The following is a 70,551-nucleotide window of genomic DNA, read 5'->3' on the forward strand; positions in this document are numbered from 1 at the left end:
TTGAGCTCCCTTGAAGATTTTCAAAGACTTCCATCTGCTCTGGAGATCGCTGCTATGTTGATGGGGTGTTGATTGGATTCTGCTCTGGTGGAGGCCAGGTCATTTACATTTGCATGGGGCTATGACCATCCCATTGTCCTGCTTGCATGCAAGCCTCCTGTGTATTCCCGTGCCCCTTTGTCTGTGTCTTGATGTTATCTTGTTGTCTGGCTCCTTCTTCCTTGTAGCTCCTAGGGGGGGTGTTTGTGAATATTCTCTCTCTATGTCCCTACTCAGCTCAGCGGGCCAAGCCTGCTGGGAAAACTGGTTCTGTTCCCTTGGCTGGAAAGTCAGTTTACAGTCTCTGAGTTTCTCCAAAAGGGCCGAATTGCCCGAAAACCTTACACTTACTCGGTACTATACCTGTCCTGGGAGTGTTTGATGGGGACAGTGGAGAGGGAGCTTTACTCTGTATCTAATCCCGTGCTGTACCTGTCCTGGGAGTGTTTGATGGGGAGAGTGTAGAGGGAGCTTTTCTCTGTATCGAAACCCCGTGCTGTGCCTGTCCTGGGAGTGATTGTTGGGGACAGTGTAGAGGGGGCTTTACTCTGTATCAAACCCCATGCTGTACCTGTCCTGGGAGTGTTTGATGGGGACAGCGTAGAGGGAGCTTTACTCTGTATCTAACCCCGTGCTGTACCTGTCCTGGGAGTGTTTGATGGGGACAGTGTAGAGGGAGCTTTACTCTGTATCTTACTCGGTGCTCTACCTGTCCTGGGAGTGTTTGCTGGGGACAGTAGAGAGGGAGCTTTACTCTGTATCTATCCCCGTGCTGTACCAGTCCTGGGAGTGTTTGATGGGGACAGTGTAGAGGGAGCTTTACTCTGTATCTAACCCCGTGCTGTACCTGTCCTGGGTGTGTTTGATGGGGACAGTGTAGAGGGAGATTTACTCTGTATCGAACCCCGTGCTGTACCTGTCCTGGGAGTGTTTGATGGGGACAGTGCAGAGGGTGCTTTACTCTGTATCTAAACCCGTGCTGTACCTGTCCTGGGAGTATTTGATGGGGACAGTGTAGAGGGAGCTTTACTCTGTATCTAACACCGTGCTGTACCTGTCCTGGAAGTGTTTGATGGGGACAGTGTAGACGGAGCTTTACTCTGTATCTAACCCCGTGCAGTACCTCTCCTGGGAGTGTTTGATGGGGACAGTGTAGAGGGAGCTTTACTCTGTATCTAACCCCGTGCTGTACCTGTCCTGGTGGTGTTTGATGGGGACAGTGTCAAGGGAGCTTTACTATGTATCTAACCCCGTGCTGTACCTGTCCTGGGAGTGTTTAATGGGGACAGTGTAGAGGGTGCTTTACTCTGTATCTAAACCCGTGCTGTACCTGTCCTGGGAGTATTTGATGGGGACAGTGTAGAGGGAGCTTTACTCTGTATCTAACACCGTGCTGTACCTGTCCTGGAAGTGTTTGATGGGGACAGTGTAGACGGAGCTTTACTCTGTATCTAACCCCGTGCTGTACCTGTCCTGGGAGTGTTTGATGGGGACAGTGTAGAGGGATCTTTACTCTGTATCTAACACCGTGCTGTATTTGTCCTGGGAGTGTTTGATGGGGACAGTGTAGAGGGAGCTTTACTCTGTATCTAACCCCGTGCTGTATCTGTCCTGGGAGTGTTTGATGGGGGCAGTGGAGAGGGAGCTTTACTCAGTATCTAACCCCGTGCTGTACCTACCCTGGGAGTGTTTGATGGGGACACTGTAGAGGGAGCTTTTCTCTGTATCTAAACCCCGTGCTGTGCCTGTCCTGGGAGTGTTTGATGGGGACACTGAAGAGGGAGCATTTCTCTGTATCTAAACGCGTGCTGTACTTGTCCTGGGAGTGTTTGATGGGGACAGTGTAGAGGTTTCTTTACTCTGTACCTAAACCCGTGCTGTACCTACCCTGGGAGTGTTTGATGGGGACACTGTAGAGGGAGCTTTTCTCTGTATCTAAACCCCGTGCTGTACCTGTCCAGGGAGTGTTTGATGGGGACAGTGTAGAGGGAGCTTTTCTCTGTATCTAACCCGTGCTGTGCCTGTCCTGGGAGTGTTTGATGGGGACAGTGTAGAGGGAGCTTTACCCTGTATCTAACCCCGTGCTGTAACTCTCCTGGGAGTGTTTGATGGGATCAGTGGAGAGGGAACTTTACTCTGTATCTAACCCCGTGCTGCACCTGTCCTGGGAGTGTTTGGTGGGGACAGTGTAGAGGGAGCTTTACTCTGTATCTAACCCCGTGCAGTGCATGTCCTGGGAGTGTTTGATTGGGACAGTGTAGAGGTATCTTTACTCTGTATCTAACACCGTGCTGTACCTGTCCTGGGACTGTTTGATGGGGACAGTATAGAGAGATCTTTATTCTGTGTCTAACACCGTGCTGTTCCTCTCCTGGGAATGTTTGATGGGGACAGTGTAGAGGGAGCTTTACTCTGTATCTTTCTCGGTGAGCTACCAGTCCTGGGAGTGTTTGATGGGGACAGTGGAGAGGGAGCGTTACTCTGTATCTAACAACGTGCTGTGTCTGTCCTGGGAGTGTTTAATGGGGACAGTGTAGAGGGAGCTTTTCTCTGTATCTAAACACCGTGCTGTACCTGTCCTGGGAGTGTTTGGTGGGGACAGTATAGAGGGAGTTTTACTCTGTATCTAACCCCGTGCTGTACCTGTCCTTGGAGTGTTTGATGGGGACAGTGTAGAGGTAGCTTTACTCTGTATCTAAACCCGTGCTGTACCTGTCCTGGGAGTGTTTGGTGGGGACAGTGTCGAGGGAGCTTTACTCTGCATCTAACCCCGTGCTGTACCTGTCCTGGGAGTGTTTGATGGGGACAGTGTCGAGGGAGCTTTACTCTGCATCTAACCCCGTGCTGTACCTGTCCTGGGAGTGTTTGATGGGGACAGTGTAGAGGGAGCTTTACTCTGTACCTAACCCCGTGCTGTACCTGTCCTGGGGGTGTTTGATGGGGACAGTGTCATGGGAGATTTACACTCTATCTAACCCCGTACTGTACATGTCCTGGGGGTGTTTGATGGGGACAGTGTCAAGGGAGCTTTACTCTGTATCTAACCCCGTACTGTACCTGTCCTGGGGGTGTTTGATGGGGACAGTGTAGATGGGCTTTTAATCTGTATCCAACCCCGTGCTGCACCTGTCCTGGGGGTGTTTGATGGGGACAGTGTAGAAGGAGCTTTACTCTGTATCTTACTCGGTGCTCTACCTGTCCTGGGAGTGTTTGATGGGGACAGTGGGGAGGGAGCTTTACTCTGTATCTAACCCCGTGCTGTACCTGTCCTGGGAGTGTTTGATGGGGAGAGTGTAGAGGGAGCTTTTCTCTGTATCGAAACCCCGTGCTGTGCCTGTCCTGGGAGTGTTTGGTGGGGACAGTGTAGAGGGGGCTTTACTCTGTATCTAACCCCGTGCTGTACCTGTCCTGGGAGTGTTTGATGGGGACAGTGTAGAGGGAGCTTTTCTCTGTATCTAAACCCCGTGCTGTGCCTGTCCTGGGAGTGTTTGGTGGGGACAGTGAAGAGGGGGCTTTACTCTGTATCTAACCCCGTGCTGTACCTGTCCTGGGAGTGTTTGATGGGGACAGTGTAGAGGGAGCTTTACTCTGTATCTAACCCCGTGCTGTACCTGTCCTGGGTGTGTTTGATGGGGACAGAGTAGAGGGAGATTTACTCTGTAACGAACCCCGTGCTGTACCTGTCCTGGGAGTGTTTGATGGGGACAGTGCAGAGGGTGCTTTACTCTGTATCTAACACCGTTCTGTACCTGTCCTGGAAGTGTTTGATGGGGACAGTGTAGACGGAGCTTTACTCTGTATCTAACCCCGTGCTGTACCTGTCCTGGGTGTGTTTGATGGGGACAGACTAGAGGGAGATTTACTCTGTATCTAACCCCGTGCTGTACCTGTCCTGGGAGTGTTTGATGGGGACAGTGTAGAGGGATCTTTACTCTGTATCTAACACCGTGCTGTATTTGTCCTGGGAGTGTTTGATGGGGACAGTGTAGAGGGAGCTTTACTCTGTATCTAACCCCGTGCTGTATCTGTCCTGGGAGTGTTTGATGGGGGCAGTGGAGAGGGAGCTTTACTCAGTATCTAACCCCGTGCTGTACCTACCCTGGGAGTGTTTGAAGGGGACACTGTAGAGGGAGCTTTTCTCTGTATCTAAACCCCGTGCTGTGCCTGTCCTGGGAGTGTTTGATGGGGACAGTGAAGAGGGAGCATTTCTCTGTATCTAACCGCGTGCTGTACTTGTCCTGGGAGTGTTTGATGGGGACAGTGTAGAGGTTTCTTTACTCTGTACCTAAACCCGTGCTGTACCAGTCCTGGTGATAGGGACAGTGTAGAGGGAGCTTTTCTCTGTATCTAACCCGTGCTGTACCTGTCCTGGGAGTGTTTGATGGGGACAGTGTAGAGGGAGCTTTACCCTGTATCTAACCCCGTGCTGTAACTCTCCTGGGAGTGTTTGATGGGATCAGTGGAGAGGGAACTTTACTCTGTATCTAACCCCGTGCTGCACCTGTCCTGGGAGTGTTTGGTGGGGACAGTGTAGAGGGAGCTTTACTCTGTATCTAACCCCGTGCAGTGCATGTCCTGGGAGTGTTTGATTGGGACAGTGTAGAGGTATCTTTACTCTGTATCTAATCCCGTGCTGTACCTGTCCTGGGAGTGTTTGATGGGGACAGTGTAGAGGGAGCTTTACTCTGTATCTTTCTCGGTGCTCTACCAGTCCTGGGAGTGTTTGATGGGGACAGTGGAGAGGGAGCGTTACTCTGTATCTAACAACGTGCTGTGTCTGTCCTGGGAGTGTTTAATGGGGACAGTGTAGAGGGAGCTTTTCTCTGTATCTAAACACCGTGCTGTGCCTGTCCTGGGAGTGTTTGGTGGGGACAGTATAGAGGGAGTTTTACTCTGTATCTAACTCCGTGCTGTACCTGTCCTTGGAGTGTTTGATGGGGACAGTGTAGAGGTAGCTTTACTCTGTATCTAAACCCGTGCTGTACCTGTCCTGGGAGTGTTTGATGGGGACAGTGTCGAGGGAGCTTTACTCTGCATCTAACCCCGTGCTGTACCTGTCCTGGGAGTGTTTGATGGGGACAGTGTCGAGGGAGCTTTACTCTGCATCTAACCCCGTGCTGTACCTGTCCTGGGAGTGTTTGATGGGGACAGTGTAGAGGGAGCTTTACTCTGTACCTAACCCCGTGCTTTACCTGTCCTGGGGGTGTTTGATGGGGACAGTGTCATGGGAGATTTACACTCTATCTAACCCCGTACTGTACCTGTCCTGGGGGTGTTTGATGGGGACAGTGTCAAGGGAGCTTTACTCTGTATCTAACCCCGTACTGTACCTGTCCTGGGGGTGTTTGATGGGGACAGTGTAGATGGGCTTTTAATCTGTATCCAACCCCGTGCTGCACCTGTCCTGGGGGTGTTTGATGGGGACAGTGTAGAAGGAGCTTTACTCTGTATCTTACTCGGTGCTCTACCTGTCCTGGGAGTGTTTGATGGGGACAGTGGGGAGGGAGCTTTACTCTGTATCTAACCCCGTGCTGTACCTGTCCTGGGAGTATTTGATGGGGAGAGTGTAGAGGGAGCTTTTCTCTGTATCGAAACCCCGTGCTGTGCCTGTCCTGGGAGTGATTGGTGGGGACAGTGTAGAGGGGGCTTTACTCTGTATCTAACCCCGTGCTGTACCTGTCCTGGGAGTGTTTGATGGGGACAGTGTAGAGGGAGCTTTACTCTGTATCTTACTCGGTGCTCTACCTGTCCTGGGACTGTTTGATGGGGACAGTGGAGAGGTAGCTTTACTCTGTATCTAACCCCGTGCTGTACCTGTCCTGGGAGTGTTTGATGGGGTCAGTGTAGAGGGAGCTTTTCTCTGTATCTAAACCCCGTGCTGTGCCTGTCCTGGGAGTTTTTGGTGGGGACAGTGAAGAGGGGGCTTTACTCTGTATCTAACCCCGTGCTGTACCTGTCCTGGGAGTGTTTGCTGGGGACAGTAGAAAGGGAGCTTTACTCTGTATCAAACCCCGTGCTGTACCTGTCCTGGGAGTGTTTGATGGGGACAGTGTAGAGGGAGCTTTACTCTGTATCTAACCCCGTGCTGTACCTGTCCTGGGTGTGTTTGATGGGGACAGAGTAGAGGGAGATTTACTCTGTATCGAACCCCGTGCTGTACCTGTCCTGGGAGTGTTTGATGGGGACAGTGCAGAGGGTGCTTTACTCTGTAACTAACACCGTGCTGTACCTGTCCTGGAAGTGTTTGATGGGGACAGTGTAGACGGAGCTTTACTCTGTATCTAACCCCGTGCTGTACCTGTCCTTGGAGTGTTTGATGGGGACAGTGTAGAGGATTCTTTACTCTGTATCTAAACCCGTGCTGTACCTGTCCTGGTGATAGGGACAGTGTAGAGGGAGCTTTACTCTGTATCTAACCCCGTGCTGTACCTGTCCTGGGAGTGTTTGATGGGGACAGTGTAGAGGGGGCTTTTCTCTGTATCTAAACCCCGTGCTGTGCCTTTCCTGGGAGTGTTTGATGGTGACAGTGTAGAGGGAGCTTTACTCTGTATCTAACCCCGTGCTGTATCTGTCCTGGGCGTGTTTGATGGGATCAGTGGAGAGGGAGCTTTACTCTGTATCTAACCCCGTGCTGCACCTGTCCTGGGAGTGTTGGATGGGGACAGTGTAGAGGGAGCTTTACTCTGTATCTAACCTCGTGCTGTACTTGTCCTGGGAGTGTTTGATGGGGACAGTGGAGAGGGAGCTTTACTCTGTATCTAACCCCGTGCAGTGCCTGTCCTGGTAGTGTTTGATTGGGACAGTGTAGAGGTATCTTTACTCTGTATCTAACCCCGTGCTGTACCTGTCCTGGGACTGTTTGAAGGGGACAGTATAGAGTGATCTTTATTCTGTGTCTAACACCGTGCTGTTCCTCTCCTGGGAGTGTTTAATGGGGACAGAGTAGAGGGAGCTTTACTCTGTATCTAACCCCGGGCTGTACCTGTCCTGGGAGTGTTTGATGGGGTAAGTGTAGAGGGAGCTTTACTCTGTATCTAACCCCGTGCTGTACCTGTCCTGGGAGTGTTTGATGGAGACAGTGTAGATGGAGCTTTAATCTGTGTCTAACCCCGTGCTGTACCTGTCCTGGGAGTGTTTGATGGGGACAGTGTAAAGGGAGCTTTACTCTGTATCTAACCCCGTGCTGTACCTCTCCTGGGAGTGTTTGATGGGGACAGTGTCAAGGGAGCTTTACTCTGTATCTAACCCCGTGCTGTACCTGTCCTGGGACGGTTTGATGGGGACAGTGTAGAGGGAGCTTTACTCTGTATCTAACCCCGCGCTGTACCTGTCCTGGGAGTGTTTGATGGGGACAGTGTAGAGGGAGCTTAGCTCTGTATCTAACCCTGTACTGTACCTGTCCTGGGAGTGTTTGATGGGGACAGTGTAGAGGGAGATTTACTCTGTATCTAACCCGGTGCTGTATCTGTCCTGGGAGTGTTTGATGGGGACAGTGTAGAGGGAGCTTTACTCTGTATCTAAACCCCATGCTGTGCCTGTCCTGGGAGTGTTTGGTGGGGACTGTGTAGAGGGAGCTTTACTCTGTATCTAAACCCCGTGCAGTGCCTGTCCTGGGAGTGTTTGGTGGGGACAGTTCAGAGAGAGCTTTACTCTGTATCTAACCCCGTGCTGTATCTGTCTTGGGAGTGTTTGATGGGAACAGTGGAGAGGGAGCTTTACTCTGTAACTAAACCCGTGCTGTACCTGTCCTGGGAGTGTTTGATGGGAACAGTGTAGAGGGAGCTTTACTCTGCATCTAACCCCGTGCTGTACCTGCCCTGGGAGTGTTTGATGCGGACAGTGTAGAGGGAGCATTACTCTGCATCTAACCCCGTTCTGTACCTGTCCTGGGAGTGTTTGATGGGGACAGTGTAGAGGGAGCTTTACTCTGCATCTAACCCCGTGCTGTACCTGTCCTGGGAGTGTTTGATGGGGACAGTGGAGGGGGAGCTTTACTCTGTAACTAAACCCGTGCTGTACCATTCCTGGGAGTGTTTGAAGGGGACAGTGTAGAGAGATCTTTCTTCTGTGTCTAACGCCGTGCTGTACCTCTCCTGGGAGTGTTTGATGGGGACAGTGTAGAGGGAGCTTTACTCTGTATCTAACACCGTGCTGTACCTGTCCTGGAAGTGTTTGATGGGGACAGTGTAGACGGAGCTTTACTCTGTATCTAACCCCGTGCTGTACCTGTCCTGGGAGTGTTTGATGGGGACAGTGTAGAGGGATCTTTACTCTGTATCTAACACCGTGCTGTATTTGTCCTGGGAGTGTTTGATGGGGACAGTGTAGAGGGAGCTTTACTCTGTATCTAACCCCGTGCTGTATCTGTCCTGGGAGTGTTTGATGGTGGCAGTGGAGAGGGAGCTTTACTCAGTATCTAACCCCGTGCAGTACCTACCCTGGGAGTGTTTGATGGGGACACTGTAGAGGGAGCTTTTCTCTGTATCTAAACCCCGTGCTGTGCCTGTCCTGGGAGTGTTTGATGGGGACAGTGAAGAGGGAGCATTTCTCTGTATCTAAACGCGTGCTGTACTTGTCCTGGGAGTGTTTGATGGGGACAGTGTAGAGGTTTCTTTACTCTGTATCTAAACCCGTGCTGTACCTGTCCTGGTGATAGGGACAGTGTAGAGGGAGCTTTTCTCTGTATCTAACCCGTGCTGTACCTGTCCTGGGAGTGTTTGATGGGGACCGTGTAGAGGGAGCTTTACCCTGTATCTAACCCCGTGCTGTAACTCTCCTGGGAGTGTTTGATGGGATCAGTGGAGAGGGAACTTTACTCTGTATCTAACCCCGTGCTGCACCTGTCCTGGGAGTGTTTGGTGGGGACAGTGTAGAGGGAGCTTTACTCTGTATCTAACCCCGTGCAGTGCATGTCCTGGGAGTGTTTGATTGGGACAGTGTAGAGGTATCTTTACTCTGTATCTAACCCCGTGCTGTACCTGTCCTGGGACTGTTTGATGGGGACAGTATAGAGAGATCTTTATTCTGTGTCTAACACCGTGCTGTTTCTCTCCTGGGAATGTTTGATGGGGACAGTGTCGAGGGAGCTTTACTCTGCATCTAACCCCGTGCTGTACCTGTCCTGGGAGTGTTTGATGGGAACAGTGTCGAGGGAGCTTTACTCTGCATCTAACCCCGTGCTGTACCTGTCCTGGGAGTGTTTGATGGGGACAGTGTAGAGGGAGCTTTACTCTGTACCTAACCCCGTGCTGTACCTGTCCTGGGGGTGTTTGATGGGGACAGTGTCATGGGAGATTTACACTCTATCTAACCCCGTACTGTACCTGTCCTGGGGGTGTTTGATGGGGACAGTGTCAAGGGAGCTTTACTCTGTATCTAACCCCGTACTGTACCTGTCCTGGGGGTGTTTGATGGGGACAGTGTAGATGGGCTTTTAATCTGTATCCAACCCCGTGCTGCACCTGTCCTGGGAGTGTTTGATGGGGACAGTGTAGAAGGAGCTTTACTCTGTATCTTACTCGGTGCTCTACCTGTCCTGGGAGTGTTTGATGGGGACAGTGTAGAGGGAGCTTTACTCTGTATCTAACCCCGTGCTGTACCTGTCCTGGGAGTGTTTGATGGGGACAGTGTAGAGGGAGCTTTACTCTGTATCTAACCCCGTGCTGTACCTGTCCTGGGAGTGTTTGATGGGGAGAGTGTAGAGGGAGCTTTTCTCTGTATCGAAACCCCGTGCTGTGCCTGTCCTGGGAGTGATTGGTGGGGAGAGTGTAGAGGGGGCTTTACTCTGTATCTAACCCCGTGCTGTACCTGTCCTGGGAGTGTTTGATGGGGACAGTGTAGAGGGAGCTTTACTCTGTATCTTACTCGGTGCTCTACCTGTCCTGGGAGTGTTTGATGGGGACAGTGGAGAGGTAGCTTTACTCTGTATCTAACCCCGTGCTGTACCTGTCCTGGGAGTGTTTGATGGGGACAGTGTAGAGGGAGCTTTTCTCTGTATCTAAACCCCGTGCTGTGCCTGTCCTGGGAGTGTTTGATGGGGACAGTGAAGAGGGAGCATTTCTCTGTATCTAACCGCGTGCTGTACTTGTCCTGGGAGTGTTTGAAGGGGACAGTGTAGAGGATTCTTTACTCTGTATCTAAACCCGTGCTGTACCTGTCCTGGTGATAGGGACAGTGTAGAGGGAGCTTTTCTCTGTATCTAACCCAGTGCTGTACCTGTCCTGGGAGTGTTTGATGGGGACAGTGTAGAGGGAGCTTTACTCTGTATCTAACCCCGTGCAGTTCCTGTCCTGGGAGTGTTTGATTGGGACAGTGTCGAGCTATCTTTACTCTATATCTAACCCCGTGCTGTACCTGTCCTGGAACTGTTTGATGGGGACAGTATAGAGAGATCTTTATTCTGTGTCTAACCCCGTGCTGTTCCTCTCCTGGGAGTGTTTGATGCGGACAGTGTAGAGGTAGCTTTACTCTGTATCTAACCCCGTGCTGTACCTGTCCTGGGACTGTTTGATGGGGACAGTATAGAGAGATCTTTATTCTGTGTCTAACACCGTGCTGTTCCTCTCCCGGGAATGTTTGATGGGGACAGTGTAGAGGGAGCTTTACTCTGTATCTAACCCCGTGCTGTACCTGTCCTTGGAGTGTTTGATGGGGACAGTGTCGAGGGAGCTTTACTCTGCATCTAACCCCGTGCTGTACCTGTCCTGGGAGTGTTTGATGGGGACAGTATCGAGGGAGCTTTACTCTGCATCTAACCCCGTGCTGTACCTGTCCTGGGAGTGTTTGATGGGGACAGTGTCATGGGAGATTTACACTCTATCTAACCCCGTACTGTACCTGTCCTGGGGGTGTTTGATGGGGACAGTGTCAAGGGAGCTTTACTCTGTATCTAACCCCGTACTGTACCTGTCCTGGGGGTGTTTGATGGGGACAGTGTAGATGGGCTTTTAATCTGTATCCAACCCCGTGCTTCACCTGTCCTGGGGGTGTTTGATGGGGACAGTGTAGAAGGAGCTTTACTCTGTATCTTACTCGGTACTCTACCTGTCCTGGGAGTGTTTGATGGGGACAGTGGAGGGGGAGCTTTACTCTGTATCTAACCCCGTGCTGTACCTGTCCTGGGAGTGTTTGATGGGGACAGTGAAGAGGGAGCATTTCTCTGTATCTAACCGCGTGCTGTACTTGTCCTGGGAGTGTTTGAAGGGGACAGTGTAGAGGATTCTTTACTCTGTATCTAAACCCGTGCTGTACCTGTCCTGGTGATAGGGACAGTGTAGAGGGAGCTTTTCTCTGTATCTAACCCAGTGCTGTACCTGTCCTGGGAGTGTTTGATGGGGACAGTGTAGAGGGAGCTTTACTCTGTATCTAACCCCGTGCAGTTCCTGTCCTGGGAGTGTTTGATTGGGACAGTGTCGAGCTATCTTTACTCTATATCTAACCCCGTGCTGTACCTGTCCTGGAACTGTTTGATGGGGACAGTATAGAGAGATCTTTATTCTGTGTCTAACCCCGTGCTGTTCCTCTCCTGGGAGTGTTTGATGCGGACAGTGTAGAGGTAGCTTTACTCTGTATCTAACCCCGTGCTGTACCTGTCCTGGGACTGTTTGATGGGGACAGTATAGAGAGATCTTTATTCTGTGTCTAACACCGTGCTGTTCCTCTCCCGGGAATGTTTGATGGGGACAGTGTAGAGGGAGCTTTACTCTGTATCTAACCCCGTGCTGTACCTGTCCTTGGAGTGTTTGATGGGGACAGTGTCGAGGGAGCTTTGCTCTGCATCTAACCCCGTGCTGTACCTGTCCTGGGAGTGTTTGATGGGGACAGTATCGAGGGAGCTTTACTCTGCATCTAACCCCGTGCTGTACCTGTCCTGGGAGTGTTTGATGGGGACAGTGTCATGGGAGATTTACACTCTATCTAACCCCGTACTGTACCTGTCCTGGGGGTGTTTGATGGGGACAGTGTCAAGGGAGCTTTACTCTGTATCTAACCCCGTACTGTACCTGTCCTGGGGGTGTTTGATGGGGACAGTGTAGATGGGCTTTTAATCTGTATCCAACCCCGTGCTTCACCTGTCCTGGGGGTGTTTGATGGGGACAGTGTAGAAGGAGCTTTACTCTGTATCTTACTCGGTACTCTACCTGTCCTGGGAGTGTTTGATGGGGACAGTGGAGGGGGAGCTTTACTCTGTATCTAACCCCGTGCTGTACCTGTCCTGGGAGTGTTTGATGGGGAGAGTGTAGAGGGAGCTTTTCTCTGTATCGAAACCCCGTGCTGTGCCTGTCCTGGGAGTGATTGCTGGGGACAGTGTAGAGGGAGCTTTACTCTGTATCTTACTCGGTGCTCTACCTGTCCTGGGAGTGTTTGATGGGGACAGTGGAGAGGTAGCTTTACTCTGTATCTAACCCCGTGCTGTACCTGTCCTGGGAGTGTTTGATGGGGACAGTGTAGAGGTAGCTTTTCTCTGTATCTAAACCCCGTGCTGTGCCTGTCCTGGGAGTGTTTGGTGGGGACAGTGAAGAGGGGGCTTTACTCTGTATCTAACCCCGTGCTGTACCTGTCCTGGGAGTGTTTGCTGGGGACAGTAGAGAGGGAGCTTTACTCTGTATCTAACCCCGTGCTGTACCAGTCCTGGGAGTGTTTGATGGGGACAGTGTAGAGGGAGCTTTACTCTGTATCTAACCCCGTGCTGTACCTGCCCTGGGTGTGTTTGATTGGGACAGTGTAGAGGGAGATTTACTCTGTATCGAACCCCGTGCTGTACCTGTCCTGGGAGTGTTTGATGGGGATTGTGCAGAGGGAGCTTTACTCTGTATCTAAACCCGTGCTGTTCCTGTCCTGGGAGTATTTAATGGGGACAGTGTAGAGGGAGCTTTACTCTGTATCTAACACCGTGCTGTACCTGTCCTGGAAGTGTTTGATGGGGACAGTGTAGACGGAGCTTTACTCTGTATCTAACGCCGTGCTGTACCTCTCCTGGAGTGTTTGATGGGGACAGTGTAGAGGGAGCTTTACTCTGTATCTAACCCCGTGCTGTACCTGTCCTGGGAGTGTTTGATGGGGACAGTGTAGAGGGTGCTTTACTCTGCATCAAAACCCGTGCTGTACCTGTCCTGGGAGTATTTGATGGGGACAGTGTAGAGGGAGCTTTACTCTGTATCTAACACCGTGCTGTACCTGTCCTGGAAGTGTTTGATGGGGACAGTGTAGACGGAGCTTTACTCTGTATCTAACCCCGTGCTGTACCTGTCCTGGGAGTGTTTGATGGGGACAGTGCAGAGGGATCTTTACTCTGTATCTAACACCGTGCTGTATTTGTCCTGGGAGTGTTTGATGGGGACAGTGTAGAGGGAGCTTTACTCTGTATCTAACCCCGTGCTGTATCTGTCCTGGGAGTGTTTGATGGTGGCAGTGGAGAGGGAGCTTTACTCAGTATCTAACCCCGTGCTGTACCTACCCTGGGAGTGTTTGATGGGGACACTGTAGAGGGAGCTTTTCTCTGTATCTAAACCCCGTGCTGTGCCTGTCCTGGGAGTGTTTGATGGGGACAGTGAAGAGGGAGCATTTCTCTGTATCTAAACGCGTGCTGTACTTGTCCTGGGAGTGTTTGATGGGGACAGTGTAGAGGTTTCTTTACTCTGTACCTAAACCCGTGCTGTACCTGTCCTGGTGATAGGGACAGTGTAGAGGGAGCTTTTCTCTGTATCTAACCCGTGCTGTACCTGTCCTGGGAGTGTTTGATGGGGACAGTGTAGAGGGAGCTTTACCCTGTATCTAACCCCGTGCTGTAACTCTCCTGGGAGTGTTTGATGGGATCAGTGGAGAGGGAACTTTACTCTGTATCTAACCCCGTGCTGCACCTGTCCTGGGAGTGTTTGGTGGGGACAGTGTAGAGGGTGCTTTACTCTGTATCTAACCCCGTGCAGTGCATGTCCTGGGAGTGTTTGATTGGGACAGTGTAGAGGTATCTTTACTCTGTATCTAACCCCGTGCTGTACCTGTCCTGGGACTGTTTGATGGGGACAGTATAGAGAGATCTTTATTCTGTGTCTAACACCGTGCTGTTTCTCTCCTGGGAATGTTTGATGGGGACAGTGTCGAGGGAGCTTTACTCTGCATCTAACCCCGTGCTGTACCTGTCCTGGGAGTGTTTGATGGGGACAGTGTCGAGGGAGCTTTACTCTGCATCTAACCCCGTGCTGTACCTGTCCTGGGAGTGTTTGATGGGGACAGTGTAGAGGGAGGTTTACTCTGTACCTAACCCCGTGCTGTACCTGTCCTGGGGGTGTTTGATGGGGACAGTGTCATGGGAGATTTACACTCTATCTAACCCCGTACTGTACCTGTCCTGGGGGTGTTTGATGGGGACAGTGTCAAGGGAGCTTTACTCTGTATCGAACCCCGTACTGTACCTGTCCTGGGGGTGTTTGATGGGGACAGTGTAGATGGGCTTTTAATCTGTATCCAACCCCGTGCTGCACCTGTCCTGGGAGTGTTTGATGGGGACAGTGTAGAAGGAGCTTTACTCTGTATCTTACTCGGTGCTCTACCTGTCCTGGGAGTGTTTGATGGGGACAGTGGGGAGTGAGCTTTACTCTGTATCTAACCCCGTGCTGTACCTGTCCTGGGAGTGTTTGATGGGGAGAGTGTAGAGGGAGCTTTTCTCTGTATCGAAACCCCGTGCTGTGCCTGTCCTGGGAGTGATTGGTGGGGAGAGTGTAGAGGGGGCTTTACTCTGTATCTAACCCCGTGCTGTACCTGTCCTGGGAGTGTTTGATGGGGACAGTGTAGAGGGAGCTTTACTCTGTATCTTACTCGGTGCTCTACCTGTCCTGGGAGTGTTTGATGGGGACAGTGGAGAGGTAGCTTTACTCTGTATCTAACCCCGTGCTGTACCTGTCCTGGGAGTGTTTGATGGGGACAGTGTAGAGGGAGCTTTTCTCTGTATCTAAACCCCGTGCTGTGCCTGTCCTGGGAGTGTTTGGTGGGGACAGTGAAGAGGGGGCTTTACTCTGTATCTAACCCCGTGCTGTACCTGTCCTGGGAGTGTTTGATGGGGACAGTGTAGAGGGAGCTTTACTCTGTATCTAACCCCGTGCTGTACCTGTCCTGGGTGTGTTTGATGGGGACAGAGTAGAGGGAGATTTACTCTGTATCGAACCCCGTGCTGTACCTGTCCTGGGAGTGTTTGATGGGGACAGTGCAGAGGGTGCTTTACTCTGTATCTAACACCGTGCTGTACCTGTCCTGGAAGTGTTTGATGGGGACAGTGTAGACGGAGCTTTACTCTGTATCTAACCCCGTGCTGTACCTGTCCTGGGTGTGTTTGATGGGGACAGACTAGAGGGAGATTTACTCTGTATCGAACCCCGTGCTGTACCTGTCCTGGGAGTGTTTGATGGGGACAGTGTAGAGGGATCTTTACTCTGTATCTAACACCGTGCTGTATTTGTCCTGGGAGTGTTTGATGGGGACAGTGTAGAGGGAGCTTTACTCTGTATCTAACCCCGTGCAGTTCCTGTCCTGGGAGTGTTTGATGCGGACAGTGTAGAGGTAGCTTTACTCTGTATCTAACCCCGTGCTGTACCTGTCCTGGGACTGTTTGAAGGGGACAGTATAGAGAGATCTTTATTCTGTGTCTAACACCGTGCTGTTCCTCTCCCGGGAATGTTTGATGGGGACAGTGTAGAGGGAGCTTTACTCTGTATCTTTCTCGGTGCTCTACCAGTCCTGGGAGTGTTTGATGGGGACAGTGGAGAGGGAGCGTTACTCTGTATCTAACAACGTGCTGTGTCTGTCCTGGGAGTGTTTAATGGGGACAGTGTAGAGGGAGCTTTTCTCTGTATCTAAACCCCGTGCTGTGCCTGTCCTGGGGTGTTTGGTGGGGACAGTAGAGAGGGAGTTTTACTCTGTATCTAACCCCGTGCTGTACCTGTCCTTGGAGTGTTTGATGGGGACAGTGTCGAGGGAGCTTTACTCTGCATCTAACCCCGTGCTGTACCTGTCCTGGGAGTGTTTGATGGGGACAGTATCGAGGGAGCTTTACTCTGCATCTAACCCCGTGCTGTACCTGTCCTGGGAGTGTTTGATGGGGACAGTGTCATGGGAGATTTACACTCTATCTAACCCCGTACTGTACCTGTCCTGGGGGTGTTTGATGGGGACAGTGTCAAGGGAGCTTTACTCTGTATCTAACCCCGTACTGTACCTGTCCTGGGGGTGTTTGATGGGGACAGTGTAGATGGGCTTTTAATCTGTATCCAACCCCGTGCTTCACCTGTCCTGGGGGTGTTTGATGGGGACAGTGTAGAAGGAGCCTTACTCTGTATCTTACTCGGTACTCTACCTGTCCTGGGAGTGTTTGATGGGGACAGTGGAGGGGGAGCTTTACTCTGTATCTAACCCCGTGCTGTACCTGTCCTGGGAGTGTTTGATGGGGAGAGTGTAGAGGGAGCTTTTCTCTGTATCGAAACCCCGTGCTGTGCCTGTCCTGGGAGTGATTGTTGGGGACAGTGTAGAGGGGGCTTTACTCTGTATCTAACCCCATGCTGTACCTGTCCTGGGAGTGTTTGATGGGGACAGCGTAGAGGGAGCTTTACTCTGTATCTAACCCCGTGCTGTACCTGTCCTGGGAGTGTTTGATGGGGACAGTGTAGAGGCAGCTTTACTCTGTATCTTACTCGGTGCTCTACCTGTCCTGGGAGTGTTTGATGGGGACAGTGGAGAGGTAGCTTTACTCTGTATCTAACCCCGTGCTGTACCTGTCCTGGGAGTGTTTGATGGGGACAGTGAAGAGGGGGCTTTACTCTGTATCTAACCCCGTGCTGTACCTGTCCTGGGAGTGTTTGCTGGGGACAGTAGAGAGGGAGCTTTACTCTGTATCTAACCCCGTGCTGTACCAGTCCTGGGAGTGTTTGATGGGGACAGTGTAGAGGGAGCTTTACTCTGTATCTAACCCCGTGCTGTACCTGCCCTGGGTGTGTTTGATTGGGACAGTGTAGAGGGAGATTTACTCTGTATCGAACCCCGTGCTGTACCTGTCCTGGGAGTGTTTGATGGGGACTGTGCAGAGGGAGCTTTACTCTGTATCTAAACCCGTGCTGTACCTGTCCTGGGAGTATTTAATGGGGACAGTGTAGAGGGAGCTTTACTCTGTATCTAACACCGTGCTGTACCTGTCCTGGAAGTGTTTGATGGGGACAGTGTAGACGGAGCTTTACTCTGTATCTAACCCCGTGCTGTACCTCTCCTGGAGTGTTTGATGGGGACAGTGTAGAGGGAGCTTTACTCTGTATCTAACCCCGTGCTGTACCTGTCCTGGGAGTGTTTGATGGGGACAGTGTAGAGGGTGCTTTACTCTGTATCTAAACCCGTGCTGTACCTGTCCTGGGAGTATTTGATGGGGACAGTGTAGAGGGAGCTTTACTCTGTATCTAACACCGTGCTGTACCTGTCCTGGTGGTGTTTGATGGGGACAGTGTCAAGGGAGCTTTACTCTGTATCTAACCCCGTGCTGTACCTGTCCTGGGAGTGTTTGATGGGGACAGTGTAGAGGGTGCTTTACTCTGTATCTAAACCCGTGCTGTACCTGTCCTGGGAGTATTTGATGGGGACAGTGTAGAGGGAGCTTTACTCTGTATCTAACACCGTGCTGTACCTGTCCTGGAAGTGTTTGATGGGGACAGTGTAGACGGAGCTTTACTCTGTATCTAACCCCGTGCTGTACCTGTCCTGGGAGTGTTTGATGGGGACAGTGGAGAGGGATCTTTACTCTGTATCTAACACCGTGCTGTATTTGTCCTGGGAGTGTTTGATGGGGACAGTGTAGAGGGAGCTTTACTCTGTATCTAACCCCGTGCTGTATCTGTCCTGGGAGTGTTTGATGGTGGCAGTGGAGAGGGAGCTTTACTCAGTATCTAACCCCGTGCTGTACCTACCCTGGGAGTGTTTGATGGGGACACTGTAGAGGGAGCTTTTCTCTGTATCTAAACCCCGTGCTGTGCCTGTCCTGGGAGTGTTTGATGGGGACAGTGAAGAGGGAGCATTTCTCTGTATCTAAACGCGTGCTGTACTTGTCCTGGGAGTGTTTGATGGGGACAGTGTAGAGGTTTCTTTACTCTGTACCTAAACCCGTGCTGTACCTGTCCTGGTGATAGGGACAGTGTAGAGGGAGCTTTTCTCTGTATCTAACCCGTGCTGTACCTGTCCTGGGAGTGTTTGATGGGGACAGTGTAGAGGGAGCTTTACCCTGTATCTAACCCCGTGCTGTAACTCTCCTGGGAGTGTTTGATGGGATCAGTGGAGAGGGAACTTTACTCTGTATCTAACCCCGTGCTGCACCTGTCCTGGGAGTGTTTGGTGGGGACAGTGTAGAGGGAGCTTTACTCTGTATCTAACCCCGTGCAGTGCATGTCCTGGGAGTGTTTGATTGGGACAGTGTAGAGGTATCTTTACTCTGTATCTAACCCCGTGCTGTACCTGTCCTGGGAGTGTTTGATGGGGACAGTGTCGAGGGAGCTTTACTCTGCATCTAACCCCGTGCTGTACCTGTCCTGGGAGTGTTTGATGGGGACAGTGTAGAGGGAGCTTTACTCTGTACCTAACCCCGTGCTGTACCTGTCCTGGGGGTGTTTGATGGGGACAGTGTCATGGGAGATTTACACTCTATCTAACCCCGTACTGTACCTGTCCTGGGGGTGTTTGATGGTGACAGTGTCAAGGGAGCTTTACTCTGTATCTAACCCCGTACTATACCTGTCCTGGGGGTGTTTGATGGGGACAGTGTAGATGGGCTTTTAATCTGTATCCAACCCCGTGCTGCACCTGTCCTGGGAGTGTTTGATGGGGACAGTGTAGAAGGAGCTTTACTCTGTATCTTACTCGGTGCTCTACCTGTCCTGGGAGTGTTTGATGGGGACAGTGGGGAGGGAGCTTTACTCTGTATCTAACCCCGTGCTGTACCTGTCCTGGGAGTGTTTGATGGGGAGAGTGTAGAGGGAGCTTTTCTCTGTATCGAAACCCCGTGCTGTGCCAGTCCTGGGAGTGATTGGTGGGGAGAGTGTAGAGGGGGCTTTACTCTGTATCTAACCCCGTGCTGTACCTGTCCTGGGAGTGTTTGATGGGGACAGTGTAGAGGGAGCTTTACTCTGTATCTTACTCGGTGCTCTACCTGTCCTGGGAGTGTTTGATGGGGACAGTGGAGAGGTAGCTTTACTCTGTATCTAACCCCGTGCTGTACCTGTCCTGGGAGTGTTTGATGGGGACAGTGTAGAGGGAGCTTTTCTCTGTATCTAAACCCCGTGCTGTGCCTGTCCTGGGAGTGTTTGGTGGGGACAGTGAAGAGGGGGCTTTACTCTGTATCTAACCCCGTGCTGTACCTGTCCTGGGAGTGTTTGATGGGGACAGTGTAGAGGGAGCTTTACTCTGTATCTAACCCCGTGCTGTACCTGTCCTGGGTGTGTTTGATGGGGACAGAGTAGAGGGAGATTTACTCTGTATCGAACCCCGTGCTGTACCTGTCCTGGGAGTGTTTGATGGGGACAGTGCAGAGGGTGCTTTACTCTGTATCTAACACCGTGCTGTACCTGTCCTGGAAGTGTTTGATGGGGACAGTGTAGACGGAGCTTTACTCTGTATCTAACCCCGTGCTGTACCTGTCCTGGGTGTGTTTGATGGGGACAGACTAGAGGGAGATTTACTCTGTATCGAACCCCGTGCTGTACCTGTCCTGGGAGTGTTTGATGGGGACAGTGTAGAGGGATCTTTACTCTGTATCTAACACCGTGCTGTATTTGTCCTGGGAGTGTTTGATGGGGACAGTGTAGAGGGAGCTTTACTCTGTATCTAACCCCATGCTGTATCTGTCCTGGGAGTGTTTGATGGGGGCAGTGGAGAGGGAGCTTTACTCAGTATCTAACCCCGTGCTGTACCTGTCCTGGGAGTGTTTGATGGGGACAGTGGGGAGGGAGCTTTACTCTGTATCTAACCCCGTGCTGTACCTGTCCTGGGAGTGTTTGATGGGGAGAGTGTAGAGGGAGCTTTTCTCTGTATCGAAACCCCGTGCTGTGCCTGTCCTGGGAGTGATTGGTGGGGACAGTGTAGAGGGGGCTTTACTCTGTATCTAACCCCGTGCTGTACCTGTCCTGGGAGTGTTTGATGGGGACAGTGTAGAGGGAGTTTTACTCTGTATCTTACTCGGTGCTCTACCTGTCCTGGGAGTGTTTGATGGGGACAGTGGAGAGGTAGCTTTACTCTGTATCTAACCCCGTGCTGTACCTGTCCTGGGAGTGTTTGATGGGGACAGTGTAGAGGGAGCTTTTCTCTGTATCTAAACCCCGTGCTGTACCTGTCCTGGTAGTGTTTGATGGGGACAGTGTAGAGGGAGCTTTACTCTGCATCTAACCCCGTGCTGTACCTGTCCTGGGTGTGTTTGATGGGGACAGAGTAGAGGGAGATTTACTCTGTATCGAACCCCGTGCTGTACCTGTCCTGGGAGTGTTTGATGGGGACAGTGCAGAGGGTGCTTTACTCTGTATCTAACACCGTGCTGTACCTGTCCTGGAAGTGTTTGATGGGGACAGTGTAGACGGAGCTTTACTCTGTATCTAACCCCGTGCTGTACCTGTCCTGGGTGTGTTTGATGGGGACAGACTAGAGGGAGATTTACTCTGTATCGAACCCCGTGCTGTACCTGTCCTGGGAGTGTTTGATGGGGACAGTGTAGAGGGATCTTTACTCTGTATCTAACACCGTGCTGTATTTGTCCTGGGAGTGTTTGATGGGGACAGTGTAGAGGGAGCTTTACTCTGTATCTAACCCCGTGCTGTATCTGTCCTGGGAGTGTTTGATGGGGGCAGTGGAGAGGGAGCTTTACTCAGTATCTAACCCCGTGCTGTACCTACCCTGGGAGTGTTTGATGGGGACACTGTAGAGGGAGCTTTTCTCTGTATCTAAACCCCGTGCTGTGCCTTTCCTGGGAGTGTTTGATGGGGACAGTGAAGAGGGAGCATTTCTCTGTATCTAACCGCGTGCTGTACTTGTCCTGGGAGTGTTTGATGGGGACAGTGTAGAGGTTTCTTTACTCTGTACCTAAACCCGTGCTGTACCTGTCCTGGTGATAGTGTCGTGGTGCCCCAAGACGACAATTCGTGAGTATCGATTAGAACAGAGAGTCTGAACAGCGATCTTCCAAGCAGTGGATTTTATTCAACTAGTACAAGAGAACAAAATCGGGATGTCCGGAACAATCCGAAGAGCCCTCAGGCTTACAGGCTTTTTATATACATTTTAGTTCCATATCTCAAGGTCCTCATCTTTCTTATCTTACTCTACAACCGGACCTCGCTTTTGGCCACTATTATTTTTAGATGCCTTTTATCTGTTTTAGTCACGATTGGTCGCTTCCTTTTTCCTCTCTCTGTCTCTTAAACCATGGTGGTTATAACTCCTGCCCTTATCTCTACTTTTCTGCTTGTGCAACAATCGTGGTTTAGCTGACTTAGGCCGAATGTATAGGAAACATCTGCTTTCTTTATTCTTTCTTGTTTATTATGGTTTATTACTAAAGTAAGTCACGAAGCAATATTCACTGTATTCCCAAATGATTAGTAGTTGCTTTTATTAATTAGTAATTGCTAAGCTACTTTTCTGGGTCTTCTGCTTTGATTATGTCAACTATACTTGATTACATTAGGTTGTCTATTCTGTGTTTGATTATGTTACTTCACACAGGGTTATGCTAAATTACATCAGGTTACATAGATCACCCATTCATTTCATTACTCACCTAACTCTATTTTATTATTTCACTAAAACCTATGATTCTGCATGCCATATCTAGGTTATATAATATCTAGGACAAGTTACCTATACTTATACAATACTCAGTACAAACTCCCAACATGTCCCCCCTTTGAGGCTATCTCCTAGCCTCACCACAATTACCAAACTCAAATAACCCCTCGTTTTTTAGAAAATGCATTTTAAATCTAATCGCTCTCTGCAGGCAATGTGGAGGAGCCGAATATTTTGGCCAGGGGCCAATGCCCCTGTTATACTTTTAACATAATGCGGCTAGCCAGATTCAGATTCTCGGGCTGCTCCCCCAGGTTGCCTGCTCCTAACAGTCATCAGCCAAAAACCTCCCCACTCTTGGCAAGGAAAGGGAAAAAAGACTGATTCCTGTGTACAGACTAAGTTCTTTCGGGCAGTCGCGACTTTCAGCAAGGTGCGTATCGTTTTCACCAGACGATCGTCCATAACTGCAGTTAGCTCATAGAGTGACGAGATTCAACTTCAACCAAGGTCATGGTAAATTCACTTTGAGGGGGCGACTTAAGGTTTCCCCATTCTTCTGTTGTTCGTCCTGAACGCGAACTGCTGAGCACCCGAGTCACCATCTGCCGTGCCGCTATCCTGGAAAGGAAGGATCTCAGGACGGGTAGGAGACAACAAAATATTAATCCCAAAATGACTATTGTTGTGACTGCTATAGCTCCGGCCTTGGCAAACCATGCCCCCCATTTTCCGAACATTCTATCCAACCAACTCCATACCCCCTGTCCAAATCCAGCATTATCTTTCATCTCTGTCGCAAGATTCTTTAACTTATTCATGGCTTGTGTAAAAGACCCCTCTGGACTAGTGTTATTAGGGATAAATGTGCAACACTGATCCCCAAACATAACACACACACCTCCTTTTTCAGCTAGAAGCCAATCTAATGCCTGTCGATTTTGCCATGCCATTTTGCTGGTTGCATCCAACTGCTCCCCCAAAGCAGCCAGGGCATCATTCGAATAATTAATAAACCTCTGCTGATTATAATAAATGTAATTGATCCACTCAGTATTCTTGTTGGGTGATATCCAGAAAAAGATGGATTCAAACCCAGCGGCTATTTCATTCCTAGCTTTAAACTCATTCGGGATACCTCGGGGTTGGCCAATTGCATCCAGTTTTACGTTAGGGTCAAGGGTATATGCTCTCTTAGCTCTACGTGATGTAATGCTGCTTTCCACCGGTAGTATCACAGTGCTCTGGGCCAGCATTACTCGAGCACACAGGCCATGCCAATCCGGTGGTAACGTAGCCAGCAGCCCTTTTTCCGGGCCACAAAGCCACCAGAGATCGGCCAGTTGATTTGTTTGATGTTCTAATACATAGGGAGGGGGTGACATTCCCCCTGTTATGTTGGCAGTAGCAGGGTTGAGCAGACCACGGATGTCAGAAACGTCCCAAATCCTTTCACACTGTCCTGTGTAATTTCCCAAATTACTTCCCGCGTCTTGTTCCCTCCAATAGCAATCTTGGACTTGTAAGTTGGGTTTTACCTGCCATTCCTCCGGGACCGCATCCACAGCCGATTTTGGCCATATTGGACACTGGCGGGCCACATGGGAGGAGATATGCTTTGCCCCAGCACGTAGGATACATTCGACTTGACATCTCGGCATTGTCCCCTTACAAAGGTTATCACATGCATTAGCTGAACAGTCTATTGCGTCATACTTGTAAGTTCGATTCTTGTGTACATAGATGCGTGGGATAGTGCTATATGGGCGACACATTTCTTTTTTCCATTTTAATATCATGGTCCAACAGTCTCCTGATCCCCACGGTATATCAGCTACCTGGGTGTGTGGTCTGTCCGCCGCACATATCACACAATCTTTCCCATCATTATTTTTCTTACCAGTATATGCAGCCCATTTCCACCAAGCGTTTGTCTGTGCTTTCTCCCATACAGTATTTGTGCTTGCTGACCGTTTTCGTCTGGCTTGTTTTAATATTCCACCTCCCTGAACCTGCACCCTTATGGTCTCTGAACTCCACTTTCCATTGTTATGGGTCAAGGAAGTCCTCAAAGGAAATAGTTTCCAAGTCCCAGGTAGGGAATGAGGGCCCCTCCCTGTTCTCACCTTCTTCGGCATCTTGACTAACAGGCTCAGGCTGGGCATTTGTATCATCAGCCAGCCCATGCACAGGACTACTTTCATCATCATCTACTCCTTCCGGTCTACTTTGACTCTGTTCCACCTCCCCACGAGTCTCCTCGTCTTGCTCTATGTCTTCCTCACTGCTACTTTGATCCGCACCGGCACCGTCCTCAACCTCCCCTCTCTCTTCTACCCCAGTTACCGTTCTGGTACAATGATTCAAGTGATACCACAGTGTGCTGCCTTCAACTTGCAACGCCGTGGGAGACACCTTAGTGACTTCAAATGGTCCTTCCCTTCTCGGTTCGTTCCAACGTCTCCGGAACTTCCTGATGTATACTCGATCTCCAGGTCTGATAAGGTGTTCTGCTGCAGGGCTCTCTTCCTCTTTGGCTTTTTCCTGTTCAAATATAGTTCTATGTATAATAGTTAATTGTCGTACATACTCTCTTGCGTCCTGATCTAAACATTCCAGCGCGGGGCCACCTGCTCCTCTGATCTTTGGTACCGGCATTACTCTTCCTGTCATCATCTCATGTGGGCTCAAATGTGTGATTCTGTTCTCCTGACACCTATATTGCATTAAAGCTAATGGCAGAGCATCCATCCAATTTTTTCCTGTGTCACTGCAAATTTTGCTGATTTTAGCCTTAAGGGTTCCGTTTGCTCTCTCCACCATCCCTTGGGATTGAGGATGATACACACATCCAAACCTCTGCTTTATTCGGAGTGCTGAGAGAGTTTCCCTTAGTGCCCTTCCTATAAAAGCAGACCCATTATCTGAACTTAATTGCATGGGTATGCCAAATCTCGGGATAAGTTCTTTTGACAGGAAGTTAATGACAGTTCCAGATCCTTGATCTTTGGATGGTGTTGCTTCTATCCATCTGCTGAATCGATCAATAATCACTAGCATGTATCTTTTCCCCCTCACCACCTTTCCCATATCTACATAGTCCATGCAGAGATGTTGAAATGGTCCCTCGGGAATGGGTATATGCCCTATTGGGGCAGTAATGCCCTTCCTGATATTATTCTGAGCACACACCTCACACTGACTTAGCATGTAATCAATTGAGTTCTGCAGGTATGGTGACCAGAATCCTTCTTTCTTGATCTTCCTAGCCACCTCTCCTCTGGCGCAGTGGTCCACTCCATGTGCTTCGCTGATTAGTACGGTCAGTAATGTTGTGGGTGCTATGACCAATCCCTCCCCATTTCTCCACACTTGATCATGTTGTCCTTGTATCGCTCCTCTATCTTTCCACATTGTCTTTTCAGCTACAGGGGCTTCCTCCTGTAGCTGTGCCACATCTTCTAAAGTGATCTGAGGTTCGATATTCCCCACACCTGGCCCTGGGTGTGGTCTTGCTATCTCTACTGGGGCTATTGTGGCCTCAATGTATCCTGATGCTTCTTTAGCTGCCTGGTCTGCTTTGGTGTTTCCCTGTGTGATGCTATCCGTCCCCTTTTTGTGCGCCTGACACTTAATTATGGCTAATTCTCTTGGGCCCATCATGGCCTTTATTAAAGCCCTAATTTGACCCTCGTGGTGTATTGGTCCTCCTCCACTTTTCATAAATCCCCTTTGCTTCCATATTGCCCCAAACAGGTGGCAGACCCCGTGGGCATAGGCCGAATCAGTATAAATTTCCACTGCTTCTCCATTTGCTAACTCACATGCTCTGGTCAGTGCTTCAAGCTCCGCTAACTGGGCTGAACATGGCTGTTCACATTCTTTTGCCTCTATTACCTCAAACGATTTCCCTTTCTGTTCGACTATTGCATAGCCAGCATGATTTCCCTTATGATCCCTACAACATGAACCATCCACGTACAATGTCCTCTTCCCTTCTGTGCTTAAGCTTTCTGCCTTCAAGTCCTGCCTCAATTTCATAAATGCCCTGGTTTCTCTTACGCACTCATGCTCCTCTCCCTCATGTGGCAGTGGCATATAGTCAGCTGGGTTAGCCCTATTACACTTTACTATCGTAATGTCCGGAAATGTGGTCAGCATTTGAAAATGATGAATTCTAGCCGGTGTCAGAACAAATTTCCCTTTCTCAATCAACTCAGCTACCTTATGGTACACATGTATGTTTATCGGATATCCCATTGTGACTGTAGATGCCTTTTCATACGCCCACCAAGCTGCTGCCAGGCCTTGGTAGCACGGAGGATATCCCATTGCTACGTCGTCTAGCCTGGTGCTGTAATATGCTACAGCCTGCCTTCGTCTACCCTTGCAATTTTCCTGTGTTAGCACTGCTGTAGCAAATCCGGCTTCCCTGTTACTCACAAATAAGTCAAAGGGTTTGTCATATGTCGGTAAAGCCAATGCCGGAGCTTGTGCCATTTCTGTCTTTATATTTTCAAATGCGTCTGAAGCATCTTTATCCCATTTCAATTTGGCTTTCAATTCTTCGCACCCTGCCTCCTTCATTACCTTTCGTAGTGCCTGCGTTTTTTCCGCATAGTTTTCCACCCATTCTGAACTGAATCCTGTCATTCCCAAAAATGTCATCATTTGGCCCACCGTCTGTGGTTTCGGAATCTTTAATACAGCTTTGATCTGCTGAGAAGCTATCCCTTTCTGTCCCGCTGATATGTCTCTTCCTAAGTACTCTACTTTCTCCTGGCACATCTGCAGCTTTTTCCTGGATACCTTATGGCCCCCTTCTGCTAGTCTTTCTAACAGTTTTAAACTATCCTTCCTGCATTGTTCTTGTGTTTCTGTGCATAATAACAAATCATCCACATATTGTATCAGTGTTCCTTCCAACTGCACTCCTGTTAAATCTTCTTTCAACACCTGATTGAATACATGTGGAGAATGTTTAAATCCTTGGGGCATCCTGTTGTATGTGTATTGTTTCCCTTCGAACGTAAATGCAAAGAGATACTGACTTTCTTGAGCTAACGGCACACTAAAAAATGCCGAACATAGGTCTATCACAGTAAACCATTTACTTTCAGGTGGTATATTTGTCAACAAGGTATAAGGGTTCGGAACTTCTACTGGCATATCTTCCACTACCTCATTAATTGCTCTGAGGTCATGCACCAATCTCCATTTTTCTCCGTCCGCTTTCTTCACCGGTAGCAGCGGTGTATTACACCTGCTTCGGGTCTCTTTTAATACCCCTGCTTCTATCAATCCCTTAATTGTTCCTCTAATTCCCTCAATTGCTTCTGTCTTGATTGGATATTGGGGCCTATAAGGCCCCTGGCGTCCTGTCTTTAATCTGACTTCAACTGGATTAGCGGTTTTGACCCTCCCCACATCCGTGTCCTGTCTGGACCACAATTCCTGCGGGAGGGAGTTCAAATCCTGCTCTAAACTCTCTCTCCATTCTAGTTCATGTTTCTCAATTTGCACTCCTATTGTTACTTGCTTTGGTTTCCCAAGCAACTTAACATCCAAAATTATCTTCGTCATTTGTCCGTCACTGGACGTCCAAATATCTATATTGTCTGTCTGAACAAATTCTAAGTCTTGTGCTTTCAACACCATTGGTCCTAGGTCTTTTGATCTATATTCCGGATTCACTTTCAATGTGACATGTGGCCCTGCTCCAGGTACAGAGAACCATTTATCAACCCATTTATTCCTAACGATTGTGAGGGCTGCTCCCTCTAGTCCAATTAAAATACTTCCTGTCTCTATTTCCTGTTCTTGTCCCGCCTCTCTTTCCCATTTCTCCTGGATCTCAGGTTCCTGCTTCTCATCAAATATCATTGTACTGTGTAATTCTGTTCTTGGCCATTTGGCTTGAGGTATCCTGGCATCTATAAGTTTTCCCCAAATTTCCCATATTTCTCTTTTAACTTGTTCTTCTACATCTCCCAACCAATATACATTAACCCTTTCTTCTCCTGGTATCTCAAGTGGATATATTCCCATCAAATCAATTCCCTGTTCTGTACATTCTAATTTTAGTCCCAAACCTAGGATTGCATCCCTTCCTAATAGATTTAAAGGAGTTTTATCACATATTAAGACAGGTACATGGGTAGTCTTGTTTCCAATGGTAACAGGCACCGGCGTCGTCATTCGAGCTAATGTTACTTTCCCCGAGAACCCCACAGTTTTTATAAACTGGTTTGACAATGGTAAGTGATCCGCATATTTCGTTTGTATGCACGTACATGTGGCGCCGGTGTCTATCATCATGGGGACCTCGATCCCTCCTACTCTAACGTTAACTATAGGCTCCTGTTCTGCGGTTTCTGTTATTTGTACGTACTGTCCTACCATTTTGGGGTTCTCTGGGCCTCCCTATGGGGAAATTTGATGATTTACCGGCCCTTGAAACATCGGGATGCTGTTTGGTGACACTTGGATCATTTGCTGGCTTGTCTGCTGCTGGTTCTCTCCCTGCCTGTGGGAATTTCGCGGGCAATTCCTTTTTATGTGCCCTGCCTCCTCGCACCCCCAACACACCCCTGGAGGGCCAGGCAATGGTCCCTGTCTCGGAGCCTGATTATTAACCTGTCCCTGTCCTCTCTGATTCTGATAGGATGGCCTACCACCTCCTTGTCCTTTCCCATTTCTATTCCTGTCAGTTTGACCTTGCAGAGCGTATGGATTTTGATAATTTAGGCCACAAGCTTCTGGGTTTATGGACAGTGGGAAGGCAGAAATGTTATAGGTTACGATGGGTTGGCCTCCATCTCCGCTCCCCCCTAATATTATTGGTGCTGGTTGTTCCTCTAATTTTTGTTCCACCACCACCGGTGCTATTTTTCTGGGTACGAGATCCTCTTTTGCCTTTATCTTATCCTTGTTTTTGATCTCTTCCAACTGTGCCTGAAGGAGTTTACGTTGTATCTCCTTCAGCTGTTTGTCTGCATTCTTTTCATCTTTGCGATGTCTCTCTACTGCATGGGCAACATAATCAACAAACTCTCGGTAACTTTTTGAGTCCAAGCCCACCACCTCCTCCAGTCTTGTTTTAGCTGGGACTGGCAAGCCCTCCAGTATTGTAGCCCGGAACATGGCATTGGTCAGTGGGTCTGTTAGAATGTCCCTTTCCGTGTCCCTTCTCCATCTTCTTAATTGTTTTTCCACGTATACAGCCGCATTCTCCTCCTCACCCAATGGCTCCCCCCTTAGGGTTTTTACATCCATTCGGTTGGGGTATGTATCCCGCAATGCCTGCCATATGTCTTGGCGATACGGGTCCATGGGTGTCCCATCTACGTCTGGGTCATAAGCTGCCATCGGGATGCCTGCACGTCTCATTATTTCTGCCATTTGGTCCATTCCTAGCACCTTTGTCAAGAGAGCTTTGACGTCACCCAGTGCCATCCTTTTCCCCATCATTCCCGCCTCCAACTGTCCAATCCACCTTCCAGCTCCATCCAAAATATTGGGTAATTCATTAATTAAACTAGGCAGATCCTGTCCTGACCAAGGGATATACTGCAGTCTGCCACCCTTCAGAATCACTGGGAGCATGCTTTTTTCTCTTCTATCCTCATCTGGAAATTTCACAGGTTTGTGTTTCTTTCGCAGTGATTTTCTTCGTCCCCCTAACACTGATTGTCCCCCTTCGTCTTCACTACTTGCTTCTGTCTCTTCTTCCATCTTTCCCTTTTTTCTATTTTTCTCCGGGTACCTCTCTGGGTGTTTCCATGTCCATGGCTTTTCCAATCTTTGTCTATTTGTCCCTTCGGGTACTTCCCAGCCTATCTCTTCTTTTTCTTTTTCCTCTCTGTTCCATCCTACTCTCTTTCCTTCTATTCTTCCCTGTGACGTCTCACTCCCATATTTGGAGAGATCCTCTTCTGTTCTCCACTTACATCCCTCTTTAACATTCTTCCCTCTCCTTTCTCGTTCCTTATCCGCTTTCATTGTCTCCTTTGCCCATTCCAAAAGTTCTACCATATTTACTTCTTCTATCAATTCCTTTCTCTTTTGACTCAGCTCATCCAACTCCTCTTCTACTTTCCTAGCCGCTTCTTCTATATCTTGTTTCTTTTCTCTCTCCCTTTCTTTCCATTCATCCTTCGTCATTGGTTCCATGTTATATTCTCCCTCAAAATTCATTGTACCTGATATAACTGGGTACAGTCCCTTGGAGCTCTGTTCCCCTAAATATGGGGGCGGGGCTTCGTTTGGATCTTCCAATTCTGCTTTTTCCCGAAATTGTACTGGCATCTGCCTCCTGTCCCCCCTCCATGCCCTTCTTTTCTCTTTCCCCTCTTGCTCAAACAATGCTAGTATTTCTAACTCCTTTTCTCGCTTCTCCCTTCTTTTGCTCGATTTATCCTTAATTTTATAGTTCTTTATCATTCCTTTCTGGTCCTCACACCTCTCTACGTCCCATGTGCCTTCCTCCGGCCACTGTGTATTGGTCTTGCTTGTTCTTTTAGCCCACTTTTTAGAAACGTGTTCTATATCTCCCCTAAGGGCTGGGAACTTCTCCCCTAATTTCTCCACTGGTGTTCTAAACTTGTGTTCCATTATTCGTCTTTTTGGGCTACTGTCACAATTCTTATCACTCAATTTGTCAGAGTTAGGTATCACAGTGATGATCACTTGCTGTATTATTTTCCCGTGTTCAGTCCCCTGTTTACCTTTCTCTTGGGTTTCCTTTGTCAATATCTGTAACTCTAACCGGGGTTCCGATATCCACTTCCCAGTAATCCCCTGTCCCGGCACTATCTTCCTCTCCCGGGCTATGGGGTAGTATGTTCTCACTTGTTTGTCTATTTGTACAGAAACCCTGTAGCGGTCAGATTCCTTTATTAATTTCTCTAGAGTTTCTAATTCTATCTCGTCTATCCAATTCCTGTCGGCTATTTCTTCCCAGTTCACATACGGCCACTCATTTTTTATCTCTTCTAAATTAGTTACATGTGTAACCTTTTCCCAATCCAGGGTTGCTTCTGTTTTTTGTTAATTTTTAATCCCCTGACTTTTCTTTTCAACCTGTTGTATCAATCTCACCGCTAGGTGGTCGTGTCAGTGTAATGTGCTTTTAATTACCGTATTAGGTCAGAGAGCGATCTCTCACTGATCTCTCTCCCTCTCGGTTGACGTCCGTTACCCGAGGTCCTGGGTAGGTTTGGACTGGCAGATTCTTCCACACTTACTCTCTTCCGGGCAAGTCGTGACCTGAAAAACCCGCTCCAAACCGCTTGACTTAACCTAATTGCATTAATTTAGCGTTCGGTCTTTTTCCCGTCTCACTTTTTACCCATTCACAGACAATACAGTATTCTCAGCGCGCTTTTGCATGCAATGCTCCACTCTTCAGATCAGGCTCAGTCTCTCAAAGTACTTTACCCAATTTAGCTTCACCTTTGCAGGATATCTTTTGGGTTTGGGGAGATCCAGGACCAGCAAAGAGCCGGGTGCGCCGGGCCTCGAGATCCCTTTTCCGACAACAAGGATTTACATGCAATACAAATTTGCTCACCTTGCTGTCAGAATGCCGGCTTTGGGATGTCCAGCCCCGGTCGGACCTCCGTCTCCGCCACTCCTTCCAGATGCTTTTCTGGGCGATCTCGCTCCAACCCTGCTCGCAGCGCCAATTCTGTCGTGGTTCCCCAAGACGACAATTCGTGAGTATCGATTAGAACAGAGAGTCTGAACAGCGATCTTCCAAGCAGTGGATTTTATTCAACTAGTACAAGAGAATAAAATCGGGATGTCCGGAACAATCCGAAGAGCCCTCAGGCTTACAGGCTTTTTATATACATTTTAGTTCCATATCTCAAGGTCCTCATCTTTCTTATCTTACTCTACAACCGGACCTCGCTTTTGGCCACTATTATTTTTAGATGCCTTTTATCTGTTTTAGTCACGATTGGTCGCTTCCTTTTTCCTCTCTCTGTCTCTTAAACCATGGTGGTTATAACTCCTGCCCTTATCTCTACTTTTCTGCTTGTGCAACAATCGTGGTTTAGCTGACTTAGGCCGAATGTATAGGAAACATCTGCTTTCTTTATTCTTTCTTGTTTATTATGGTTTATTACTAAAGTAAGTCACGAAGCAATATTCACTGTATTCCCAAATGATTAGTAGTTGCTTTTATTAATTAGTAATTGCTAAGCTACTTTTCTGGGTCTTCTGCTTTGATTATGTCAACTATACTTGATTACATTAGGTTGTCTATTCTGTGTTTGATTATGTTACTTCACACAGGGTTATGCTAAATTACATCAGGTTACATAGATCACCCATTCATTTCATTACTCACCTAACTCTATTTTATTATTTCACTAAAACCTATGATTCTGCATGCCATATCTAGGTTATATAATATCTAGGACAAGTTACCTATACTTATACAATACTCAGTACAAACTCCCAACAATAGGGACAGTGTAGAGGGAGCTTTTCTCTGTATCTAACCCCGTGCTGTAACTCTCCTGGGAGTGTTTGATGGGATCAGTGGAGAGGGAACTTTACTCTGTATCTAACCCCGTGCTGCACCTGTCCTGGGAGTGTTTGGTGGGGACAGTGTAGAGGGAGCTTTACTCTGTATCTAACCCCGTGCAGTGCATGTCCTGGGAGTGTTTGATTGGGACAGTGTAGAGGTATCTTTACTCTGTATCTAACCCCGTGCTGTACCTGTCCTGGGACTGTTTGATGGGGACAGTATAGAGAGATCTTTATTCTGTGTCTAACACCGTGCTGTTCCTCTCCTGGGAATGTTTGATGGGGACAGTGTAGAGGGAGCTTTACTCTGTATCTTTCTCGGTGCTCTACCAGTCCTGGGAGTGTTTGATGGGGACAGTGGAGAGGGAGCGTTACTCTGTATCTAACAACGTGCTGTACCTGTCCTGGGAGTGTTTAATGGGGACAGTGTAGAGGGAGCTTTTCTCTGTATCTAAACACCGTGCTGTGCCTGTCCTGGGAGTGTTTGGTGGGGACAGTATAGAGGGAGTTTTACTCTGTATCTAACCCCGTGCTGTACCTGTCCTTGGAGTGTTTGATGGGGACAGTGTAGAGGTAGTTTTACTCTGTATCTAAACCCGTGCTGTACCTGTCCTGGGAGTGTTTGATGGGGACAGTGTCGAGGGAGCTTTACTCTGCATCTAACCCCGTGCTGTACCTGTCCTGGGAGTGTTTGATGGGGACAGTGTCGAGGGAGCTTTACTCTGCATCTAACCCCGTGCTGTACCTGTCCTAGGAGTGTTTGATGGGGACAGTGTAGAGGGAGCTTTACTCTGTACCTAACCCCGTGCTGTACCTGTCCTGGGGGTGTTTGATGGGGACAGTGTCATGGGAGATTTACACTCTATCTAACCCCGTACTGTACCTGTCCTGGGGGTGTTTGATGGGGACCGTGTCAAGGGAGCTTTTCTCTGTATCTAACCCCGTACTGTACCTGTCCTGGGGGTGTTTGATGGGGACAGTGTAGATGGGCTTTTAATCTGTATCCAACCCCGTGCTGCACCTGTCCTGGGGGTGTTTGATGGGGACAGTGTAGAAGGAGCTTTACACTGTATCTTACTCGGTGCTCTACCTGTCCTGGGAGTGTTTGATGGGGACAGTGGGGAGGGAGCTTTACTCTGTATCTAACCCCGTGCTGTACCTGTCCTGGGAGTGTTTGGTGGGGACAGTGTAGAGGGAGCTTTTCTCTGTATCTAAACCCCGTGCTGTGCCTGTCCTGGGAGTGTTTGGTGGGGACAGTGAAGAGGGGGCTTTACTCTGTATCTAACCCCGTGCTGTACCTGTCCTGGGAGTGTTTGCTGGGGACAGTAGAAAGGGAGCTTTACTCTGTATCTAACCCCGAGCTGTGCCTGTCCTGGGAGTGTTTGATGGGGACAGTGTAGAGGGAGCTTTACTCTGTATCTAACCCCGTGCTGTACCTGTCCTGGGTGAGTTTGATGGGGACAGAGTAGAGGGAGATTTACTCTGTATCGAACCCCGTGCTGTACCTGTCCTGGGAGTGTTTGATGGGGACAGTGCAGAGGGTGCTTTACTCTGTATCTAACACCGTGCTGTACCTGTCCTGGAAGTGTTAGATGGGGACAGTGTAGACGGAGCTTTACTCTGTATCTAACCCCGTGCTGTACCTGTCCTGGGAGTGTTTGATGGGGACAGTGTAGAGGATTCTTTACTCTGTATCTAAACCCGTGCTGTACCTGTCCTGGTGATAGGGACAGTGTAGAGGGAGCTTTACTCTGTATCTAACCCCGTGCTGTACCTGTCCTGGGAGTGTTTGATGGGGACAGTGGAGAGGGGGCTTTTCTCTGTATCTAAACCCCGTGCTGTGCCTTTCCTGGGAGTGTTTGATGGTGACAGTGTAGAGGGAGCTTTACTCTGTATCTAACCCCGTGCTGTATCTGTCCTGGGAGTGTTTCATGGGATCAGTGGAGAGGGAGCTTTACTCTTTATCTAACCCCGTGCTGCACCTGTCCTGGGAGTGTTTGATGGGGACAGTGTAGAGGGAGCTTTACTCTGTATCTAACCTCGTGCTGTACTTGTCCTGGGAGTGTTTGATGGGGACAGTGGAGAGGGAGATTTACTCTGTATCTAACCCCGTGCAGTGCCTGTCCTGCTAGTGTTTGATTGGGACAGTGTAGAGGTATCTTTACTCTGTATCTAACCCCGTGCTGTACCTGTCCTGGGACTGTTTGAAAGGGACAGTGTAGATGGAGCTTTAATCTGTGTCTAACCCCGTGCTGTACCTGTCCTGGGAGTGTTTGATGGGGAAAGTGTAAAGGGAGCTTTACTCTGTATCTAACCCCGTGCTGTACCTCTCCTGGGAGTGTTTGATGGGGACAGTGTCAAGGGAGCTTTACTCTGTATCTAACCCCGTGCTGTACCTGGCCTGGGAGTGTTTGATGGTGACAGTGGAGAGGGAGCTTTACTCTGTATCTAACCCCGTGCTGCACCTGTCCTGGGAGTGTTTGATGGGGACAGTGTAGAGGGAGCTTTACTCTGTATCTAACCTCGTGCTGTACTTGTCCTGGGAGTGTTTGATGGGGACAGTGGAGAGGGAGCTTTACTCTGGATCTAACCCCGTGCAGTGCCTGTCCTGGTAGTGTTTGATTGGGACAGTGTAGAGGTATCTTTACTCTGTATCTAACCCCGTGCTGTACCTGTCCTGGGACTGTTTGAAGGGGACAGTATAGAGAGATCTTTATTCTGTGTCTAACACCGTGCTGTTCCTCTCCTGGGAGAGTTTGATGGGGACAGAGTAGAGGGAGCTTTACTCTGTATCTAACCATGTGCTGTACCTGTCCTGGGAGTGTTTGATGGGGACAGTGTAGAGGGAGCTTTACTCTGTATCTAACCCCGTGCTGTACCTGTCCTGGGAGTGTTTGATGGGGACAGTGTAGAGGGAGCTTAGCTCTGTATCTAACCCCGTACTGTACCTGTCCTGGGAGTGTTTGATGGGGACAGTGTAGAGGGAGATTTACTCTGTATCTAACCCGGTGCTGTATCTGTCCTGGGAGTGTTTGATGGGGACAGTGTAGAGGGAGCTTTACTCTGTATCTAAACCCCATGCTGTGCCTGTCCTGGGAGTGTTTGGTGGGGACTGTGTAGAGCGAGCTTTACTCTGTATCTAAACCCCGTGCAGTGCCTGTCCTGGGAGTGTTTGGTGGGGACAGTGCAGAGAGAGCTTTACTCTGTATCTAACCCCGTGCTGTATCTGTCCTGGGAGTGTTTGATGGGAACAGTGGAGAGGGAGCTTTACTCTGTAACTAAACCCGTGCTGTACCTGTCCTGGGAGTGTTTGATGGGAACAGTGTAGAGGGAGCTTTACTCTGCATCTAACCCCGTGCTGTACCTGTCCTGGGAGTGTTTGATGCGGACAGTGTAGAGGGAGCTTTACTCTGCATCTAAGCCCGTTCTGTACCTGTCCTGGGAGTGTTTGATGGGAACAGTGTAGAGGGAGCTTTACTCTGCATCTAACCCCGTGCTGTACCTGTCCTGGGAGTGTTTGATGCGGACAGTGTAGAGGGAGCTTTACTCTGCATCTAACCCCGTTCTGTACCTGTCCTGGGAGTGTTTGATGGGGACAGTGGAGAGGGAGCTTTACTCTGTAACTAAACCCATGCTGTACCTTTCCTGGGAGTGTTTGAAGGGGACAGTGTAGAGAGATCTTTATTCTGTGCCTAACGCCGTGCTGTACCTCTCCTGGGAGTGTTTGATGGGGACAGTGTAGAGGGAGCTTTACTCTATATCTAACCCCGTGCTGTACCTGTCCTGGGGATGTTTGATGGGGACAGTGTAGATGGACCTTTAATCTGTATCTAACCCCGTGCTGTACCTATCCTGGGAGTGTTTGATGGGGACAGTGGAAAGGGAGTTTTACTCTGTATGTAACCCCGTGCTATATCTGTCCTGGGAGTGTTTGATGGGGACAGTGTAGAGGGAGCTTTACTCTGTATCTTACTCGGTGCTCTACCAGTCCTGGGAGTGTTTGATGGGGACAGTGGAGAGGGAGCGTTACTCTGTATCTAACACCGTGCTGTGTCTGTCCTGGGAGTGTTTGATGGGGAGAGTGTAGAGGTAGCTTTACTCTGTATATAAACCCGTGCTGTACCTGTCCTGGTGATGGGGACAGTGTGGAGGGAGATTTACTCTGTATCTAACCCCGTGCTGTACCTGTCCTGGGAGTGTTTGATGGGGACAGTGTCGAGGGAGCTTTACTCTGCATCTAACCCCGTGCTGTACCTGTCCTGGGAGTGTTTGATGGGGACAGTGTAGAGGGAACTTTACTCTGCATCTAACCCCGTGCTGTACCTGTCCTGGAGGTGTTTGATGTGGACAGTTTAGATGGACGTTTAATCTGTATCTAACCACGTGCTGTACCTGTCCTGGGAGTGTTTGATGGGGACAGTGAAGAGGGAGCTCTTCTCTGTATCTAACCCCGTGCTCTACCTGTCCTGGGAGTGTTTGATGGGGACAGTGTAGAGGGAGCTTTTCACTGTATCTAACCCCGTGCTGTACCTGTCCTGGGGCTGTTTGATGGGGACAGTGTCAAGGGAGCTTTACTCTGTATCTAACCCCGTACTGTACCTTTCCTGGGGGTGTTTGATGGGGACAGTGTAGAGGGAGCTTTACTCTGTATCTAACCCCGTGCAGTACCTGTCCTGGGAGTGTTTGATGGGGACAGTGGAGAGGGAGCTTTACTCTGTATCTAACCCCGTGCAGTACCTTTCCTGGGAGTGTGTAATGGGGACAGTGTAGAGGGAGCTTTTCTCTGTATCTAAACCCCGTGCTGTGCCTGTCCTGGGAGTGTTTGGTGGGGACAGTGTAGAGGGGGCTTTACTCTGTATCTAACCCCGTGCTGTACCTGTCCTGGGAGTTTTTGCTGGGGACAGTGGAGAGGGAGCTTTACTCTGTATCTAACCCCGTGCTGTACCTGTCCTGGGAGTGTTTGATGGGGACAGTGTAGAGGGAGCTTTACTCTGTATCTAACCCCGTGCTGTACCTGTCCTGGGAGTGTTTGATGGGGACAGTGTAGAGGGAGCTTTACTCTGTATCTAACCCCGTGCTGTACCTGGCCTGGGAGTGTTTGATGGGGACAGTGTAGAGGTAGCTTTACTTTGTATCTAAACCCCGTGCTGAGCCTGTCCTGGGGGTGTTTGATGGGGACAGTGTAGATGGACTTTTAATCTGTATCTAACCCCGTGCTGTACCTGTCCTGGGAGTGTTTGATGGGGACAGTGTAGAGGGAGCTTTACTCTGTATCTAACCCCGTGCTCTACCTGTCCTGGGAGTGTTTGATGGGGACAGTGTAGAGGGAGCTTTACTCTGTATCTAACACCGTGCTGTGTCTGTCCTGGGAGTGTTTAATGGGTACAGTGTAGAGGGAGCTTTTCTCTGTATCTAAACCCCGTGCTGTGCCTGTCCTGGGAGTGTTTGTTGGGGACAGTATAGAGGGAGCTTTACTCTGTATCTAACCCCGTGCTGTACCTGTCCTGGGAGTGTTTGATGGGGACAGTGTAGAGGTAGCTTTACTTTGTATCTAACCCCGTGCTGTACCTGTCCTGGGAGTGTTTGATGGGAACAGTGTAGAGGTAGCTTTACTTTGTATCTAAACCCCGTGCTGAGCCTGTCCTGGGAGTGTTTGATGGGGACAGTGTAGAGGGAGCTTTACTCTGTATCTAACCCCGTGCTGTACCTGTCCTGGGGGTGTTTGATGGGGACAGTGTCAAGGGACCTTTACTCTGTATCTAACCCCGTACTGTACCTGTCCTGGGGGTGTTTGATGGGGACAGTGTAGAGGGAGCTTTACTCTGTATCTAAACCCCATGCTGTGCCTGTCCTGGGAGTGTTTGATGGTGACAGTGTAGAGGGAGCTTTACTCTGTATCTAACCCCGTGCTGTATCTGTCCTGGGAGTGTTTGATGGGATCAGTGGAGAGGGAGCTTTACTCTGTATCTAACCCCGTGCTGCACCTGTCCTGGGAGTGTTTGATGGGGACAGTGTAGAGGGAGCTTTACTCTGTATCTAACCTCGTGCTGTACTTGTCCTGGGAGTGTTTGATGGGGACAGTGGAGAGGGAGATTTACTCTGTATCTAACCCCGTGAAGTGACTGTCCTGGTAGTGTTTGATTGGGACAGTGTAGAGGTATCTTTACTCTGTATCTAACCCCGTGCTGTACCTGTCCTGGGACTGTTTGAAGGGGACAGTATAGAGAGATCTTTATTCTGTGTCTAACACCGTGCTGTTCCTCTCCTGGGAGTGTTTGATGGGGACAGAGTAGAGGGAGCTTTACTCTGTATCTAACCCCGTGCTGTACCTGTCCTGGGAGTGTTTGATGGGGTAAGTGTAGAGGGAGCTTTACTCTGTATCTAACCCCGTGCTGTACCTGTCCTGGGAGTGTTTGATGGAGACAGTGTAGATGGAGCTTTAATCTGTGTCTAACCCCGTGCTGTACCTGTCCTGGGAGTGTTTGATGGGGAAAGTGTAAAGGGAGCTTTACTCTGTATCTAACCCCGTGCTGTACCTCTCCTGGGAGTGTTTGATGGGGACAGTGTCAAGGGAGCTTTACTCTGTATCTAACCCCGTGCTGTACCTGTCCTGGGAGTGTTTGATGGTGACAGTGGAGAGGGAGCTTTACTCTGTATCTAACCACGTGCTGCACCTGTCCTGGGAGTGTTTGATGGGGACAGTATAGAGGGAGCTTTACTCTGTATCTAACCTCGTGCTGTACTTGTCCTGGGAGTGTTTGATGGGGACAGTGGAGAGGGAGCTTTACTCTGTATCTAACCCCGTGCAGTGCCTGTCCTGGTAGTGTTTGATTGGGACAGTGTAAAGGTATCTTTACTCTGTATCTAACCCCGTGCTGTACCTGTCCTGGGACTGTTTGAAGGGGACAGTATAGAGAGATCTTTATTCTGTGTCTAACACCGTGCTGTTCCTCTCCTGGGAGAGTTTGATGGGGACAGAGTAGAGGGAGCTTTACTCTGTATCTAACCCCGTGCTGTACCTGTCCTGGGAGTGTTTGATGGGGACAGTGTAGAGGTAGCTTTACTTTGTATCTAAACCCCGTGCTGAGCCTGTCCTGGGGGTGTTTGATGGGGACAGTGTAGATGGACTTTTAATCTGTATCTAACCCCGTGCTGTACGTGTCCTGGGAGTGTTTGATGGGGACAGTGTAGAGGGAGCTTTACTCTGTATCTAACCCCGTGCTCTACCTGTCCTGGGAGTGTTTGATGGGGACAGTGTAGAGGGAGCTTTACTCTGTATCTAACACCGTGCTGTGTCTGTCCTGGGAGTGTTTAATGGGTACAGTGTAGAGGGAGCTTTTCTCTGTATCTAAACCCCGTGCTGTGCCTGTCCTGGGAGTGTTTGTTGGGGACAGTATAGAGGGAGCTTTACTCTGTATCTAACCCCGTGCTGTACCTGTCCTGGGAGTGTTTGATGGGGACAGTGTAGAGGTAGCTTTACTTTGTATCTAACCCCGTGCTGTACCTGTCCTGGGAGTGTTTGATGGGAACAGTGTAGAGGTAGCTTTACTTTGTATCTAAACCCCATGCTGAGCCTGTCCTGGGAGTGTTTGATGGGGACAGTGTAGAGGGAGGTTTACTCTGCATCTAACCCCGTGCTGTACCTGTCCAGGGAGTGTTTGATGGTGACAGTGTAGAGGGAGCTTTACTCTGCATCTAACCCCGTGCTGTACCTGTCCTGGGAGTGTTTGATGGGGACAGTGTAGAGGGAGCTTTACTCTGTATCTAACCCAGTGCTGTACCTGGCCTTGAAATGTTTGATGGGCACAGAGTAGAGGGAGCTTTACTCTGTATGTAACCCCGTGCTGTACCTGTCCTGGGGGTGTTTGATGGGGACAGTGTAGATGGACTTTTAATCTGTATCTAACCCCGTGCTGTACCTGTCCTGGGAGTGTTTGATGGGGACAGTGTAGAGGGAGCTTTACTCTGTATCTAACCCCGTGCTCTACCTGTCCTGGGAGTGTTTGATGGGGACAGTGTAGAGGGAGCTTTACTCTGTATCTAACCCCGTGCTGTACCTGTCCTGTGGGTGTTTGATGGGGACAGTGTCAAGGGAGCTTTACTCTGTATCTAACCCCATACTGTACCTGTCCTGGGGGTGTTTGATGGGGAAAGTGTAGAGGGAGCTTTTCTCTGTATCTTACTCGGTGCTCTACCTGTCCTGGGAGTGTTTGATGGGGACAGTGGAGAGGGAGCTTTACTCTGTATCTAACCCAGTGCTGTACCTGTCCTGGAAGTGTTTGATGGGGACAGAGAAGAGGGAGCTTTACTCTGTATCTAACCACGTGCTGTACCTGTCCTGGGAGTGTTTGATGGGGACAGTGTAGAGGGAGCTTTACTCTGTATCTTACTCGGTGCTCTACCTGTCCTGGGAGTGTTTGATGGGGACAGTGCAGAGGGAGCTTTACTCTGTATCTAACCCCGTGCTGTACCTGTCCTGGGGGTGTTTGATGGGGACAGTGTCAAGGGACCTTTACTCTGTATCTAACCCCGTACTGTACCTGTCCTGGGGGTGTTTGATGGGGACAGTGTAGAGGGAGCTTTACTCTGTATCTAAACCCCATGCTGTGCCTCTCCTGGGAGTGTTTGATGGTGACAGTGTAGAGGGAGCTTTACTCTGTATCTAACCCCGTGCTGTATCTGTCCTGGGAGTGTTTGATGGGATCAGTGGAGAGGGAGCTTTACTCTGTATCTAACCCCGTGCTGCACCTGTCCTGGGAGTGTTTGATGGGGACAGTGTAGAGGGAGCTTTACTCTGTATCTAACCTCGTGCTGTACTTGTCCTGGGAGTGTTTGATGGGGACAGTGGAGAGGGAGATTTACTCTGTATCTAACCCCGTGCAGTGACTGTCCTGGTAGTGTTTGATTGGGACAGTGTAGAGGTATCTTTACTCTGTATCTAACCCCGTGCTGTACCTGTCCTGGGACTGTTTGAAGGGGACAGTATAGAGAGATCTTTATTCTGTGTCTAACACCGTGCTGTTCCTCTCCTGGGAGTGTTTGATGGGGACAGAGTAGAGGGAGCTTTACTCTGTATCTAACCCCGTGCTGTACCTGTCCTGGGAGTGTTTGATGGGGTAAGTGTAGAGGGAGCTTTACTCTGTATCTAACCCCGTGCTCTACCTGTCCTGGGAGTGTTTGATGGAGACAGTGTAGATGGAGCTTTAATCTGTGTCTAACCCCGTGCTGTACCTGTCCTGGGAGTGTTTGATGGGGAAAGTGTAAAGGGAGCTTTACTCTGAATCTAACCCCGTGCTGTACCTCTCCTGGGAGTGTTTGATGGGGACAGTGTCAAGGGAGCTTTACTCTGTATCTAACCCCGTGCTGTACCTGTCCTGGGAGTGTTTGATGGTGACAGTGGAGAGGGAGCTTTACTCTGTATCTAACCACGTGCTGCACCTGTCCTGGGAGTGTTTGATGGGGACAGTGTAGAGGGAGCTTTACTCTGTATCTAACCTCGTGCTGTACTTGTCCTGGGAGTGTTTGATGGGGACAGTGGAGAGGGAGCTTTACTCTGTATCTAACCCCGTGCAGTGCCTGTCCTGGTAGTGTTTGATTGGGACAGTGTAGAGGTATCTTTACTCTGTATCTAACCCCGTGCTGTACCTGTCCTGGGACTGTTTGAAGGGGACAGTATAGAGAGATCTTTATTCTGTGTCTAACACCGTGCTGTTCCTCTCCTGGGAGAGTTTGATGGGGACAGAGTAGAGGGAGCTTTACTCTGTATCTAACCCCGTGCTGTACCTGTCCTGGGAGTGTTTGATGGAGACAGTGTAGATGGAGCTTTAATCTGTGTCTAACCCCGTGCTGTACCTGTCCTGGGAGTGTTTGATGGGGAAAGTGTAAAGGGAGCTTTACTCTGTATCTAACCCCGTGCTATACCTCTCCTGGGAGTGTTTGATGGGGACAGTGTCAAGGGAGCTTTACTCTGTATCTAACCCCGTGCTGTACCTGTCCTGGGAGTGTTTGATGGGGACAGTGTAGAGGGAGCTTTACTCTGTATCTAACCCCGTGCTGTACCTGTCCTGGGAGTGTTTGATGGGGACAGTGTAGAGGGAGCTTAGCTCTGTATCTAACCCCGTACTGTACCTGTCCTGGGAGTGTTTGATGGGGACAGTGTAGAGGGAGATTTACTCTGTATCTAACCCGGTGCTGTATCTGTCCTGGGAGTGTTTGATGGGGACAGTGTAGAGGGAGCTTTACTCTGTATCTAAACCCCATGCTGTGCCTGTCCTGGGAGTGTTTGGTGGGGACTGTGTAGAGCGAGCTTTACTCTGTATCTAAACCCCGTGCAGTGCCTGTTCTGGGAGTGTTTGGTGGGGACAGTGCAGAGAGAGCTTTACTCTGTATCTAACCCCGTGCTGTATCTGTCCTGGGAGTGTTTGATGGGAACAGTGGAGAGGGAGCTTTACTCTGTAACTAAACCCGTGCTGTACCTGTCCTGGGAGTGTTTGATGGGAACAGTGTAGAGGGAGCTTTACTCTGCATCTAACCCCGTGCTGTACCTGTCCTGGGAGTGTTTGATGCGGACAGTGTAGAGGGAGCTTTACTCTGCATCTAACCCCGTTCTGTACCTGTCCTGGGAGTGTTTGATGGGAACAGTGTAGAGGGAGCTTTACTCTGCATCTAACCCCGTGCTGTACCTGTCCTGGGAGTGTTTGATGCGGACAGTGTAGAGGGAGCTTTACTCTGCATCTAACCCCGTTCTGTACCTGTCCTGGGAGTGTTTGATGGGGACAGTGGAGAGGGAGCTTTACTCTGTAACTAAACCCGTGCTGTACCTTTCCTGGGAGTGTTTGAAGGGGACAGTGTAGAGAGATCTTTATTCTGTGTCTAACGCCGTGCTGTACCTCTCCTGGGAGTGTTTGATGGGGACAGTGTAGAGGGAGCTTTACTCTATATCTAACCCCGTGCTGTACCTGTCCTGGGGATGTTTGATGGGGACAGTGTAGATGGACCTTTAATCTGTATCTAACCCCGTGCTGTACCTATCCTGGGAGTGTTTGATGGGGACAGTGGAAAGGGAGTTCTACTCTGTATGTAACCCCGTGCTGTACCTGTCCTGGGAGTGTTTGATGGGGACAGTGTAGAGGGAGCTTTACTCTGTATCTTACTCGGTGCTCTACCAGTCCTGGGAGTGTTTGATGGGGACAGTGAAGAGGGAGCTCTTCTCTGTACCTAACCCCGTGCTCTACCTGTCCTGGGAGTGTTTGATGGGGACAGTGTAGAGGGAGCTTTTCACTGTATCTAACCCCGTGCTGTACCTGTCCTGGGGCTGTTTGATGGGGACAGTGTCAAGGGAGCTTTACTCTGTATCTAACCCCGTACTGTACCTTTCCTGGGGGTGTTTGATGGGGACAGTGTAGAGGGAGCTTTACTCTGTATCTAACCCCGTGCAGTACCTGTCCTGGGAGTGTTTGATGGGGACAGTGGAGAGGGAGCTTTACTCTGTATCTAACCCCGTGCAGTACCTTTCCTGGGAGTGTTTGATGGGGACAGTGTAGAGGGAGCTTTTCTCTGTATCTAAACCCCGTGCTGTGCCTGTCCTGGGAGTGTTTGGTGGGGACAGTGTAGAGGGGGCTTTACTCTGTATCTAACCCCGTGCTGTACCTGTCCTGGGAGTTTTTGCTGGGGACAGTGGAGAGGGAGCTATACTCTGTATCTAACCCCGTGCTGTACCTGTCCTGGGAGTGTTTGATGGCGACAGTGTAGAGGGGGCTTTAATCTGTATCTAACCCCGTGCTGTAACTGTCCTGGGAGTTTTTGCTGGGGACAGTGGAGAGGGAGCTTTACTCTGTATCTAACCCCGTGCTTTACCTGTCCTGGGAGTGTTTGATGGGGACAGTGTAGAGGGAGCTTTACTCTGTATCTAACCCCGTGCTGTACCTGTCCTGGGAGTGTTTGATGGGGACAGTGTAGAGGGAGCTTTACTCTGTATCTAACCCCGTGCTGTACCTGTCCTGGGAGTGTTTGATGGGGACAATGCAGAGGGAGCTTTACTCTGTATCTAACACAGTACTGTACCTGTCCTGGGAGTGTTTGATGGGGACAGTGTAGAGGGAGCTTTACTCTGTATCTAACCCCGTGCTGTATCTGTCCTGGGAGTGTTTGATGGGGACAGTGTAGAGGGAGCTTTTCTCTGTATCTAACCCCGTGCTGTAATTGTCCTGGGAGTGTTTGATGGGGGCAGTGTAGAGGTAGCTTTACTCTGTATCGAAACCCGTGCTGTACCTGTCCTGGTGATGGGGACAGTGTAGAGGGAGCTTTACTCTGTATCTAACCCCGTGCTGTACCTATCCTGGGAGTGTTTGGTGGGGACAGTGTAGAGGGGGCTTTAATCTGTATCTAACCCCGTGCTGTAACAGTCCTGGGAGTTTTTGCTGGGGACAGTGGAGAGGGAGCTTTACTCTGTATCTAACCCCGTGCTGTACCTGTCCTGAAAGTGTTTGATGGGGACAGTGTAGAGGGAGCTTTACTCTGTACCTAACCCCGTGCTGTACCTGTCCTGGGAGTGTTTGATGGGGACAGTGTAGAGGGAGCTTTACTCTGTATCTAACCCCGTGCTGTACCTGTCCTGGGAGTGTTTGATGGGGACAGTGCAGAGGGAGCTTTACTCTGTATCTAACTCAGTACTGTACCTGTCCTGGGGGTGTTTGATGGGGACAGTGTAGAGGGAGCTTTACTCTGTATCTAACCCCGTGCTGTACCTGTCCTGGGAGTGTTTGATGGGGACAGTGTAGATGGACTTTTAATCTGTATCTAACCCCGTGCCGTACCTGTCCTGGGAGTGTTTGATGGGGACAGTGAAGAGGGAGCTTTTCTCTGTATCTAACCCCGTGCTCTACCTGTCCTGGGAGTGTTTGATGGGGACAGTGTAGAGGGAGCTTTACTCTGTATCTAACCCCGTGCTGTACCTGTCCTGTGGGTGTTTGATGGGGACAGTGTCAAGGGAGCTTTACTCTGTATCTAACCCCATACTGTACCTGTCCTGGGGGTGTTTGATGGGGAAAGTGTAGAGGGAGCTTTTCTCTGTATCTTACTCGGTGCTCTACCTGTCCTGGGAGTGTTTGATGGGGACAGTGGAGAGGGAGCTTTACTCTGTATCTAACCCAGTGCTGTACCTGTCCTGGAAGTGTTTGATGGGGACAGAGAAGAGGGAGCTTTACTCTGTATCTAACCACGTGCTGTACCTGTCCTGGGAGTGTTTGATGGGGACAGTGTAGAGGGAGCTTTACTCTGTATCTTACTCGGTGCTCTACCTGTCCTGGGAGTGTTTGATGGGGACAGTGCAGAGGGAGCTTTACTCTGTATCTAACCCCGTGCTGTACCTGTCCTGGGGGTGTTTGATGGGGACAGTGTCAAGGGACCTTTACTCTGTATCTAACCCCGTACTGTACCTGTCCTGGGGGTGTTTGATGGGGACAGTGTAGAGGGAGCTTTACTCTGTATCTAAACCCCATGCTGTGCCTCTCCTGGGAGTGTTTGATGGTGACAGTGTAGAGGGAGCTTTACTCTGTATCTAACCCCGTGCTGTATCTGTCCTGGGAGTGTTTGATGGGATCAGTGGAGAGGGAGCTTTACTCTGTATCTAACCCCGTGCTGCACCTGTCCTGGGAGTGTTTGATGGGGACAGTGTAGAGGGAGCTTTACTCTGTATCTAACCTCGTGCTGTACTTGTCCTGGGAGTGTTTGATGGGGACAGTGGAGAGGGAGATTTACTCTGTATCTAACCCCGTGCAGTGACTGTCCTGGTAGTGTTTGATTGGGACAGTGTAGAGGTATCTTTACTCTGTATCTAACCCCGTGCTGTACCTGTCCTGGGACTGTTTGAAGGGGACAGTATAGAGAGATCTTTATTCTGTGTCTAACACCGTGCTGTTCCTCTCCTGGGAGTGTTTGATGGGGACAGAGTAGAGGGAGCTTTACTCTGTATCTAACCCCGTGCTGTACCTGTCCTGGGAGTGTTTGATGGGGTAAGTGTAGAGGGAGCTTTACTCTGTATCTAACCCCGTGCTCTACCTGTCCTGGGAGTGTTTGATGGAGACAGTGTAGATGGAGCTTTAATCTGTGTCTAACCCCGTGCTGTACCTGTCCTGGGAGTGTTTGATGGGGAAAGTGTAAAGGGAGCTTTACTCTGAATCTAACCCCGTGCTGTACCTCTCCTGGGAGTGTTTGATGGGGACAGTGTCAAGGGAGCTTTACTCTGTATCTAACCCCGTGCTGTACCTGTCCTGGGAGTGTTTGATGGTGACAGTGGAGAGGGAGCTTTACTCTGTATCTAACCACGTGCTGCACCTGTCCTGGGAGTGTTTGATGGGGACAGTGTAGAGGGAGCTTTACTCTGTATCTAACCTCGTGCTGTACTTGTCCTGGGAGTGTTTGATGGGGACAGTGGAGAGGGAGCTTTACTCTGTATCTAACCCCGTGCAGTGCCTGTCCTGGTAGTGTTTGATTGGGACAGTGTAGAGGTATCTTTACTCTGTATCTAACCCCGTGCTGTACCTGTCCTGGGACTGTTTGAAGGGGACAGTATAGAGAGATCTTTATTCTGTGTCTAACACCGTGCTGTTCCTCTCCTGGGAGAGTTTGATGGGGACAGAGTAGAGGGAGCTTTACTCTGTATCTAACCCCGTGCTGTACCTGTCCTGGGAGTGTTTGATGGAGACAGTGTAGATGGAGCTTTAATCTGTGTCTAACCCCGTGCTGTACCTGTCCTGGGAGTGTTTGATGGGGAAAGTGTAAAGGGAGCTTTACTCTGTATCTAACCCCGTGCTATACCTCTCCTGGGAGTGTTTGATGGGGACAGTGTCAAGGGAGCTTTACTCTGTATCTAACCCCGTGCTGTACCTGTCCTGGGAGTGTTTGATGGGGACAGTGTAGAGGGAGCTTTACTCTGTATCTAACCCCGTGCTGTACCTGTCCTGGGAGTGTTTGATGGGGACAGTGTAGAGGGAGCTTAGCTCTGTATCTAACCCCGTACTGTACCTGTCCTGGGAGTGTTTGATGGGGACAGTGTAGAGGGAGATTTACTCTGTATCTAACCCGGTGCTGTATCTGTCCTGGGAGTGTTTGATGGGGACAGTGTAGAGGGAGCTTTACTCTGTATCTAAACCCCATGCTGTGCCTGTCCTGGGAGTGTTTGGTGGGGACTGTGTAGAGCGAGCTTTACTCTGTATCTAAACCCCGTGCAGTGCCTGTTCTGGGAGTGTTTGGTGGGGACAGTGCAGAGAGAGCTTTACTCTGTATCTAACCCCGTGCTGTATCTGTCCTGGGAGTGTTTGATGGGAACAGTGGAGAGGGAGCTTTACTCTGTAACTAAACCCGTGCTGTACCTGTCCTGGGAGTGTTTGATGGGAACAGTGTAGAGGGAGCTTTACTCTGCATCTAACCCCGTGCTGTACCTGTCCTGGGAGTGTTTGATGCGGACAGTGTAGAGGGAGCTTTACTCTGCATCTAACCCCGTTCTGTACCTGTCCTGGGAGTGTTTGATGGGAACAGTGTAGAGGGAGCTTTACTCTGCATCTAACCCCGTGCTGTACCTGTCCTGGGAGTGTTTGATGCGGACAGTGTAGAGGGAGCTTTACTCTGCATCTAACCCCGTTCTGTACCTGTCCTGGGAGTGTTTGATGGGGACAGTGGAGAGGGAGCTTTACTCTGTAACTAAACCCGTGCTGTACCTTTCCTGGGAGTGTTTGAAGGGGACAGTGTAGAGAGATCTTTATTCTGTGTCTAACGCCGTGCTGTACCTCTCCTGGGAGTGTTTGATGGGGACAGTGTAGAGGGAGCTTTACTCTATATCTAACCCCGTGCTGTACCTGTCCTGGGGATGTTTGATGGGGACAGTGTAGATGGACCTTTAATCTGTATCTAACCCCGTGCTGTACCTATCCTGGGAGTGTTTGATGGGGACAGTGGAAAGGGAGTTCTACTCTGTATGTAACCCCGTGCTGTACCTGTCCTGTGGGTGTTTGATGGGGACAGTGTCAAGGGAGCTTTACTCTGTATCTAACCCCATACTGTACCTGTCCTGGGGGTGTTTGATGGGGAAAGTGTAGAGGGAGCTTTTCTCTGTATCTTACTCGGTGCTCTACCTGTCCTGGGAGTGTTTGATGGGGACAGTGGAGAGGGAGCTTTACTCTGTATCTAACCCAGTGCTGTACCTGTCCTGGAAGTGTTTGATGGGGACAGAGAAGAGGGAGCTTTACTCTGTATCTAACCACGTGCTGTACCTGTCCTGGGAGTGTTTGATGGGGACAGTGTAGAGGGAGCTTTACTCTGTATCTTACTCGGTGCTCTACCTGTCCTGGGAGTGTTTGATGGGGACAGTGCAGAGGGAGCTTTACTCTGTATCTAACCCCGTGCTGTACCTGTCCTGGGGGTGTTTGATGGGGACAGTGTCAAGGGACCTTTACTCTGTATCTAACCCCGTACTGTACCTGTCCTGGGGGTGTTTGATGGGGACAGTGTAGAGGGAGCTTTACTCTGTATCTAAACCCCATGCTGTGCCTCTCCTGGGAGTGTTTGATGGTGACAGTGTAGAGGGAGCTTTACTCTGTATCTAACCCCGTGCTGTATCTGTCCTGGGAGTGTTTGATGGGATCAGTGGAGAGGGAGCTTTACTCTGTATCTAACCCCGTGCTGCACCTGTCCTGGGAGTGTTTGATGGGGACAGTGTAGAGGGAGCTTTACTCTGTATCTAACCTCGTGCTGTACTTGTCCTGGGAGTGTTTGATGGGGACAGTGGAGAGGGAGATTTACTCTGTATCTAACCCCGTGCAGTGACTGTCCTGGTAGTGTTTGATTGGGACAGTGTAGAGGTATCTTTACTCTGTATCTAACCCCGTGCTGTACCTGTCCTGGGACTGTTTGAAGGGGACAGTATAGAGAGATCTTTATTCTGTGTCTAACACCGTGCTGTTCCTCTCCTGGGAGTGTTTGATGGGGACAGAGTAGAGGGAGCTTTACTCTGTATCTAACCCCGTGCTGTACCTGTCCTGGGAGTGTTTGATGGGGTAAGTGTAGAGGGAGCTTTACTCTGTATCTAACCCCGTGCTCTACCTGTCCTGGGAGTGTTTGATGGAGACAGTGTAGATGGAGCTTTAATCTGTGTCTAACCCCGTGCTGTACCTGTCCTGGGAGTGTTTGATGGGGAAAGTGTAAAGGGAGCTTTACTCTGAATCTAACCCCGTGCTGTACCTCTCCTGGGAGTGTTTGATGGGGACAGTGTCAAGGGAGCTTTACTCTGTATCTAACCCCGTGCTGTACCTGTCCTGGGAGTGTTTGATGGTGACAGTGGAGAGGGAGCTTTACTCTGTATCTAACCACGTGCTGCACCTGTCCTGGGAGTGTTTGATGGGGACAGTGTAGAGGGAGCTTTACTCTGTATCTAACCTCGTGCTGTACTTGTCCTGGGAGTGTTTGATGGGGACAGTGGAGAGGGAGCTTTACTCTGTATCTAACCCCGTGCAGTGCCTGTCCTGGTAGTGTTTGATTGGGACAGTGTAGAGGTATCTTTACTCTGTATCTAACCCCGTGCTGTACCTGTCCTGGGACTGTTTGAAGGGGACAGTATAGAGAGATCTTTATTCTGTGTCTAACACCGTGCTGTTCCTCTCCTGGGAGAGTTTGATGGGGACAGAGTAGAGGGAGCTTTACTCTGTATCTAACCCCGTGCTGTACCTGTCCTGGGAGTGTTTGATGGAGACAGTGTAGATGGAGCTTTAATCTGTGTCTAACCCCGTGCTGTACCTGTCCTGGGAGTGTTTGATGGGGAAAGTGTAAAGGGAGCTTTACTCTGTATCTAACCCCGTGCTATACCTCTCCTGGGAGTGTTTGATGGGGACAGTGTCAAGGGAGCTTTACTCTGTATCTAACCCCGTGCTGTACCTGTCCTGGGAGTGTTTGATGGGGACAGTGTAGAGGGAGCTTTACTCTGTATCTAACCCCGTGCTGTACCTGTCCTGGGAGTGTTTGATGGGGACAGTGTAGAGGGAGCTTAGCTCTGTATCTAACCCCGTACTGTACCTGTCCTGGGAGTGTTTGATGGGGACAGTGTAGAGGGAGATTTACTCTGTATCTAACCCGGTGCTGTATCTGTCCTGGGAGTGTTTGATGGGGACAGTGTAGAGGGAGCTTTACTCTGTATCTAAACCCCATGCTGTGCCTGTCCTGGGAGTGTTTGGTGGGGACTGTGTAGAGCGAGCTTTACTCTGTATCTAAACCCCGTGCAGTGCCTGTTCTGGGAGTGTTTGGTGGGGACAGTGCAGAGAGAGCTTTACTCTGTATCTAACCCCGTGCTGTATCTGTCCTGGGAGTGTTTGATGGGAACAGTGGAGAGGGAGCTTTACTCTGTAACTAAACCCGTGCTGTACCTGTCCTGGGAGTGTTTGATGGGAACAGTGTAGAGGGAGCTTTACTCTGCATCTAACCCCGTGCTGTACCTGTCCTGGGAGTGTTTGATGCGGACAGTGTAGAGGGAGCTTTACTCTGCATCTAACCCCGTTCTGTACCTGTCCTGGGAGTGTTTGATGGGAACAGTGTAGAGGGAGCTTTACTCTGCATCTAACCCCGTGCTGTACCTGTCCTGGGAGTGTTTGATGCGGACAGTGTAGAGGGAGCTTTACTCTGCATCTAACCCCGTTCTGTACCTGTCCTGGGAGTGTTTGATGGGGACAGTGGAGAGGGAGCTTTACTCTGTAACTAAACCCGTGCTGTACCTTTCCTGGGAGTGTTTGAAGGGGACAGTGTAGAGAGATCTTTATTCTGTGTCTAACGCCGTGCTGTACCTCTCCTGGGAGTGTTTGATGGGGACAGTGTAGAGGGAGCTTTACTCTATATCTAACCCCGTGCTGTACCTGTCCTGGGGATGTTTGATGGGGACAGTGTAGATGGACCTTTAATCTGTATCTAACCCCGTGCTGTACCTATCCTGGGAGTGTTTGATGGGGACAGTGGAAAGGGAGTTCTACTCTGTATGTAACCCCGTGCTGTACCTGTCCTGGGAGTGTTTGATGGGGACAGTGTAGAGGGAGCTTTACTCTGTATCTTACTCGGTGCTCTACCAGTCCTGGGAGTGTTTGATGGGGACAGTGAAGAGGGAGCTCTTCTCTGTACCTAACCCCGTGCTCTACCTGTCCTGGGAGTGTTTGATGGGGACAGTGTAGAGGGAGCTTTTCACTGTATCTAACCCCGTGCTGTACCTGTCCTGGGGCTGTTTGATGGGGACAGTGTCAAGGGAGCTTTACTCTGTATCTAACCCCGTACTGTACCTTTCCTGGGGGTGTTTGATGGGGACAGTGTAGAGGGAGCTTTACTCTGTATCTAACCCCGTGCAGTACCTGTCCTGGGAGTGTTTGATGGGGACAGTGGAGAGGGAGCTTTACTCTGTATCTAACCCCGTGCAGTACCTTTCCTGGGAGTGTTTGATGGGGACAGTGTAGAGGGAGCTTTTCTCTGTATCTAAACCCCGTGCTGTGCCTGTCCTGGGAGTGTTTGGTGGGGACAGTGTAGAGGGGGCTTTACTCTGTATCTAACCCCGTGCTGTACCTGTCATGGGAGTTTTTGCTGGGGACAGTGGAGAGGGAGCTATACTCTGTATCTAACCCCGTGCTGTACCTGTCCTGGGAGTGTTTGATGGCGACAGTGTAGAGGGGGCTTTAATCTGTATCTAACCCCGTGCTGTAACTGTCCTGGGAGTTTTTGCTGGGGACAGTGGAGAGGGAGCTTTACTCTGTATCTAACCCCGTGCTTTACCTGTCCTGGGAGTGTTTGATGGGGACAGTGTAGAGGGAGCTTTACTCTGTATCTAACCCCGTGCTGTACCTGTCCTGGGAGTGTTTGATGGGGACAGTGTAGAGGGAGCTTTACTCTGTATCTAACCCCGTGCTGTACCTGTCCTGGGAGTGTTTGATGGGGACAATGCAGAGGGAGCTTTACTCTGTATCTAACACAGTACTGTACCTGTCCTGGGAGTGTTTGATGGGGACAGTGTAGAGGGAGCTTTACTCTGTATCTAACCCCGTGCTGTATCTGTCCTGGGAGTGTTTGATGGGGACAGTGTAGAGGGAGCTTTTCTCTGTATCTAACCCCGTGCTGTAATTGTCCTGGGAGTGTTTGATGGGGGCAGTGTAGAGGTAGCTTTACTCTGTATCGAAACCCGTGCTGTACCTGTCCTGGTGATGGGGACAGTGTAGAGGGAGCTTTACTCTGTATCTAACCCCGTGCTGTACCTATCCTGGGAGTGTTTGGTGGGGACAGTGTAGAGGGGGCTTTAATCTGTATCTAACCCCGTGCTGTAACAGTCCTGGGAGTTTTTGCTGGGGACAGTGGAGAGGGAGCTTTACTCTGTATCTAACCCCGTGCTGTACCTGTCCTGAAAGTGTTTGATGGGGACAGTGTAGAGGGAGCTTTACTCTGTACCTAACCCCGTGCTGTACCTGTCCTGGGAGTGTTTGATGGGGACAGTGTAGAGGGAGCTTTACTCTGTATCTAACCCCGTGCTGTACCTGTCCTGGGAGTGTTTGATGGGGACAGTGCAGAGGGAGCTTTACTCTGTATCTAACTCAGTACTGTACCTGTCCTGGGGGTGTTTGATGGGGACAGTGTAGAGGGAGCTTTACTCTGTATCTAACCCCGTGCTGTACCTGTCCTGGGAGTGTTTGATGGGGACAGTGTAGATGGACTTTTAATCTGTATCTAACCCCGTGCCGTACCTGTCCTGGGAGTGTTTGATGGGGACAGTGAAGAGGGAGCTTTTCTCTGTATCTAACCCCGTGCTCTACCTGTCCTGGGAGTGTTTGATGGGGACAGTGTAGAGGGAGCTTTACTCTGTATCTAACCCCGTGCTGTACCTGTCCTGGGGCTGTTTGATGGGGACAGTGTCAAGGGAGCCTTACTCTGTATCTAACCCCGTACTGTACCTGTCCTGGGGGTGTTTGATGGGGACAGTGTAGAGGGAGCTTTACTCTGTATCTAACCCCGTGCAGTACCTGTCCTGGGAGGGTTTGATGGGGACAGTGGAGAGGGAGCTTTACTCTGTATCTAACCCCGTGCAGTACTTGTCCTGGGAGTGTTTGATGGGGACAGTGTAGAGGGGCTTTAATCTGTATCTAACCCCGTGCTGTAACTGTCCTGGGAGTTTTTGCTGGGGACAGTGGAGAGGGAGCTTTACTCTGTATCTAACCCCGTGCTTTACCTGTCCTGGGAGTGTTTGATGGGGACAGTGTAGAGGGAGCTTTACTCTGTATCTAACCCCGTGCTGTACCTGTCCTGGGAGTGTTTGATGGGGACAGTGTAGAGGGAGCTTTACTCTGTATCTAACCCCGTGCTGTACCTGTCCTGGGAGTGTTTGATGGGGACAGTGCAGAGGGAGCTTTACTCTGTATCTAACACAGCACTGTACCTGGCCTGGGGGTGTTTGATGGGGACAGTGTAGAGGGAGCTTTTCTCTGTATCTAACCCCATGCTGTACCTGTCCTGGGAGTGTTTGATGGGGACAGTGTAGAGGGATCTTTACTCTGTATCTAACCCCGTGCTGTATCTGTCCTGGGAGTGTTTGATGGGGACTGTGTAGAGGGAGCTTTACTCTGTATCTAACTCAGTACTGTACCTGTCCTGGGGGTGTTTGATGGGGACAGTGTAGAGGGAGCTTTACTCTGTATCTAACCCCGTGCTGTACCTGTCCTGGGAGTGTTTGATGTGGACAGTGTAGATGGACTTTTAATCTGTATCTAACCCCGTGCTGTACCTGTCCTGTGAGTGTTTGATGGGGACAGTGTAGAGGGAGCTTTTCTCTGTATCTAACCACGTGCTCTACCTGTCCTGGGAGTGTTTGATGGGGACAGTGTAGAGGGAGCTTTACTCTGTATCTAACCCCGTGCTGTACCTGTCCTGGGGCTGTTTGATGGGGACAGTGTCAAGGGAGCCTTACTCTGTATCTAACCCCGTACTGTACCTGTCCTGGGGGTGTTTGATGGGGACAGTGTAGAGGGAGCTTTACTCTGTAACTAACCCCGTGCAGTACCTGTCCTGGGAGTGTTTGATGGGGACAGTGGATAGGGAGCTTTACTCTGTATCTAACCCCGTGCAGTACTTGTCCTGGGAGTGTTTGATGGGGACAGTGTAGAGGGGGCTTTAATCTGTATCTAACCCCGTGCTGTAACTGTCCTGGGAGTTTTTGCTGGGGACAGTGGAGAGGGAGCTTTTCTCTGTATCTAACCCCGTGCTTTACCTGTCCTGGGAGTGTTTGATGGGGACAGTGTAGAGGGAGCTTTACTCTGTATCTAACCCCGTGCTGTACCTGTCCTGGGAGTGTTTGATGGGGACAGTGTAGAGAGAGCTTTACTCTGTATCTAACCCCGTGCTGTACCTGTCCTGGGAGTGTTTGATGGGGACAGTGCAGAGGGAGCTTTACTCTGTATCTAACACAGTACTGTACCTGTCTTGGGGGTGTTTGATGGGGACAGTGTAGAGGGAGCTTTACTCTGTATCTAACCCCGTGCTGTACCTGTCCTGGGAGTGTTTGATGGGGACAGTGTAGAGGGATCTTTAATCTGTATCTAACCCCGTGCTGTATCTGTCCTGGGAGTGTTTGATGGGGACTGTGTAGAGGGAGCTTTTCTCTGTATCTAACCCCGTGCTGTGCCTGTCCTGGGAGTGTTTGATGGGGACAGTGTAGAGGGAGCTTTTCTCTGTATCTAACCCCGTGCTGTACTTGTCCTGGGTGTGTTTGATGGGGACAGTGTAGAGGTAGCTTTACTCTGTATCTAAACCCGTGCTGTACCTGTCCTGGGAGTGTTTGATGGGGACTGTGTAGAGGGAGCTTTTCTCTGTATCTAACCCCGTGCTGTGCCTGTCCTGGGAGTGTTTGATGGGGACAGTGTAGAGGGAGCTTTTCTCTGTATCTAACCCCGTGCTGTAACTGTCCTGGGAGTGTATGATGGGGACAGTGTCGAGGGAGCTTTACTCTGTATCTAACCCCGTGCTGTACCTGTCCTGGGAGTGTTTGGTGGGGACAGTGTAGAGGGGGCTTTAATCTGTATCTAACCCCGTGCTGTACCAGTCCTGGGAGTTTTTGCTGGGGACAGTGGAGAGAGAGCTTTACTCTGTATCTAATCCCGTGCTGTACCTGTCCTGAAAGTGTTTGATGGGGACAGTGCAGAGGGAGCTTTACTCTGTATCTAACCCCGTGCTGTACCTGTCCTGGGAGTGTTTGATGGGGACAGTGTAGAGGGAGCTTTACTCTGTATCTAACCCCGTGCTGTACCTGTCCTGGGAGTGTTTGATGGGGACAGTGCAGAGGGAGCTTTACTCTGTATCTAACTCAGTACTGTACCTGTCCTGGGGGTGTTTGATGGGGACAGTGTAGAGGGAGCTTTACTCTGTATCTAACCCCGTGCTGTACTTGTCCTGGGAGTGTATGATGGGGACAGTGTAGATGGACTTTTAATCTGTATCTAACCCCGTGCTGTACCTGTCCTGGGAGTGTTTGATGGGGACAGTGAAGAGGGAGCTTTTCTCTGTATCTAACCCCGTGCTCTACCTGTCCTGGAAGTGTTTGATGGGGACAGTGTCAAGGGAGCCTTACTCTGTATCCAACCCCGTACTGTACCTGTCCTGGGGGTGTTTGATGGGGACAGTGTAGAGGGAGCTTTACTCTGTATCTAACCCCGTGCAGTACCTGTCCAGGGAGTGTTTGATGGGGACAGTGGAGAGGGAGCTTTACTCTGTATCTAACCCCGTGCTGTAACTGTCCTGGGAGTTTTTGCTGGGGACAGTGGAGAGGGAGCTTTACTCTGTATCTAACACAGTACTGTACCTGTCTTGGGGGTGTTTGATGGGGACAGTGTAGAGGGAGCTTTACTCTGTATCTAACCCCGTGCTGTACCTGTCCTGGGAGTGTTTGATGGGGACAGTGTAGAGGGATCTTTAATCTGTATCTAACCCCGTGCTGTATCTGTCCTGGGAGTGTTTGATGGGGACTGTGTAGAGGGAGCTTTTCTCTGTATCTAACCCCGTGCTGTGCCTGTCCTGGGAGTGTTTGATGGGGACAGTGTAGAGGGAGCTTTTCTCTGTATCTAACCCCGTGCTGTACTTGTCCTGGGTGTGTTTGATGGGGACAGTGTAGAGGTAGCTTTACTCTGTATCTAAACTTACTGCTGTACCTGTCCTGGGAGTGTTTGATGGGGACTGTGTAGAGGGAGCTTTTCTCTGTATCTAACCCCGTGCTGTGCCTGTCTTGGGAGTGTTTGATGGGGACAGTGTAGAGGGAGCTTTTCTATGTATCTAACCCCGTGCTGTAACTGTCCTGGGAGTGTTTGATGGGGACAGTGTCGAGGGAGCTTTACTCTGTATCTAACCCCGTGCTGAACCTGTCCTGGGAGTGTTTGGTGGGGACAGTGTAGAGGGGGCTTTAATCTGTATCTAACCCCGTGCTGTACCAGTCCTGGGAGTTTTTGCTGGGGACAGTGGAGAGGGAGCTTTACTCTGTATCTAACCTCGTGCTGTACTTGTCCTGGGAGTGTATGATGGGGACAGTGTAGATGGACTTTTAATCTGTATCTAACCCCGTGCTGTACCTGTCCTGGGAGTGTTTGATGGGGACAGTGAAGAGGGAGCTTTTCTCTGTATCTAACCCCGTGCTCTACCTGTCCTGGAAGTGTTTGATGGGGACAGTGTCAAGGGAGCCTTACTCTGTATCCAACCCCGTACTGTACCTGTCCTGGGGGTGTTTGATGGGGACAGTGTAGAGGGAGCTTTACTCTGTATCTAACCCCGTGCAGTACCTGTCCAGGGAGTGTTTGATGTGGACAGTGGAGAGGGAGCTTTACTCTGTATCTAACCCCGTGCAGTACTTGTCCTGGGAGTGTTTGATGGGGACAGTGTAGAGGGGGCTTTAATCTGTATCTAACCCCGTGCTGTAACTGTCCTGGGAGTTTTTGCTGGGGACAGTGGAGAGGGAGCTTTACTCTGTATCTAACCCCGTGCTGTACCTGTCCTGGGAGTGTTTGATGGGGACAGTGTAGAGGGAGCTTTACTCTGTATCTAACCCCGTGCTGTACCTGTCCTGGGGCTGTTTGATGGGGACAGTGTCAAGGGAGCCTTACTCTGTATCTAACCCCGTACTGTGCCTGTCCTGGGGGTGTTTGATGGGGACAGTGTAGAGGGAGCTTTACTCTGTATCTAACCCCGTGCAGTACCTGTCCTGGGAGTGTTTGATGGGGACAGTGGAGAGGGAGCTTTACTCTGTATCTAACCCCGTGCAGTACCTGTCCTGGGAGTGTTTGATGGGGACAGTGGAGAGGGAGCTTTACTCTATATCTAACCCCGTGCTGTGCCTGTCCTGGGAGTGTTTGGTGGGGACAGTGTAGAGGGGGCTTTAATCTGTATCTAACCCCGTGCTGTACCAGTCCTGGGAGTTTTTGCTGGGGACAGTGGAGAGGGAGCTTTACTCTGGATCTAACCCCGTGCTGTACCTGTCCTGAAAGTGTTTGATGGGGACAGTGTAGAGGGAGCTTTACTCTGTATCTAACCCCGTGCTGTACCTGTCCTGGGAGTGTTTGATGGGGACAGTGTAGAGGGAGCTTTACTCTGTATCTAACCCCGTGCTGTACCTGTCCTGGGAGTGTTTGATGAGGACAGTGCAGAGGGAGCTTTACTCTGTATCTAACTCAGTACTGTACCTGTCCTGGGGGTGTTTGATGGGGACAGTGTAGAGGGAGCTTTACTCTGTATCTAACCCCGTGCTGTACCTGTCCTGGGAGAGTTTGATGGGGACAGTGTAGATGGACTTTTAATCTGTATCTAACCCCGTACTGTACCTGTCCTGGGGGTGTTTGATGGGGACAGTGCAGAGGGAGCTTTACTCTGTATCTAACCCCGTGCAGTACCTGTCCTGGGAGTGTTTGATGGGGACAGTGGATAGGGAGCTTTACTCTGTATCTAACCCCGTGCAGTACTTGTCCTGGGAGTGTTTGATGGGGACAGTGTAGAGGGGGCTTTAATCTGTATCTAACCCCGTGCTGTAACTGTCCTGGGAGTTTTTGCTGGGGACAGTGGAGAGGGAGCTTTTCTCTGTATCTAACCCCGTGCTTTACCTGTCCTGGGAGTGTTTGATGGGGACAGTGTAGAGGGAGCTTTACTCTGTATCTAACCCCGTGCTGTACCTGTCCTGGGAGTGTTTGATGGGGACAGTGTAGAGAGAGCTTTACTCTGTATCTAACCCCGTGCTGTACCTGTCCTGGGAGTGTTTGATGGGGACAGTGCAGAGGGAGCTTTACTCTGTATCTAACACAGTACTGTACCTGTCTTGGGGGTGTTTGATGGGGACAGTGTAGAGGGAGCTTTAATCTGTATCTAACCCCGTGCTGTACCTGTCCTGGGAGTGTTTGATGGGGACAGTGTAGAGGGATCTTTAATCTGTATCTAACCCCGTGCTGTATCTGTCCTGGGAGTGTTTGATGGGGACTGTGTAGAGGGAGCTTTTCTCTGTATCTAACCCCGTGCTGTGCCTGTCCTGGGAGTGTTTGATGGGGACAGTGTAGAGGGAGCTTTTCTCTGTATCTAACCCCGTGCTGTACTTGTCCTGGGTGTGTTTGATCGGGACAGTGTAGAGGTAGCTTTACTCTGTATCTAAACCCGTGCTGTACCTGTCCTGGGAGTGTTTGATGGGGACTGTGTAGAGGGAGCTTTCCTCTGTATCTAACCCCGTGCTGTGCCTGTCCTGGGAGTGTTTGATGGGGACAGTGTAGAGGGAGCTTTTCTCTGTATCTAACCCCGTGCTGTAACTGTCCTGGGAGTGTATGATGGGGACAGTGTCGAGGGAGCTTTACTCTGTATCTAACCCCGTGCTGTACCTGTCCTGGGAGTGTTTGGTGGGGACAGTGTAGAGGGGGCTTTAATCTGTATCTAACCCCGTGCTGTACCAGTCCTGGGAGTTTTTGCTGGGGACAGTGGAGAGAGAGCTTTACTCTGTATCTAATCCCGTGCTGTACCTGTCCTGAAAGTGTTTGATGGGGACAGTGCAGAGGGAGCTTTACTCTGTATCTAACCCCGTGCTGTACCTGTCCTGGGAGTGTTTGATGGGGACAGTGTAGAGGGAGCTTTACTCTGTATCTAACCCCGTGCTGTACCTGTCCTGGGAGTGTTTGATGGGGACAGTGCAGAGGGAGCTTTACTCTGTATCTAACTCAGTACTGTACCTGTCCTGGGGGTGTTTGATGGGGACAGTGTAGAGGGAGCTTTACTCTGTATCTAACCCCGTGCTGTACTTGTCCTGGGAGTGTATGATGGGGACAGTGTAGATGGACTTTTAATCTGTATCTAACCCCGTGCTGTACCTGTCCTGGGAGTGTTTGATGGGGACAGTGAAGAGGGAGCTTTTCTCTGTATCTAACCCCGTGCTCTACCTGTCCTGGAAGTGTTTGATGGGGACAGTGTCAAGGGAGCCTTACTCTGGATCCAACCCCGTACTGTACCTGTCCTGGGGGTGTTTGATGGGGACAGTGTAGAGGGAGCTTTACTCTGTATCTAACCCCGTGCAGTACCTGTCCAGAGAGTGTTTGATGGGGACAGTGGAGAGGGAGCTTTACTCTGTATCTAACCCCGTGCAGTACTTGTCCTGGGAGTGTTTGATGGGGACAGTGTAGAGGGGGCTTTAATCTGTATCTAACCCCGTGCTGTAACTGTCCTGGGAGTTTTTGCTGGGGACAGTGGAGAGGGAGCTTTACTCTGTATCTAACACAGTACTGTACCTATCTTGGGGGTGTTTGATGGGGACAGTGTAGAGGGAGCTTTACTCTGTATCTAACCCCGTGCTGTACCTGTCCTGGGAGTGTTTGATGGGGACAGTGTAGAGGGATCTTTAATCTGTATCTAACCCCGTGCTGTATCTGTCCTGGGAGTGTTTGATGGGGACTGTGTAGAGGGAGCTTTTCTCTGTATCTAACCCCGTGCTGTGCCTGTCCTGGGAGTGTTTGATGGGGACAGTGTAGAGGGAGCTTTTCTCTGTATCTAACCCCGTGCTGTACTTGTCCTGGGTGTGTTTGATGGGGACAGTGTAGAGGTAGCTTTACTCTGTATCTAAACCCGTGCTGTACCTGTCCTGGGAGTGTTTGATGGGGACTGTGTAGAGGGAGCTTTTCTCTGTATCTAACCCCGTGCTGTGCCTGTCTTGGGAGTGTTTGATGGGGACAGTGTAGAGGGAGCTTTTCTCTGTATCTAACCCCGTGCTGTAACTGTCCTGGGAGTGTTTGATGGGGACAGTGTCGAGGGAGCTTTACTCTGTATCTAACCCCGTGCTGAACCTGTCCTGGGAGTGTTTGGTGGGGACAGTGTAGAGGGGGCTTTAATCTGTATCTAACCCCGTGCTGTACCAGTCCTGGGAGTTTTTGCTAGGGACAGTGGAGAGGGAGCTTTACTCTGTATCTAACCCCGTGCTGTACCTGTCCTGAAAGTGTTTGATGGGGACAGTGCAGAGGGAGCTTTACTCTGTATCTAACCCCGTGCTGTACCTGTCCTGGGAGTGTTTGATGGGGACAGTGTAGAGGGAGCTTTACTCTGTATCTAACCCCGTGCTGTACCTGTCCTGGGAGTGTTTGATGGGGACAGTGCAGAGGGAGCTTTACTCTGTATCTAACTCAGTACTGTACCTGTCCTGGGGGTGTTTGATGGGGACAGTGTAGAGCGAGCTTTACTCTGTATCTAACCCCGTGCTGTACTTGTCCTGGGAGTGTATGATGGGGACAGTGTAGATGGACTTTTAATCTGTATCTAACCCCGTGCTGTACCTGTCCTTGGAGTGTTTGATGGGGACAGTGAAGAGGGAGCTTTTCTCTGTATCTAACCCCGTGCTCTACCTGTCCTGGAAGTGTTTGATGGGGACAGTGTCAAGGGAGACTTACTCTGTATCCAATCCCGTACTGTACCTGTCCTGGGGGTGTTTGATGGGGACAGTGTAGAGGGAGCTTTACTCTGTATCTAACCCCGTGCAGTACCTGTCCAGGGAGTGTTTGATGGGGACAGTGGAGAGGGAGCTTTACTCTGTATCTAACCCCGTGCAGTACTTGTCCTGGGAGTGTTTGATGGGGACAGTGTAGAGGGGGCTTTAATCTGTATCTAACCCCGTGCTGTAACTGTCCTGGGAGGTTTTGCTGGGGACAGTGGAGAGGGAGCTTTACTCTGTATCTAACCCCGTGCTTTACCTGTCCTGGGAGTGTTTGATGGGGACAGTGTAGAGGGAGCTTTACTCTGTATCTAACCCCGTGCTGTACCTGTCCTGGGAGTGTTTGATGGGGACAGTGTAGAGGGAGCTTTACTCTGTATCTAACCCCGTGCTGTACCTGTCCTGGGGCTGTTTGATGGGGACAGTGTCAAGGGAGCCTTACTCTGTATCTAACCCCGTACTGTGCCTGTCCTGGGGGTGTTTGATGGGGACAGTGTAGAGGGAGCTTTACTCTGTATCTAACCCCGTGCAGTACCTGTCCTGGGAGTGTTTGATGGGGACAGTGGAGAGGGAGCTTTACTCTGTATCTAACCCCGTGCAGTACCTGTCCTGGGAGTGTTTGATGGGGACAGTGGAGAGGGAGCTTTACTCTATATCTAACCCCGTGCTGTGCCTGTCCTGGGAGTGTTTGGTGGGGACAGTGTAGAGGGGGCTTTAATCTGTATCTAACCCCGTGCTGTACCAGTCCTGGGAGTTTTTGCTGGGGACAGTGGAGAGGGAGCTTTACTCTGGATCTAACCCCGCGCTGTACCTGTCCTGAAAGTGTTTGATGGGGACAGTGTAGAGGGAGCTTTACTCTGTATCTAACCCCGTGCTGTACCTGTCCTGGGAGTGTTTGATGGGGACAGTGTAGAGGGAGCTTTACTCTGTATCTAACCCCGTGCTGTACCTGTCCTGGGAGTGTTTGATGAGGACAGTGCAGAGGGAGCTTTACTCTGTATCTAACTCAGTACTTTACCTGTCCTGGGGGTGTTTGATGGGGACAGTGTAGAGGGAGCTTTACTCTGTATCTAACCCCGTGCAGTACTTGTCCTGGGAGTGTTTGATGGCGACAGTGTAGAGGGGGCTTTAATCTGTATCTAACCCCGTGCTGTAACTGTCCTGGGAGTTTTTGCTGGGGACAGTGGAGAGGGAGCTTTACTCTGTATCTAACCCCGTGCTTTACCTGTCCTGGGAGTGTTTGATGGGGACAGTGTAGAGGGAGCTTTACTCTGTATCAAACCCCGTGCTGTACCTGTCCTGGGAGTGTTTGATGGGGACAGTGTAGAGGGAGCTTTACTCTGCATCTAACCCCGTGCTGTACCTGTCCTGGGAGTGTTTGATGGGGACAGTGCAGAGGGAGCTTTACTCTGTATCTAACACAGTACTGTACGTGTCCTGGGGCTGTTTGATGGGGACAGTGTAGAGGGAGCTTTACTCTGTATCTAACCCCGTGCTGTACCTGTCCTGGGAGTGTTTGATGGGGACAGTGTAGAGGGATCTTTACTCTGTATCTAACCCCGTGCTGTATCTGTCCTGGGAGTGTTTGATGGGGACTGTGTAGAGGGAGCTGTACTCTGTATCTAACCCCGTGCTGTATCTGTCCTGGGAGTGTTTGATGGGGACAGTGTAGAGGGAGCTTTTCTCTGTATCTAAACCCCGTGCTGTGCCTGTCCTGGGAGTGTTTGATGGGGACAGTGTAGAGGGAGCTTTTCTCTGTATCTAACCCCGTGCTGTAATTGTCCTGGGAGTGTTTGATGGGGGCAGTGTAGAGGTAGCTTTACTCTGTATCGAAACCCGTGCTGTACCTGTCCTGGTGATGGGGACAGTGTAGAGGGAGCTTTACTCTGTATCTAACCCCGTGCTGTACCTGTCCTGGGAGTGTTTGGTGGGGACAGTGTAGAGGGGGCTTTAATCTGTATCTAACCCCGTGCTGTAACAGTCCTGGGAGTTTTTGCTGGGGACAGTGGAGAGGGAGCTTTACTCTGTATCTAACCCCGTGCTGTACCTGTCCTGAAAGTGTTTGATGGGGACAGTGTAGAGGGAGCTTTACTCTGTACCTAACCCCGTGCTATACCTGTCCTGGGAGTGTTTGATGGGGACAGTGTAGAGGGAGCTTTACTCTGTATCTAACCCCGTGCTGTACCTGTCCTGGGAGTGTTTGATGGGGACAGTGCAGAGGGAGCTTTACTCTGTATCTAACTCAGTACTGTACCTGTCCTGGGGGTGTTTGATGGGGACAGTGTAGAGGGAGCTTTACTCTGTATCTAACCCCGTGCTGTACCTGTCCTGGGAGTGTTTGATGGGGACAGTGTAGATGGACTTTTAATCTGTATCTAACCCCGTGCCGTACCTGTCCTGGGAGTGTTTGATGGGGACAGTGAAGAGGGAGCTTTACTCTGTATCTAACCCCGTGCTCTACCTGTCCTGGGAGTGTTTGATGGGGACAGTGTAGAGGGAGCTTTACTCTGTATCTAACCCCGTGCTGTACCTGTCCTGGGGCTGTTTGATGGGGACAGTGTCAAGGGAGCCTTACTCTGTATCTAACCCCGTACTGTACCTGTCCTGGGGGTGTTTGATGGGGACAGTGTAGAGGGAGCTTTACTCTGTATCTAACCCCGTGCAGTACCTGTCCTGGGAGTGTTTGATGGGGACAGTGTAGAGGGAGCTTTACTCTGTATCTAACCCCGTGCTGTACCTGTCCTGGGAGTGTTTGGTGGGGACAGTGTAGAGGGGGCTTTAATCTGTATCTAACACCGTGCTGTAACAGTCCTGGGAGTTTTTGCTGGGGACAGTGGAGAGGGAGCTTTACTCTGTATCTAACCCCGTGCTGTACCTCTCCTGAAAGTGTTTGATGGGGACAGTGTAGAGGGAGCTTTACTCTGTACCTAACCCCGTGCTGTACCTGTCCTGGGAGTGTTTGATGGGGACAGTGTAGAGGGAGCTTTACTCTGTATCTAACCACGTGCTGTACCTGTCCTGGGAGTGTTTGATGGGGACAGTGCAGAGGGAGCTTTACTCTGTATCTAACTCAGTACTGTACCTGTCCTGGGGGTGTTTGATGGGGCAGTGTAGAGGGAGCTTTACTCTGTATCTAACCCCGTGCTGTACCTGTCCTGGGAGTGTTTGATGGGGACAGTGTAGATGGACTTTTAACCTGTATCTAACCCCGTGCCGTACCTGTCCTGGGAGTGTTTGATGGGGACAGTGAAGAGGGAGCTTTACTCTGTATCTAACCCCGTGCTCTAACTGTCCTGGGAGTGTTTGATGGGGACAGTGTAGAGGGAGCTTTACTCTGTATCTAACCCCGTGCTGTACCTGTCCTGGGAGAGTTTGATGGGGACAGTGTAGATGGACTTTTAATCTGTATCTAACCCCGTACTGTACCTGTCCTGGGGGTGTTTGATGGGGACAGTGCAGAGGGAGCTTTACTCTGTATCTAACCCCGTGCAGTGCCTGTCCTGGGAGTGTTTGATGGGGACAGTGGATAGGGAGCTTTACTCTGTATCTAACCCCGTGCAGTACTTGTCCTGGGAGTGTTTGATGGGGACAGTGTAGAGGGGGCTTTAATCTGTATCTAACCCCGTGCTGTAACTGTCCTGGGAGTTTTTGCTGGGGACAGTGGAGAGGGAGCTTTTCTCTGTATCTAACCCCGTGCTTTACCTGTCCTGGGAGTGTTTGATGGGGACAGTGTAGAGGGAGCTTTACTCTGTATCTAACCCCGTGCTGTACCTGTCCTGGGAGTGTTTGATGGGGACAGTGTAGAGAGAGCTTTACTCTGTATCTAACCCCGTGCTGTACCTGTCCTGGGAGTGTTTGATGGGGACAGTGCAGAGGGAGCTTTACTCTGTATCTAACACAGTACTGTACCTGTCTTGGGGGTGTTTGATGGGGACAGTGTAGAGGGAGCTTTAATCTGTATCTAACCCCGTGCTGTACCTGTCCTGGGAGTGTTTGATGGGGACAGTGTAGAGGGATCTTTAATCTGTATCTAACCCCGTGCTGTATCTGTCCTGGGAGTGTTTGATGGGGACTGTGTAGAGGGAGCTTTTCTCTGTATCTAACCCCGTGCTGTGCCTGTCCTGGGAGTGTTTGATGGGGACAGTGTAGAGGGAGCTTTTCTCTGTATCTAACCCCGTGCTGTACTTGTCCTGGGTGTGTTTGATGGGGACAGTGTAGAGGTAGCTTTACTCTGTATCTAAACCCGTGCTGTACCTGTCCTGGGAGTGTTTGATGGGGACTGTGTAGAGGGAGCTTTCCTCTGTATCTAACCCCGTGCTGTGCCTGTCCTGGGAGTGTTTGATGGGGACAGTGTAGAGGGAGCTTTTCTCTGAATCTAACCCCGTGCTGTAACTGTCCTGGGAGTGTATGATGGGGACAGTGTCGAGGGAGCTTTACTCTGTATCTAACCCCGTGCTGTACCTGTCCTGGGAGTGTTTGGTGGGGACAGTGTAGAGGGGGCTTTAATCTGTATCTAACCCCGTGCTGTACCAGTCCTGGGAGTTTTTGCTGGGGACAGTGGAGAGAGAGCTTTACTCTGTATCTAATCCCGTGCTGTACCTGTCCTGAAAGTGTTTGATGGGGACAGTGCAGAGGGAGCTTTACTCTGTATCTAACCCCGTGCTGTACCTGTCCTGGGAGTGTTTGATGGGGACAGTGTAGAGGGAGCTTTACTCTGTATCTAACCCCGTGCTGTACCTGTCCTGGGAGTGTTTGATGGGGACAGTGCAGAGGGAGCTTTACTCTGTATCTAACTCAGTACTGTACCTGTCCTGGGGGTGTTTGATGGGGACAGTGTAGAGGGAGCTTTACTCTGTATCTAACCCCGTGCTGTACTTGTCCTGGGAGTGTATGATGGGGACAGTGTAGATGGACTTTTAATCTGTATCTAACCCCGTGCTGTACCTGTCCTGGGAGTGTTTGATGGGGACAGTGAAGAGGGAGCTTTTCTCTGTATCTAACCCCGTGCTCTACCTGTCCTGGAAGTGTTTGATGGGGACAGTGTCAAGGGAGCCTTACTCTGTATCCAACCCCGTACTGTACCTGTCCTGGGGGTGTTTGATGGGGACAGTGTAGAGGGAGCTTTACTCTGTATCTAACCCCGTGCAGTACCTGTCCAGAGAGTGTTTGATGGGGACAGTGGAGAGGGAGCTTTACTCTGTATCTAACCCCGTGCAGTACTTGTCCTGGGAGTGTTTGATGGGGACAGTGTAGAGGGGGCTTTAATCTGTATCTAACCCCGTGCTGTAACTGTCCTGGGAGTTTTTGCTGGGGACAGTGGAGAGGGAGCTTTACTCTGTATCTAACACAGTACTGTACCTATCTTGGGGGTGTTTGATGGGGACAGTGTAGAGGGAGCTTTACTCTGTATCTAACCCCGTGCTGTACCTGTCCTGGGAGTGTTTGATGGGGACAGTGTAGAGGGATCTTTAATCTGTATCTAACCCCGTGCTGTATCTGTCCTGGGAGTGTTTGATGGGGACTGTGTAGAGGGAGCTTTTCTCTGTATCTAACCCCGTGCTGTGCCTGTCCTGGGAGTGTTTGATGGGGACAGTGTAGAGGGAGCTTTTCTCTGTATCTAACCCCGTGCTGTACTTGTCCTGGGTGTGTTTGATGGGGACAGTGTAGAGGTAGCTTTACTCTGTATCTAAACCCGTGCTGTACCTGTCCTGGGAGTGTTTGATGGGGACTGTGTAGAGGGAGCTTTTCTCTGTATCTAACCCCGTGCTGTGCCTGTCTTGGGAGTGTTTGATGGGGACAGTGTAGAGGGAGCTTTTCTCTGTATCTAACCCCGTGCTGTAACTGTCCTGGGAGTGTTTGATGGGGACAGTGTCGAGGGAGCTTTACTCTGTATCTAACCCCGTGCTGAACCTGTCCTGGGAGTGTTTGGTGGGGACAGTGTAGAGGGGGCTTTAATCTGTATCTAACCCCGTGCTGTACCAGTCCTGGGAGTTTTTGCTGGGGACAGTGGAGAGGGAGCTTTACTCTGTATCTAACCCCGTGCTGTACCTGTCCTGAAAGTGTTTGATGGGGACAGTGCAGAGGGAGCTTTACTCTGTATCTAACCCCGTGCTGTACCTGTCCTGGGAGTGTTTGATGGGGACAGTGTAGAGGGAGCTTTACTCTGTATCTAACCCCGTGCTGTACCTGTCCTGGGAGTGTTTGATGGGGACAGTGCAGAGGGAGCTTTACTCTGTATCTAACTCAGTACTGTACCTGTCCTGGGGGTGTTTGATGGGGACAGTGTAGAGCGAGCTTTACTCTGTATCTAACCCCGTGCTGTACTTGTCCTGGGAGTGTATGATGGGGACAGTGTAGATGGACTTTTAATCTGTATCTAACCCCGTGCTGTACCTGTCCTTGGAGTGTTTGATGGGGACAGTGAAGAGGGAGCTTTTCTCTGTATCTAACCCCGTGCTCTACCTGTCCTGGAAGTGTTTGATGGGGACAGTGTCAAGGGAGACTTACTCTGTATCCAATCCCGTACTGTACCTGTCCTGGGGGTGTTTGATGGGGACAGTGTAGAGGGAGCTTTACTCTGTATCTAACCCCGTGCAGTACCTGTCCAGGGAGTGTTTGATGGGGACAGTGGAGAGGGAGCTTTACTCTGTATCTAACCCCGTGCAGTACTTGTCCTGGGAGTGTTTGATGGGGACAGTGTAGAGGGGGCTTTAATCTGTATCTAACCCCGTGCTGTAACTGTCCTGGGAGTTTTTGCTGGGGACAGTGGAGAGGGAGCTTTACTCTGTATCTAACCCCGTGCTTTACCTGTCCTGGGAGTGTTTGATGGGGACAGTGTAGAGGGAGCTTTACTCTGTATCTAACCCCGTGCTGTACCTGTCCTGGGAGTGTTTGATGGGGACAGTGTAGAGGGAGCTTTACTCTGTATCTAACCCCGTGCTGTACCTGTCCTGGGGCTGTTTGATGGGGACAGTGTCAAGGGAGCCTTACTCTGTATCTAACCCCGTACTGTGCCTGTCCTGGGGGTGTTTGATGGGGACAGTGTAGAGGGAGCTTTACTCTGTATCTAACCCCGTGCAGTACCTGTCCTGGGAGTGTTTGATGGGGACAGTGGAGAGGGAGCTTTACTCTGTATCTAACCCCGTGCAGTACCTGTCCTGGGAGTGTTTGATGGGGACAGTGGAGAGGGAGCTTTACTCTATATCTAACCCCGTGCTGTGCCTGTCCTGGGAGTGTTTGGTGGGGACAGTGTAGAGGGGGCTTTAATCTGTATCTAACCCCGTGCTGTACCAGTCCTGGGAGTTTTTGCTGGGGACAGTGGAGAGGGAGCTTTACTCTGGATCTAACCCCGCGCTGTACCTGTCCTGAAAGTGTTTGATGGGGACAGTGTAGAGGGAGCTTTACTCTGTATCTAACCCCGTGCTGTACCTGTCCTGGGAGTGTTTGATGGGGACAGTGTAGAGGGAGCTTTACTCTGTATCTAACCCCGTGCTGTACCTGTCCTGGGAGTGTTTGATGAGGACAGTGCAGAGGGAGCTTTACTCTGTATCTAACTCAGTACTTTACCTGTCCTGGGGGTGTTTGATGTGGACAGTGTAGAGGGAGCTTTACTCTGTATCTAACCCCGTGCAGTACTTGTCCTGGGAGTGTTTGATGGCGACAGTGTAGAGGGGGCTTTAATCTGTATCTAACCCCGTGCTGTAACTGTCCTGGGAGTTTTTGCTGGGGACAGTGGAGAGGGAGCTTTACTCTGTATCTAACCCCGTGCTTTACCTGTCCTGGGAGTGTTTGATGGGGACAGTGTAGAGGGAGCTTTACTCTGTATCAAACCCCGTGCTGTACCTGTCCTGGGAGTGTTTGATGGGGACAGTGTAGAGGGAGCTTTACTCTGTATCTAACCCCGTGCTGTACCTGTCCTGGGAGTGTTTGATGGGGACAGTGCAGAGGGAGCTTTACTCTGTATCTAACACAGTACTGTACGTGTCCTGGGGCTGTTTGATGGGGACAGTGTAGAGGGAGCTTTACTCTGTATCTAACCCCGTGCTGTACCTGTCCTGGGAGTGTTTGATGGGGACAGTGTAGAGGGATCTTTACTCTGTATCTAACCCCGTGCTGTATCTGTCCTGGGAGTGTTTGATGGGGACTGTGTAGAGGGAGCTGTACTCTGTATCTAACCCCGTGCTGTATCTGTCCTGGGAGTGTTTGATGGGGACAGTGTAGAGGGAGCTTTTCTCTGTATCTAAACCCCGTGCTGTGCCTGTCCTGGGAGTGTTTGATGGGGACAGTGTAGAGGGAGCTTTTCTCTGTATCTAACCCCGTGCTGTAATTGTCCTGGGAGTGTTTGATGGGGGCAGTGTAGAGGTAGCTTTACTCTGTATCGAAACCCGTGCTGTACCTGTCCTGGTGATGGGGACAGTGTAGAGGGAGCTTTACTCTGTATCTAACCCCGTGCTGTACCTGTCCTGGGAGTGTTTGGTGGGGACAGTGTAGAGGGGGCTTTAATCTGTATCTAACCCCGTGCTGTAACAGTCCTGGGAGTTTTTGCTGGGGACAGTGGAGAGGGAGCTTTACTCTGTATCTAACCCCGTGCTGTACCTGTCCTGAAAGTGTTTGATGGGGACAGTGTAGAGGGAGCTTTACTCTGTACCTAACCCCGTGCTATACCTGTCCTGGGAGTGTTTGATGGGGACAGTGTAGAGGGAGCTTTACTCTGTATCTAACCCCGTGCTGTACCTGTCCTGGGAGTGTTTGATGGGGACAGTGTAGCGGGAGCTTTACTCTGTATCTAACTCAGTACTGTACCTGTCCTGGGGGTGTTTGATGGGGACAGTGTAGAGGGAGCTTTACTCTGTATCTAACCCCGTGCTGTACCTGTCCTGGGAGTGTTTGATGGGGACAGTGTAGATGGACTTTTAATCTGTATCTAACCCCGTGCCGTACCTGTCCTGGGAGTGTTTGATGGGGACAGTGAAGAGGGAGCTTTACTCTGTATCTAACCCCGTGCTCTACCTGTCCTGGGAGTGTTTGATGGGGACAGTGTAGAGGGAGCTTTACTCTGTATCTAACCCCGTGCTGTACCTGTCCTGGGGCTGTTTGATGGGGACAGTGTCAAGGGAGCCTTACTCTGTATCTAACCCCGTACTGTACCTGTCCTGGGGGTGTTTGATGGGGACAGTGTAGAGGGAGCTTTACTCTGTATCTAACCC

General features: G+C 50.2%; 1 protein-coding gene across 2 annotated transcripts; it reads right to left on the reverse strand.

Annotated features, from left to right (window-relative positions):
- Positions 1-21,268: 21,268 nt before the first annotated feature.
- On the reverse strand, positions 21,269-32,287 carry LOC140405566 (uncharacterized). Of its 2 annotated transcripts, none has more exons than XM_072494126.1 (2): positions 31,403-32,287; positions 21,269-24,375 (listed from the first exon to the last, which is right to left on the reverse strand). In XM_072494126.1, the coding sequence occupies exon 2, from the start codon at positions 24,039-24,041 to the stop codon at positions 22,305-22,307; it is 1,737 nt and encodes a 578-aa protein (XP_072350227.1). In that variant the 5' UTR covers positions 24,042-24,375; positions 31,403-32,287; the 3' UTR covers positions 21,269-22,304. The 2 variants fall into 2 exon arrangements, with proteins under 2 accessions (XP_072350227.1, XP_072350226.1); XM_072494125.1 differs by having other exon boundaries at positions 30,970-32,286.
- Positions 32,288-70,551: the final 38,264 nt, after the last annotated feature.

The sequence above is a fragment of the Scyliorhinus torazame genome, unplaced genomic scaffold (genome assembly GCF_047496885.1).
Source record: "Scyliorhinus torazame isolate Kashiwa2021f unplaced genomic scaffold, sScyTor2.1 scaffold_77, whole genome shotgun sequence".
Taxonomy (NCBI): Eukaryota; Metazoa; Chordata; class Chondrichthyes; order Carcharhiniformes; family Scyliorhinidae; genus Scyliorhinus; species Scyliorhinus torazame.

Coding starts and splice junctions, on each gene's coding strand:
- LOC140405566 (XM_072494126.1), bottom strand. CDS start 24,041: ATGATGATGAAAGTAGTCCTGTGCATGGGCTGGCTGATGATACAAATG.